Here is a 72089-nt window from a genome sequence, read left to right as displayed (position 1 = left end):
TGGTGGTTCGTGGTGGTGGTGGATCGTGGTGGTCGGCTTAGTCCATTAAAGGTGGTGATCGCGGTTTTCCTCAATCACTCGACCAATCTAGTATTGGTGGACGGCTCGTTCGAAGCTCGTGGTCTAAGTAGAGAAGCAACGCTTGGGGCTCTATTCTCTCCCTGATTTGTCAATCAAATTGCTACGTGGAATTCACGCTTCAAAGGTATGATTATGTGTCTTGTGTGTTATGCATGTGATCTTGGGAAAAGGTACTTTTATGAATATGATTCATGTTTTTCCGCTGCGTAGTACCTATAAACTCCTATAACTGAAACGGTTGATATCTCAAAAAATCTTACCATTAAAAGAGAAGTTAAAATTGGTTTAACTCTTAACAAAGAAGAAATAACCGATTTAATTAATCTACTAAAAGAATCCATTGATGTGTTTGTTTGGTCATACGAAGATATGCCAGGAATAAATAGAGAAATAGCTCAACACACAATACCACTAATTCCAGGAATGAAACCTGTAAAACAGACGTTACGTCGAATGAAACCCGGCGTTGCTCTTAAGATAAAAGAAGAAGTTCAAAAACAAATAACTGAGGTTTTATCAGGGTATCCAAATACCCCGAATGGGTTGCAAATGTGGTACCAATTCCTAAGAAAGATGGAATGGTAAGAATGTGTGTCAATATAGAGATTTAAATAAGGCAAGTCCAAAGGACGACTTCCCTTTACCACACAGCAAATCACGCACTCCTCTCGTTTATGGATAGGTACGTAGGGTACAACCAAATTCTCATGGTTGAAAAAGATATGGAAAAGACTACATTCTTAACACCTTGGGGCACTTACTGTTACACGGTGATGCCATTCGGGTTAAAAAACGTGGGTGCCACTTACCAAAGAGTAGAGACTACCTTACTCCACGACATGATGCATAAAGAGGTTGAAGTGTATGTGGATGATATGATTGTAAAATCAAAGGACCATACATGACATCAAATAGCCTTAAGAAAATTCTTCAAAAGGCTAAGGAAATACAAGATGATGTTAAATCTAGACAAGTGTGCTTTTGGAGTCACATCAGGAAAACTCTTAGGCTATGTCATTAGATCAAGAGGAATAGAGACAGATCCAACCAAGATCAAAGCAATCTTGTCAATGCCACCGCCCATAACCGAGAAACAGATTCGAGGATTTATTGGCCGGTTGCAATACATATGTAGATTCATATCTAACCTAACTACAATATGTGAACAAATATTTAAGAAAATCAGGAAGAATGTGCCAGTGATATGGGACGATGAGTGTCAAAAATCCTTTGATAAGATCAAAGCCTATCTCGCTAATCCTCTTATATCCCTCTTCGATTGTACTTAACAGTCACTAAAGAAACAATGGGAGCTATGCTCGCACAAGAAATAGAAGGTAAAGAAAATGCCATCTACGACTTAAGTAAAAAGATGCTCGAGTATGAAGTACGCTACACACCGCTTGAGAAATTGTGCCTCGCATTAGTGTGGGCCACAACCAAGCTAAGACACTAGATTCTCGTCCATACGGTCTATGTAGTATCTCGAATGGACCCACTTAAGTATCTATTCGAGAAATCTACACTTAACGGGTGAATATCTAGATGGATAGTCAACTTAGCCCAATTTCGATGTAAGATTTATGCCTCAAAAGGCCATTAAAGGATCAGTGGTCTTAGACTTCTTAGCAGATTTTCCAATAGAATATTTGACACCAATACATGAGAACGATTTTCCAGACGAAGATTTGATGGTTACAGAAGATGATACTTGGACATTATACTTCGACAGAGCCTCCAACCAAAAAGGATGTGGTGTAGGAGTATTATTAGTATCACCTAAAGAAGAACACGTCCCAATCTCAATAAAGTTAGATTTCGAAGTTACCAACAATGCTGCTGAATATGAAGCATGCGTGGTAGGCCTCGAAATAACTTTGGCATTGAGAATAAAGAAACTTCGAATATTCGAGGATTCTTCCTTAATCATCAACCAGATTTCCAAAAGATGGAAAGTAAGGAGTGAAAGCTTAGCTCCATATCAAACATATCTGGAAACTTTTACCAATCAACTCGAAAAGGTAGAATACACATATCTACCAAGAGAAGAAAATCAATTTGCTGATGCCTTAGAAAGACTAGCCTCTAACAATAGAAAAAAGGCATAAAATAGCTTACATCCAAGCCACAGAAGATGATGAGATAATTTAAGAAGAAGAAGAGGAGGAAGAAACTTGGTACACTGACATCCTTAACTATGTCACCAAAGGACAATATCCACTTCACGCTGACAAAAGAGCAAAACGAGCTCTAAGAGTTTTGGCTTCCTAATATGTGCTCATAAATGACGAGCTACATAAAAGGGTACCTAATGGTAGGGCTCTCCTATGTGTAGGCAAAAAGGAAGCTCAAAAAGCAAAGAGGATAATCCACGAAGGAGTATGTAGAACTCATATGAATGGAAAAATGCTAGCCCAAAAGGTAATGCGGTAAGGGTATTATTGGACTACCAAGTATAGGGATTGCCATCAATATGTAAAAGATGCCCTAAATGCCAAATATATGCTAACCTGCAACACGTTCCTCCATTGCTTCTCTATACTTATACATCACCATGGCCTTTCTCAACATGGGGAATAGACATTATTGAAAAAAAAAGCCCTCTTGGGACAGGAGGCTATGAATACATTCTTGTAGCGATTGATTACTTCACAAAATGGGTAGCAGCATCATATGCAAAACTCATCGCAAAACATGTAGCACTCTTCATTGAAATAAACATTATATGTCGATATGGAGTCCCACATGAAATGATAAGCGACAATGGAACTCACTTTCAAGCAGAATGTGAAGAATTGCTTCAGAAATATGGCATTCAGCATCATCACTCTTCCTCACATAGACCTCAAGCAAATGGCGCAGTAGAACCAGCCAATAAGAACTTAAAAACTATCATCGAAAAAATGACAGAAAACTACGAGGATTAGCCTGACAAACTCCATTTCACTTTGTGGTTATCGCACGTCAATTCGTTCATCCACAGAAAATACGCCATTTTCCTTAGTCTTTGGAATGGATGCCGTACAACCTGTAGAACTAGAAATACCTTCCTTACGCATCGCGTTGGAAAGTAAACTCGATGAAGTTGAATGGACTAAAGCGAGATATGAGGAGCTAATTCTACTTGATGAAAAACAACTAGAATCTCTACATCATACTCAATGTTATCAAACTCGCATGGCTAGACACTTTAACAAGAAGGTCAAGACAAGAAACATCAAAGTAGGAGACTTGGTGTTAAAAGCATTAAGGAAAAATGTTCTAGACCCAAGAGACAAATTTAGGCCTAATTGGTTTGAACCATACATCTTCAAAACTATCCTAGTAGGAGGTGCCGTAAAACTAACTGATATGGATGGTAATGAGTTCTCAAACATGACGAATCTTGACCAACTTAAGAAGTTCTACCCATGAAAACTTGAGTAGTATACTCAAAAGAGCTACATTTGGCCTAATTCCTAAGGAAAGGATACGTAGGCAACCCTTTATAGGGTGCGGTCACTTTAATTTTTACAAATCTAGCACTATTGCATCAATCTGCCAGAGCAAAATAAACGACGCGCAAAATTCAAACCAACGCGCCACGACAAAGTTTGTCGCGACGCGACATAATCATCGCGCCGCGACAACGTTGTCGCATCGCGAGAGGTTCAAAATTCCAGCGCCAATATGTTTTCGTCGATCTTGGCAAATTTCGGTGCATTTCGAGAATTTTCGACTTCCGTACTCGAAAAATTTCAAAGTTTATTTAAGTCGTTTTCATTGCTTTAGTAAAATAAATTTTTATTTTCAATATAAAAAAGTTAATTTAATTTGAAAAACTGAAAAATTGCATTAATGATTAATAAAATAAAATTACATTATTGATGGAATTAAACGAAAAGCTTAAAAATAAAATTGAGTTGAAAATAAAATAAATGTCTAATAAATTGAGAGTAAAGCAATGCTCTAATCGGTCTTCTCTTTTCTAGCCTTCTTCCAATTTTTGTCTGCCTCCTCTTCCTCATCCATCTCTTTTACCAATAGGGATCCCTTAGATGATCTGCACACAATTTTTGTAGAGATGGTTTCTCCTTTAGCCATTACACCAATCTTCTTTTCAACCCATGCTTTCTTTTCCGTAGAGTCAGATTTCCATTTCTCTTTGCCTTTTGCAACACTCTTTTTCTTAGGCATAATAGGAGTCTTGAATTCAACTCTTGCACCTAGGAGATCTTTCGGAGGAATTTTCTTATCTCCTAGGCAATCTTTAACACTAGTTTTGTACATGTTTCAGACTTTGTTCTTGTCCTTTTGAGATCTACCAAGTAGCCACTACTTCACATCTCTAGATAAATTAAAGGAGGAGGAACTCTATGGGTAACAACTTCCCACAAAGGTCTAGCACACCAATAGTCGTCAAATCTTTCTACATCTTGTGAACAGGAAATTCATAAGGACGACGAAGATCCCCGGAAGTAATGGTTTGAGCAAGGCCATATTGTCTCCTTACTCTACAAGGATAGTAAAAAGTTAACTTGGACAAGCTTGGAAAACGGCAAAAGGGTTGAGTGTTGACACCGATCATCTTCTCGATTTTCCACCAAGGAACAACCCATTTAATGGAGAAGTCACGAGTTTCAAAAATTCTACTCCACTCCTGACAGCCCATCTTTATGGAAAAACGCTTCATTATTCTTACAAGACAATTTGGTGTATACTTTTCAATGTTGTCAGGAGGGCTAATTAATTTAAGCCTTTTCATTAGCCAAATCTGCAAAAAATCAATGCAAATAATTAGTATTTCTATACAAAATTAGATATTTTTTATTTTTATAATTAAAAGTATTGATTTTCTACCTGTAATAAAATTGGAGAACCTCGAAGAAGTGCTTTTGGGTCCTTCTTTAATTCATCCAAACTAAGCATAGTTTCTCCAACAATTAATGGCATTGGATTTCTCCCTGAGTCAACTTGCTCCATGACAGCTACCAAAATTGCTTGACCCTCAAGAATATTTCCACTAGTGAGGAGATATTGGCTAAACATTCAAAAGAGGAAAGCCCTCCTCTTATAAACATGAAAAGACTCAGATCGTGGTCTATCAAAATAAAAACGTGCAAATTCTTTCAAATTGATCACATTACCATGCACTATATCCTTCAAGTCCCTATCCCTAAGGTTAAGAAAACGCTCAAAATCTTTATCATAATATTCGCTCACCTAAGGAATTACCGCATGATTTAAAGAAGGAAAGCCAAGAATGGCACCAAATTCTTCCGGTAGAAGGCAAATTTCATCATAACCTAGTCCAGAGCAATTGGTATTTGAATCTCAATATTCTAAGGCGGTATGAATAAAGTTTATATCAAGATCTACCCCCTTAATACCATATAAACCCCCCGAGTGAAAAAAGTGTAGCTCTTTCCGCTCCTTAGCAGTCAAAGACCGGCACCACTCACGAGTAAAATCACTAAAAGCCTTAGCCATGACTACTTGATTGAAAATTAATAAGCTAAGTATTTTAATCTTCTCGAATTATGCTGAAATCGGCAGATTTGGGGGCTAATTATAAACAGGGAGTGACAATTATCGCGCTGTGATAAAGATATCGCAACGCGATAGGTGTATCGCGCCGCGATAAAGCTGCTGCAACGCGATAGGCGTATCGCGCCGTCATAGAACAATCGCGCCGCGATAGCCTGCTCTTGCCTGTGACAGCGTTACGCGTTATGCTGGCCGCATTTTTTCAACTTTGACTCATATTTGTACTTTGACTTTACGTTTTTTGATCCTTTCAAAGCCTTATCCAATTCTATTTTTGGCAACTTTCCTTCAAACACATATTTTATATTGATTATTTTAAGTTTAATTAATTAAGCTTATCTTTAACCAAGTTTCATTTTATTTTTTCATTTTTTCTTTTGGGGGAGAAAGTCGGATACCCTCCATTAGTAATAAAAATGACGGAAATTTTTGCGCAAAAATTTGTTACCTTTGTTTCACACACTCACATGCACAAAAAATAAAAATAAAATGCAAGAAATAGAATAGACATAATAAAAGTATGTATATACAACATTAGTGTCAATAACATAAATAGCAAAGTCCTATACATGTCAAATAATAAATAAACCACAGGTACATCTATGATCCTAGAGGACGAATATCGAAGGTACTGTAAAACCGCAAAGTCCGCGGAGTCACATCCTGCCCAACATCAGTCTCTCCAGTCGGAGGAAAAGAAAGAGTAGGGCCAGTCCAACCAGGCTCACCCTGATGTGGCTCTTAATAAGGCGGTTGCTGCGACGACGAGACAACCTCGTACGTCCCATCAGCCGTGAAAGGAATCGGCACCGAAGTATCCTGACCAGGGTGCTGCCTCATCTCCTCCTCAGTAGAGGAACCAGAACCCTCTATGACGACAGTGCGGTCCGACCTCTCTCGTCCGCCCTAACTCTCAACTGAAGTACGACGACTTCTCGATCCAAATCCAGACCTCTCTCTCCTACTCTTAAGTCACGTGCGATCGCGCGTCGGAGGGACAGGCTGAAACAGAAAAGTAAATCAAGTCAAATGCAGTGGAAAAACTAAAGTAATCAAATGCAAGCAAAGAGACATACCTCTGCCACATCGCCATCACAACGACACAACACCTGGTGGCTCAACCTCACAAGCTGGTAACGGAAGGCGTCCATAGCTCTCGCCATCCTCGTCATCACCTCGCGAGAAAACTGCAAAATTAAAATAGGATTAGAAATTAAAAAAAAAAGATATATGTAGTAAAAGATCAGAGATAACTTAACGAATTCTAACGACGAGGAATCGATCTCTCTACTAGACGCCACTCCTAGGGGGTTGGAGGTATCATCTCTTTATGGGCCCAAAGGACCCCTGGTAGGTAATGGACATAGGCGGAGGTACAAACTCTGCAACAGCCGCATCTTGCGAAAATAAACTCTAACGGTCAAAATTGTCAACGGCTACCAAAGATAAACAAACCAAAGAGATAAAACACACCTCCTCCTCCTCCTCCAATATACAAGGTGGTGGAGCCAATCGCGGCAAGAGTTTCCTAGCATAGTATTGGGACGGATGGCTATGTCTCTGCCAACCCTCACCAACCGAAGACCTCTCCATATGAGTTCGAAGAGCCTCCTAATCCATCATATGTGGCGGAGGACGTCGTGGAACCACAGAAAACTCTACAGAGTACTGAAACGTAACTCTTTCACCCAAATACACCACGGCGTCGTACGTTCCCTGAAAATAAAGGACGCTGAGTTGTATATGAGACGGCTTACGCAGAAACATCCAAGTTAGCCCATGGACGGAAAAAAGGCTCAGGCCCCTGTAAAAGAGATATCCATAAGTCAGAAACCTGTTGAACAGGACAAATTGAAATAACAACAGCAATGCATACCGAGAGAAGCGCCTCTCGAATGAGTACGGTAGTGCTCAAGCTAGGATAACAGCCTCCCCAACTAACAGCAGCAGGGAGCCCTCGTGGCGAAGGCCTCGCTGGCGCCAAAGATGGAAGATACTGGTAGAACCACACCTGTAACAATGGGGAAGGGTTAGCAAAAGCTAACGTGCGTCAAAAGTAGGCTTTTGTAAGTAGAATATACTTCTACGATCTTCCAGAAGCTAGAAAGTGTGACCTCCTCCTTGTAGTTGCGATGGCGACAGGTGAGTCGCAATCCAAGCAAGAAGTCAGCATAGGTCAAGCTGGCCTAGTCAAAAGTCCCGACCGCTCGTAGGTCGAGAAGAGCAGGCAAATAGTAGAGTAGCGCACGGCTACCCTTGTTAGAAGAAAAGGTCATTGACAGCAGAATCAGAACAAAGATGCGCACCCGCTGCTCAGGGGTTGTCACATCATCTCCAAAGGCCTCTGCAAGTAGAGCCCGACGAATGGATTGGCCGCTCATCTGCACTGATCTTGACTCAGCACGGGCTCGAACAATAATAGGACCCAGCAGGTCATCCACCTTTAGTGACATAAGGGTAATATCCCTACCCAAAGGAACCACGGTCGACTGGAACTCCAGTCCAGTGATGACAGAGAAGTCGAGGGGAGTGAGGGTCATCTCACCCCATGAAAAATGGAACGTGTTGGTGGTGTCCCAAAAGAACTCCACCAAACCTCGAATGATGAAACTACTCGACCGTAGAGAATAGAGAGCCATAATGGCCTGTAGGAAAGGAGTCAAGCCACATGACTCTCATAGCGCGCACAGCTCCGTGTTGTTGATGAAATAGGTGTCGTACAAATGACCGATAGTATCGTTGCCTGAACCATGGCAACGAACCCGCTCGTCGGTCATTATTCCTCGCCAAACATGCTCCGAAATTTGGAACCAGGGCGTGAAGTACAGAGTATGACCATCCCACTCAAGGAACTCCCCAAGGCTAGTGGAAGACCCCTCGCCTGCGTCGACAGGCTCGTTCTCCTGGTGAGCCCCGCGAGAACGAGAGCTAGAACCTCGATGACGAATCATGCTAATAATGTTCAAGAACATAAAAAATAGTAAATTGATGGTTCTATAGTGTCTAAAGTTTGCCTAGCCGCATGATACTATGTTCATCAAAAAACAGAGTACGTAGTACTAAAACATAGCATGTTTTCTGATTTGACAATAACAAGCATTTTTGAGTAATCAAACAATTTCTTGTAATATTATGACAAAAATTATGACAAATTAAGCGTGAAAAGCAAGCAAAAACATGAAGAACAAACCACATTATGTTCACGAACTCAAGGTGTTCAACAATGGCAATTTGCTCGTTTCTTCACCAAATTGAGTTAAACAAGTTTCAAAATACTCCCAAGGTAATATACAAACATAAACAAGTGGTTTCATGGCAAGAAATTTAACAAACTAAGCAAAACAAGTAAAATTGATTTTGAAATTTTCAAAAAACCGCGAGCAAAAACACATAATATTCGCCAATAATAGAGTGAGTTTGAGGAAAACTTACATAGACCGGAAAAGAGATGACAAGCTTCGATTTGCAAAAAACTTGAGCGAATTTCGTTAAGAAACGAAGGAGAGCGAGCAAAATGAAATTTTTGCGAAACTCGTGCGAAAAAGAAGCAACAGCGGCTAATGTGGAAGAAGGGGTTTAAATTTGGAAAACCTGATTCCATCGTGACACGATAACGTTATCGCGTTGTGATAAGGCTATCGCGACGCGATAAGCCCGGCGCGTCGCGATGACACGTGGCAGCAGGCGGTAGCCTTCTTTCCTTAGCAATGCAATTCCTTAGGCCCCATATTGGTTTATGTGGACCTTATTCAGTAAATTGGGTTCCTTGGTACACCAGTTATCCCTTACAAGTAAATTGACATGATTAGTAGTTGGCTCGATTACAATCACAGTAAGTGATTGACCTAATGATGATCGTCTCACTTAGCTTAAGCCCTAACATTGGCTCATTGCAAGCACCGAGATATTGGTTCATAGCAAAATATTGCAAAGCAACAACACATCAGACATTCAAGCAAAGCACAGGCAAAGCATGTGCAATCCGAGGATCGTTACAAGCAAAATGATCTTCGACGATGTTCCCTAAAATGTGGAAGGTTGTCACAAACAACTGAAGATGACTAGATGCAGAGTCACCTTCGACAATGTTCCCTAGCTTGTGGAGATTTGTCACAAAAATGGGAGATGGCTACAAGCGGAGTTATCTTCTACTATATTTCCTAGCTTGCGAAAGATGGTCACAAAAATAGCAGAAGATCGCTACAAGCGGAGCAATCTTTGATGGTGTTCCCTAGCTTGCGGAGAAATGTCATAACAAAAGTGAAGACAGCTACAAGAGGAGTGGTCTTTGACGATGGCGTTCCCCTGGCTTGAGGAAGGTCGTCACAAATTAAGTAAAATTGGTTACCCTAGAGACGTGTACTCGACAGTGCAAGATACACATTTCTTAACTCTTTTATCTATTTTAAACTAACGCTAGTTTGCAGGTATTGGCGTTATAAGAGTGATTTAGGATCGCAGAACGTTCTGAATCATTCTCCGTCCCTATCGCTACTTTGACTTTTGTTTTCGAAACTTATGTTTCCCCAAACTCAGTCAAAGTGGGGGCTTCTGTGGACACCTGATCGTGTCTCCCCAAAAACCAAACCCAGTGATGAATATCTTATGTCATTGATTATAGAACAAGGTGAAATGTGAAAGTCTCTCGTGATGCATCTGGTTTTAATAAAAAATACTTCTTTCCGTTTTCAAAAATATTTCTTTTCAATAATAGTGTAGTGGGATGGCTTGAAAAGAGCTTTCCAACGATATATTATAAGCCCAATTCAGATGAATAATAAGAAAGTTATGGCCAAAATACTAAATTGGGCCCAAAATGATTTTAATGGCCCAATGATCAAGTGGAGGGCTTTTGAGTAATTAGGTTTTGATAATTATAAACTAATGATGATTATCTATCTAACATGTTTGTCTAGCTGTGCATAGAAAGAACAAGTCATGCTTGGAACAAGGTACAAGGAACCTAAGTAACGTCAGGTATATATCAGGAACTTAAGCAATATAAGATAAGCAATAAGGGAACAAGAACAATGATTAGTGTTATGGTTAATAAGTATGATGATGGCTAAGGAACCATGAAGGTAACTATGTAAATAGGTGTTTGCATATGTTAGCTTCACGAGGTAAGTATCCTATGCATATATAAGTCATGTATGTGTAGGAGTCTTTTAATTTAGTTTAGTTTTCTTTATTGTTTTTATAAATGAAAAAAATAACCTTCTGTTTTACTTTGTTATCCTCAGAAGTTTGCTCAGTTTGTCATCATCAAAAAGGGGCAACTTGTTGACCCTTATGAGGTTTTGATGATGATAGTTATGATTGAGCAAACTTTCATCTAATAAGGATTATCTAGTGTTGTGACGTTTGCAGGTTCAGTAAGCGTTGGGAACTGAAGTAGGAACCGAGACAAAGGAACTTTAGAAGATCCATGAGGACAAGTAAATACAGAAGAAGAGTTCCAGTAATGGAACTTCCCGAAGTTTCCTAACAGGAACTTCAAAACGGGTGTAACGACCTGGTTCAGGTGTAATGCTGGGGCAAATCCTGAGATCCAGAATACATCAAGACTACAGAATTCCAAAACAAGAATCTCAGAGAAGCAACATGAAGACGGAGAAATAGAAGTATATTGCTCTAGGATCCATGTAAGTATGTTGGACATAAAAGTCGGTCTGGAACAAGTTTATATAGAGCCAAGGTGAACTCCAGACAGTCAATGAAATTAGAGTTATTGACTTGTCAGGAACTCAGAGATTGTCAGAATTTCCGAACCTAATAGGAACTTAAGTATGCACGTCTTTAAAAGTCGGTTTTAATGATATATATTTATCTAATACGTGCATATCTTTTAGGGATTTGGTTTTACTGAATAAAGATATTTATTTTCCAATAAATCCCTTTTGGAAAAAGATAAGTTAGTTTAAAAAGTATTTTTAAACAAAAAGATAAGTTTTGAATAAAATCTGATTTTTTATTAATTATATCTTTTTATTATTGACAGATTTTATTCTTAACAAAAAGATATATTTTCGGAAGACTTGTTTTTGAAAATATCTTTTAAACTTATCTTTTCATAAAACCTATCTTTTTCAAGGTGAAATGAATAATTCGAGTGTACTATAAATATGCTCATATGTATTCATTCAAAGTTGAGGCTGATGAAGTGGAGTGGTCGTGCTTAATGGTTTTATCCTTCACCACGAAGCTAAGTCAGTCCTCATGGTCAAAGTTCCTATCAGGTTTTGGTTACAGTTCGTCCAGTGAGTTCCATACAGATCTCGAGTGTCTAACATATTAGTTTTATCTCTTTATTCATATATATGTATTTAGAGTTATTCAATGAGATCTTGTAATGGGAAAAAGGGTTTGAGTGTTTTGGGTTTTGGGGTGAGATTGTGAATTCTCTTAAATTCACGTTTGAGTGTAAGAGTTCGAATTCTCTAAAATTCGAGTGGTAGTGAGTCACTTCGAGTGTGTCTTGGGGTGCACAGTGGGAAAAAGGAACCTGAGTGTGTCTTAGGTCGAAAAAGGAACCTGAATGTGTCTTGGGTCGAAAAAGGTGCCTAAGTGTGTCTTAGGTTTGATAGGATAGGTTCTTATCAATTAGCGAGTGTCCGTGGAGGAACTTGCGAAGCAAAGGTCTGTGTAATAGGTTGTACTAGGAGAGTTGCCTATTATAGTGGAATTTGTTTATAAGTCCCTATAGGGCCGAGGTTTTACTTCCAGCTAGGCACTGGATGGTTTCCTCGTAAAATTGTTGTGTGCTTTAAGTTCCTTTTGCGTTTTGTTTTTAATTTCCGCTTAAGTTCCGCGATTGGAACCTACTACTATTCACCCCCCTCTTGTAGTAGTTCATCTAAACTAACAAGGGCCCATTAATTATTATTCCTAAAGTTATTAGGAAATACTTTAATTTTCTAGAATAATCAAGAAGGTTATTTTAAGTTCTAATGGAATTAGGATTAATAATTATAATTATAATTTTATTTTATTTAGAAAAGATAATTAATTTTATTTGGAATAAAACAAATATTTTAATAATAAATTGATCTTAAATTAATGATAAATACGGAGTCTAATCGTCTAATTATATTAGAGGCAGTTTTACTTCTAGTCAATTTCTAACTCCTTTCTAAACATTCCGGATGTTTTCTCTATAAACAGGGGCGTTATTTCCCTGTTTTCAATCATCAACAGTCATCTAATTCTAATTCTCTTCCCTCTCAAAGCTAGAAGCTTGTTCTTTCTCCCTCTTTCTAAGCCTTCCCTTTTCAAAAATACGATACCGCATTCACGAGTCTTAGACGCCCCTAACCAAGCTCGAAGTTGCCTTCGCCCTAGACGTGAAAGGTTGATAATTTATGAGGGGTTTGGTCCCAAATTCCTATTTCAATTATTTAAATTAATTGTTTGAGTTAATAGTTTCCTTGAAGTTACTGACATGTGTGTTGTTTTGATAGAAAGAGATACGAGGCAACAAAGTAAGTACTATTGCTTTATATCTTTAGAAAGCATGCTTAGATTATTTTAATTCCTAGTGTCATGTTAGGATGTTATTTATTGCTTTCTAGTATCATGTTTAGGTTACTTCCTATTTCTTCTATCATGTTAGTATCATGTTAGGGCTAAAGCTTTGATCTTTAACGTTTAGTAACATGCTATGATTTGTTATTAATCTTGTTGTGTCATGCATAGGATCTTGCTAATATTATTATGCTTTGATGAGAATATTATTTTGATGATTGTTGTGTCTATATTATTATGTTGTTTGATATATTATTGTTATTGCTCGATCACGCCCTCTCTTGCAGGTTTAAAGGGAATTTGTACTTCAAATCACGCTTAATAAGATAATTAGTAATTTTGTTTTGGCTAATGTGATTTTAATTCAAGTGAGCTCCAATAATAGAATTGTTTGTGCATTAATATTCAACCAACATAGATTAAACAGGTTTAGGATTAATATATTAATTGAATGTTAGTCGGAAAGCGCACATGAATATGAGAAGAATAAAGTAGAGGCCTATTTAGGGCAGGTTCAATCTCTTTTAGGTTGGATTTTTACCTTTATCCCCAAATATCCAGTCATGGTTCAGGACCACTATGAAGTTAGCGATCTCATGGATCGTGAAGGGGTGTAACCTTCACCTTGTGAACGGTTTACAAGTTCCTAAAACTTGTTGGCGACTATTTTGCTCTAGTTTCCTTCCCTTTGGACGCCACCATGCTTAAGTGTATGATCACAATGGCGCTCAAGTGTGGGATGCTTGAAATATTCCCTACACTCTTGCATGAACCTAAGACATGGTCATGGTAACATATATACAAAGTGTGTGCTTTTGACTAGTGAGTTAAAGTGGCATGCTTGACACTTGCGTAAGACCATGGGACTATGTGACTAGACTCAATTAAGGACTGAATACGAGTTCGATTATTAATAAATTAATTAATTGGACTTGGCGCGAAGACTCAAGCAGAAAACTAGACCATCGCGCAAACAATGGCAATGTCGAGTCGCGTCAGAGCCTTCGCGGCGCGATATTGCTATCGCATCGCGATGGACACTTGCGTGTCGCGCCACAGGCCAAACCTTTGCATCGTTACTGAAACATCAGTCTGAACCTGTTTCCAGTTTTCTACTTTAAAAGGGACAAGCCTATAGTCGTGCTAAGTTATGTTAAGTCAATTTTATTAAACTTTAATTACTCATTAATTAATTAATTAATTAATTAAGCAAAGTCCTTATAGTCATTAATCAGTTTATTTAGATTTAAACACAAGTCAAACAAATGGTTAGTGTAAACACATACAAACTATGCACAAGCAAGAGATGAACAAGTAGTTAAATAAGCACAATATGATGCAATGAGTTTGCAACCTAACCATGGCTCTAGTTCTCTAAAGTTCAAGGATGTGGGTAGTCAAAAGAGGATCCATGGTTATGAGTCCGAAAGCATTACGCGGAAGACTTACCTTTGGAAGGGTTGGCGCATATGGATGGGACCTTGCAAGTTAAACTTGCCTCCATGGTTTGGTGATTTCACAAAATCGGATGTACTCTTCGTTGCAATAAGCGTTCGATTAGGAAGATGGAGCGTGAATTCCCAATCTCACTTTATTTAAGCGCCTAAGTATTGGCTCATCACAAGCACCGAGGTATTGGTTCACAAGCAAAAGCAAGCGCCAAAGTACCGGCTCATTACATCTACAAATGCGCCGAGGTAAAGGCACAACAAAATCACAGCAAGCATTCAAGCAAAGCATCAACACAACAAGCGTTCAAGTGAAGCATTAGCAAATTAAGGATCATTACACTAGTACATTTTTTAACTATTGCAACCCCCAATTCCGTTGCATTAGGCGTCAAAATCCGTGGCATTAGGCCTATTTCAGTGGCCATGTACGGTGGCATCTGCTGGCGTTGCAGTAGGTCTAATGCAACGATATATGACACCTAATGCCACGGTGTAAGGAGGTGACAAGGGAATAAACGCGTCGTCAATTGTCTATCCCTAGATCAAATACAATTTATACAACCTAAACAAACCTAATACGAGTATAAGGCAAGCATAGGGGTCAAACCACAAGGAGACATGCATAAACACCGCATTCACTAGTTAAGACTTAAGCTACCTCGGGACAAGAAGTGTGAATAACTAAGAGATTAAACTAAAGATTAAGAATGATTAAAGATCAATATAACTAAACACCAAGGGAAGTGGGTAGATGTAGATGTCACTTGATCATGCAATAACATGGAAGCAAAGCAATGGTAAACTAAACATGCAAGAATATCGAAATAAAGCTCGATCTAACCGCCTTCCGGGGTTAATCGATTTCTCCTAACATAGCCTCCATGTTTCCACACTAGAACCATATATTAGAAGGTGCAACCAATGAACTATCGATAGCAATGAACCTTAACTAAGTCAACTTCCGTTTCTTGTTAGCAAAGATTCACCTTTAATCAACCAACAATGTGCACTTGCAAGAAGATTAAAGAATATCAAACATGCAAAGACTTGAATCACCATTAACATAACCCCAACATCATAAGCATAAATCAATTAACAACTACACCATCCCCACACCCTTGGCTAGGTGACTACTCACAAATCATATTGAAGACAATATCAATCATCAAATCAATAAGCATCAACATGATCAATAAGCAAAGAAGGAAAATCAAAATAAGCAAACAAAACTAAATACAAAAGTAAAGAAAGAGAGTAAGAGATTGCTCATTAATTGAAGATGAAGATTTACAAAGATTCAATCAAGCTCCTTCTTCAATATTCAAGTTCATCAATGAAAATCCACACTTTCTCCCTCTACTAATGAAGTTTCTCTCTCTAGATTAGGGTTTAATTATTTCTAAGATAAGGCTAGATGATCCACTAATCTACCCTACGACCTATATACATAGGTCCCTTAAAAGATACAAAAATACGAAATAAAAAAAACTGAAACTCAGCGGTGCGCGCCCGCGCATATACACTGCGCGCCCGCGCAGATGTTGTGCATGCGCCCTCGCAGATCTTGTGCGCCCGCAGATCTGTGGGTACGGGGAATTAGACCCATGGATGCGCGCCTTCTCCCAGCATTCTGCGCGCTCGCGCTTGAAGAGTGTGCGCCCGCACACAAAGCGCGCACAGGGCGCACACAACTCCCTGTTTTGGCTCTGCTTCTGCTGCTGTCTTGTGCAGGTTCTCCCAGGGCTGCGCGCCCGCAGATATCAAAGGCGCGCGCCCACACACAAAGCGCGCACAAGGTGCACAAAACCTTTTGTTTGTGTTCTTTTCTTGAAGCATTCCAGCGCGGGTTCTCACAGTGCTGCGCGCCCGCACACAGGGGATTTTGGGGTTGAATTGCTCTTCTTCCAATGCCTTGATTCCTACAAAACAAAAACAAAGAAAACAAGGAGAAAGGCAAACAAAGAAAAGAAGAACGAAAAGGAGAGAAAAAGGGGGCAAACAAGCTACAAATGGGAGGGAAAACCCGTAAAAATAGCACTAAATTGTGGCATAAATGCCACTCATCAAATTCCCCCACACTTGCTTCTTGCTTGTCCTCAAGCAAAGGAAACCAAGGCAAAAGACAACATACATAACAAACACAACATGACAAGGTTCAAGAAAATCAATCAAGTACCATGGTGATAAATGCTCAATTCGGACTCAAATATAATGACATTGATCAAAGAATACTTACCTTTCTCAATTCAAGAGGGAAAACACGTTATAAGACGCTCAAGGTTGAAAGAGACAAACCTAAGCTAAGCATAGAGAAATAATGGTTTCATCCTCCGCCCTAGCCCCATCCAAGACGGTCCACGTTCTCTCCGCTAGCTTCAATTCATCCCCTAGTTGGCTCCTCATGATTCCGCGAGGGAACCGGAAAAAATTAATTCTATGTGCAACAATGAGGCTATCCCGACATCTCAACTATGCATACTCTCTCCATAGGGTCTTAGTTAAGGTTGTAATGTCATGGCTAAAGGTTAAGGTTGGGAATTAATTTAAAAACTTTGGTGGAAACTCCTAAGTGAAGCATAAGAGTGGCCATCTCTCAATAACAACATAGGAATCTAACATAAATTTCAAATCACAACCTTCAATACAAATTACATGACAATACTACTCTTTTTTTGCAAGATTTTCATTCAACTCAATTTTTCCTTCTCTTTTTCCTTTCTTTCTTTCCTCATCATTTTTTTTTTTTTTTGTTAATGGTGTTTGGTTTTCATAAATTACAACTTCCTTGCCCAACCTTTTGCACACTTTTTCATGAATAGACTTTCAAGACCTCATTCGAACCAAATTGCACAACTTCCTTGCTTAAAATCAAGACTCTCAAACTCGAACCTCACAAGCCGATGCTTCACTAACTACAAGGGTTGGTAGAACATAGGCCGCTAGGTTTGTAATGTGGTTTAACCAAGAAAGGGGAAATAAGGCTCAACATGGCTAGCAAGAAGGTATATGTAAAATAAAAACCAAATTTGTAACAAAACACAAGGAAAACAAAGAAAAATGAGAAGAAATGCCCTCTTCCTCCTCTAGAGTTATATGATCACGATCTTGGGAGCTAGATACCAACACAAGGATTAAGACACGTATAGTTAAGGATCCAAAATGCCGCTTGTTTGGGGTAAAAATACCCCCTATATGTGGACCGATGCCACCGCGACACCTTTCCGCAAGCTCAGCGCTCAATGAGCCAATTATAGCATGACACGTGTCACTCAATGATAGAAGGGTGAAAATGGGCCCTAAGCCTACAACCCTAGAAACCGTAAAATGATGGGAAGCCCATCTATTTAGGTTAAATAACCTAAGAGGCACATATCCCAATGCTCTATAAATACTGATCTTTACATCAGTTTCAAGGGATCCAATTCTCTCTCTAAGGGCAATGCCCCCCATAATTACTCTCCCTTCTCTCTACTTTCTCTCTCTAAAATACATTATTTTGATCACTGACTTGATCGTCGGAGGCGGACCTCCGGCCCCCCCGGGGTCCGTTGTTTTGCAGGTGTCCGGGTCGTTCGAGTGTTGCATTGCGGATCTGTCTCCCGAGGGACGTACACGCCCTCCATTCGGGTACGTACAAAAAACCCCAAAACATTTGGCGCCGTCTGTGGGGAGACACATCTGTAATGGCACAACGGTTGTGGATCATTAACTCAAGAGAGGAGCCTCCTTTGGGAGGCAGCAGGCGTCATGAGGCCGGATGTCAAGTACAGCAGGTGTCATGAGGCTGAATGTCGAGAGTCAGGCGGCCAAAAAGGCCTGTCAAACTAAGTCATGCATTTTTGAAGGTTAAAGGGCAATGCCGTTTAATCTAAATTTTATTAGGGGATAGACGGCTAAATTGGCCAACTCCAATATTTTAATCCGACTCATTTAATGAGCCGGCTGCATGCTCAGGCCACCCTGCCAGATCATACAGCCGGCCCTCATGCTATTTATGATTGATAGTTTGATACTATCAACATCATGGCCGCATGCTATTCATGGTTGATAGTTTGATACTATCAGCATCATATATATTAACAAATATATATGTATATGAATGTTACTAATTGTATTATACATGATATAATACAATAAATTTTTAAGAGTAAACTCTTGTAATTAGTGGAAGTACATGCGGCAAGTGATATTCACTTCCATACTTCCAAGATTTTGACAGCTAGCTTGGTCATTAATTTTATTCACTAAAGTTCACTAGCTCATTAATTAGTGGAGTGAGAGATTCATCATTTTTTCATTTTTAAAAATTGAGCGGCTTGCTTTTTACTATGGTGGACGACACTGTGCAAGTAACAATTGGTTTTGCTTGCAATAGGACAGCCGGCACTATATACCAAGCTACTCCGCTATTTCATTAATAAGCTTCTCCCTATTAACATAGGCGGCATTTCTCCATTTGAGGTGATTTGTGAGCTCCATGATTACAATAACTAAGGCGGCATTTAAGTGGATGCCTGACTGATACAACCGGCCTTGCAACTAATATAGCAGCCGCGCGAACCCCATAATGCATAGTCTTCATGTAATGCAGGCGGCATAAGGTTAGCTTTGCTCCAATGGTGGCAGCCGGTGATCACTATCAATGGTGGCAGCAGGGGCATCTCTGCTCACCAATCATTTGGGCAGCTTTGCTCGTCAAATAAGCCGGTTGCAGGGCTGTTTTCTTTATCAAAAGCCGGCTCAAGTTAATTTTATTAAACTTGATAGTTTACATTTCAGTTATCATGTGTGGGAAAAATAGCCCAAGCGGCATATTATAGTCAATTATGATGGTAATTGATGATGAAAAAACATTATGAGAAGCATAGCTTGAATTCTACACTTTGGTGAAATTGAATATAAGCTTTGGTGGAGTGTAGTGTGGACCAACTACTCCACTACGCAAGGCTCTTGATCAACTCCATTAATTTCAGCTCCCAAACCCGTCTGACATTGGAATTTTCATCAAGAGGGAGCTCAATCTGCGTTCGAGAGTAGTTGCATTTCTTCATGCGACACTTCAAGGCCAAACTATTTTCTTGTGGTAACATACACAAGCGGCCAAGTCTTTTTCTTGCGTTAGCATACACAAACGGGGAATATGCCAACTCTTATTATAGCAGCCGGTCAGATCAGAGCTATGAACGGTGCCTCAATTAAGCGGCTGCCATGGCTCAACTTCTCATCAATTTATCCTGGCTGTATGGGTAGCTTTTCTCGTTAGTTAGGCCGGCTGCAAGGGCAGCTTTGCTCACCAATTAAGTCCGCCTGTAGGGCTGCCTTGTGCATCAATTGTACCCAGCTGTCTGATGCTTTGTTAATTCTCAAAGACCAGCCGTAGGGGTTACTTGGTTCTTCATTTAGACTGGTTGTGTCATTGGCTCTTTGAGCTCGATGACAGGGGCTGCTTTGTTCATCGACACACCCGGCTGTGTTGATTCATCATTATCATTTTGGTGGAAAAAATAAAAATAAAAATAAAGGAAAAAAAAAGGGTGAAAAAGACGCCTAACTGATGTTCTACCAGTTTGTATGTATATACAACTTTGGTGGAAAAAAGGGAGAGCTACTCCATTGTTTATTCTTGCCTTAACAAGTCAGACTTGGCAATTAAAGCTACAAACTGCTGCTTTGTTTCTTCATTAAAACCGGCTGCATGGCTGCTATGTTCATCATTGCTCAAGCCTATTTGCTTACATGAAATATTGGGTTGTCATCAAAATTATCAATAAAATGCTTTGCATAATTGATAATACCAGGCGGTTGCTTTTGACAGCTAGCTTGTTAATTAATTCACAAAGCTTAATCTACTACTATTTCAATATTAACTAGTGGAACAAGCTTGTCTATTATTTTATTCATCTTCCTTTTGCAACAGAGGAGCTGGTATGGATGATGGAAAAGCCGCATGTACAAGCTAGCCTTATTTTTTCATCTCCCATCTACAAGCGGCATTCTCAATAATTTACGAGATCCGTCTGTATATGTGTTGAAGCCGCATGTATAAATAATTATCAAATCGGCAGACGACACTTGATCATTGTTCATCAATGAAGCCCGGATGAGGGGCTGCTGCCTGCCTTGATTAAGTCCGGTTGTGGGGCTTTTTCTTGCCTCGATAAAGCCGGCTGCCATGGCTGTTTTGTTCAAGCTCAAAGGTGGCTGCCATGGCTGTTTTGTTCTTCAATCAAGGCCGGCTGTATGTGCTGTAGGGGCTGCTTTGTTTAAGTTGTTGGCATTACAAATTACTCGATGTATGCGGCTGTGGCTATATGTATGTCGTTTAAGTAGTGAGCAAGCAATCTCTAATTATTTACTTGAGTTCAAGAGCTTGGCTTTCAAGATTGTTCTAGCAGCGAACTTTAACTCCATATCTCATTGGTTGAGCTCACTCAGTCGGTAATCATGGAGCCGCTCGACCTCCAATCTGATGCAAAGAAGCTCACCTTGAGAGAGCAGCCGCACCTACCGAATGTAGGGGCTGCTCTGCTCATCTATCCATCTCGGCTGTGGGCTGCTTCTTGTCTCAATTAAGCCCGGCTGCACTCAAACGGCTCTAAAGCCAATTTGGATGCGTTCTCTTATGTGAGCAGGGGCTACTATGTTCATCATTATTATGCAAAATAACCGCCTGTGTAATCAGTGATCAAAATCATTCTTCAAGCTCAATCGCTTGACATCTCAAAGCCGACCAACCTTCGAGAACTTGTGTTCAAGCGTGTATAAGCTAGCACAGGCGGAAAATTAAGTTCAAGGCAAGTGGCATGAAATGACAAATGCCGCATGGTACTACAATAAGGAGCTTGCGATATCTCCGACTCCGATTCTTAAGCTTTCAAAGCAATTCAAAGCCGCACCAAGCATTTGAATATTGGAGGTAACCATATAATATGATTTTATTCCCTCCAATAATATTAATGCATTAAGATAGTAATGATAGTCTTCATTATTATTGTTATAATTTTTATTATTGATTCATTGATTGAATTTTAATATAATCTGACGGACCGTCCAAACTCCAATAATAAACTAAGTTTGAAACTTAGTAGTTAAATTAACGTCCAAGTGACGTGAGGCCAATGGCCGGATAATAAACTAAGTTTGAAACTTAGTAGCTAAATTAACGTCCAAGTGACGTAAGGCTAATGGCCGGATAATAAACTAAGTTTGAAACTTAGTAGCTAAATTAACGTCCAAGTGACGTGAGGCCAATGGCCGGATAATAAACTAAGTTTGAAACTTAGTAGCAAATTCAACGTCCAAGTGACATGCGGCCAATGGCCAGATAATTAAGCTAAGCACAAAACCGCTTAGTGGCTATACAGCCGGTCTCAACCTAGACCAGAGGCCAATGGCCGGATGGCTGCTTTTTCACAAATTCGCCTGTCCCAACATGGACAGAGGCGTCCGGCGACACCCCTCCGGGTGCAATCGTCGCAGAGAGAAGCCAACTTGCTTGCTCTACGTACCTATGCAGACGACCACAATTGAACGACCAAATTGGTCAATTCATAGCTGTCTGACCAGAACAGTCTAAAAGAACGACCAAGTTTTCGGAACACCGGATGTCCTAAGACATCAGTCGGTGACTGACCGAAGTTCTTACTTAGGCTTTTCATTCCAAATTGCACGGACTCTCCCGATTGGGGCAAAAAGAGTTGTACAATGGCTATATAACCGTCTTGAAAAAGACATGAGGCCAATGGCCGGATGGTTATACATTTTTGTAAATTCGCCTGCTCCAATGTGAAATATGGCGTCCGGCGACACCCCTCCGGGTGCAATCGTCGCAGAAAGCACTCTATCGTTTGCTTTACGTACGCATGCAGGCGACAAAAATTAAAAGACCTCATTGGTTAACTCATAGCCGCCTGACCTGGGTAATCTAAAGAACGACCAAGTCTTCGAGAACCGGATGTCCAAAAGACATCAGCCGGTGACCGACCAAAGTTCTAACCTAGATTACCTTCTGAAATTATACAAGTCCTCCCAATGGGGTAAAAGGACAATGAAAGTATAATTGGATTACAAACACCCCAGGCGGCATTTGCTTCCTACCCTATGAAAAGTCAGGCGGCCATTTGCCTCCTGCCTGATGAAAAGTCAGGCGGCCATTTGCCTTCTGCCCCCAGGCGGCATTTGCCTCCTGCCCTATGAAAAGTCAGGCGGCCATTTGCCTCCTACCCCCAGGCGGCCATTTGCCTCCTGCCCTATGAAGAGTCAGGCGGCCATTTGCCTCCTGCCCCCAGGCGGCATTTGCCTCCTTCCCTATGAAGAGTCAGGCAGCCATTCGCCTCATGCCCTATGAAAAGTCAGGCGGCCATTTGCCTCTTGCCCTATGAAGAGTCAGGCGGCCATTTGCCTCCTGCCCCCAGGCGGCCATTCGCCTCCTGCCTTATGGGATGTCAAACGTCTCAAAAATACTCTAAGTCACCCAAAGGTCATACGACCACCATAGTGGGGCTAAAAGAAGTAAAAGTCGTCATCTGTCTAGTTCAGGCGGCAATCATTATTATGATTGATTAACTTAGAAAATATCATACCCTTTAAGGTATCAAATTTTCCAAGTTAATCAAATCTCTCTTTTATTTGAACTAGACATATGCCGCCCATAAAGCTTTTGAACAAGCGGAAAATAAAGCCTTGATTTCGAAAGGAGTAACTCCTCTTAAAAGAGAAATTACCCCTTTCGAGGGGCTAATGTTTGGGGTAAAAATACCCCCTATATGTGGACCAATGCCACCGCGACACCTGTCCGCAAGCTCAGCGCTCAATGAGCCAATTAGAGCATGACACGTGTCACTCAATGATAGAAGGGTGAAAATGGGCCCTAAGTCCACAACCCTAGAAACCGTAAAATGATGGGAAGCCCATCTATTTAGGTTAAATAACCTAAGAGGCACATATCCCAATGCTCTATAAATACTGATCTTTACATCAGTTTCAAGGGATCCAATTCTCTCTCCAAGGGCAATGCCCCCCACAATTACTCTCCCTTCTCTCTACTTTCTCTCTCTAAAATACATTATTTCGATCACTGACTTGATCGTCGGAGGCAGACCTCCGGCCCCCCCGGGGTCCGTTGCTTTGCAGGTGTCCGGGCCGTTCGAGTGTTGCATTGCGGATCTGTCTCCCGAGGGACGTACAAGCCCTCCATTCGGGTACGTACAAAAAACACCAAAACACCGCTCAACAAAAGTGATGGAGGCTTGAACAATAAACGCTCACATGGGATATGAAAATAAGCAAATACCAACCAAGGGAATCCTATTCACTATGGAGAGCAACACCATCTTACCACTTTCCCGTGAACTAGGGGTTCAAACGTCCTCAAGAGTTCTAAACCAGGCTACCTTAGCTTAAAATGTGTCTAGTTCAACCCTAAGCACTCTCAAACCGTGAAGACCCTCTTCAACTAGGAAGGTAAGCATTCAAAAATATGTCATAACAAAAGCATATAGGTCCACATGTCCAAATGAACGAGGAAATTATCAATTTTCAAAATTTTTTTTCTCTTGTCATGATTATGAATGTCACATAAAAGAAAGAAGAAAAGCAACACACAAAGGAAAAGGAAGAAATCAAAAAGGTTCATAAATGAGGCATGTAAATCATATAAATCCCAATCGACATACAATGATCGTTGAATACAACATCAACGATCCCAGGTTCCTTAGAACCAAATCAAACAACCTCGAACCATTCAACTCCTTCCTACACTAACCTAAGCTATGCAACCAATCAAATATTTAAAGAGTTGAGAAGGAGAATTTGTCACCCAATTACTCTTAGCAAACGCAAATCCACAATCGTTGAAACTCCATTGCTCGGAAAAATTTGGGGGATGCGCCAATAAGCCCTACAAAATGTCAAAGTCCAAAACAACTCGGCAAATATTTGGTTAGTAGAAAGAGAAATATATACAAAGAAATAAAGAGAAAACAAAATAGAGAAAAGAAGCTACTAAAGAAAAAGAACAAAGAAAAAAAAAAAGAAAAAAGTTTGGATTAAAGGGGAATTTGGATTTTCGAAAAAAAACGGGAGCCAAAACAACACAAGGTTTCATTAAAAACATCATCATCATCATTTTTTTGAAAACCGGGGAAGGAACCTTCCAAAAAAACACCTATTGGCCCAAAATTGCGCCCCATAAGAACAAAGCCCTTGAATGAAACAATAAATAAGCACCCCCCCACACTTGAACGGAAAACCGTCCTCGGTTTGAACAAAGTGGAAAATGGGGTGGGAGGAAGGGCTAAACTCGGCCCGAGGGCCTTAGTCCTCCATGTGAGAACTAGAGCCCTCTTCATATGGACGCCACTCGTAGTCGACGTCGATAGGAGGGCCATTGGGGTCCCATCCACCGGTGTAACCCGGTGGAAAACCACGGTTCCGATACAACTCTTGTTGGTAGTCTGGAAGAGGGTCAAAGGGAGGGGGCATCTCAAGAGGCTCGGATGTGTACATGGGGTAGTTGGGGTCCCCACGGTAATCACACCCCCCCGGTGCCTTGTAATCGTACCCCTCAGAGGTGGGGTAGTTCACACGGGGGGCCCCTTGAGATGAAGGCCCGGACCAATAGAGCCAAACCGGTTGACGGGGAGTGCCGTCAACATGCGGTTCCTCGTGAGAAGGAACCGGCCCCTATTGGGGCGGAAAATACGGATAGTTCACCGGTGGGTCAAAGTGCCCTTGGTTTACATGCCAATCATAAATGTTGGCATTATAAACCGAGTACCCATCGGCGGCCTCCGTCAATCGGTTAACTTGCATAGAAAGGTTTTGGAAAGCACACTCAAGGTTAAAAGAAGAAGAGGAAGAGGCCATACCTCCCTCGCTAGAGGAGGGGACGCGCAAACCTTGGGATCCTTCCCCATATTGAAAACCTTGTAGTTGAAACCCTTGTTGTTGTTGTTGTTGATGAAATTGTTGTTGTTGAAATTGCTGTTGTTGTTGGAATTGTTGTTGTTCTTCTTGTTGTTGTAGTTGTTGCCGCTCGCGGACAATCATGTTTTGCTCACCTCCAAGAGCGTTGGGAAGGACACCATTGTCCCTAGGAATATTCCACACATTCCTTGTGTTCCGCTCCAAGGAAGTGCGGCTCGGGAATGGAAGAATGCAATGGTGCTCCCGCTCAACGCACCAATCGTGGAAGTTGTTCACATCGTCGGTCGGTTGGATGAAGACCGACTTCCGCATGTATGAGATGTCCACGAACATATCCTTGTCTTTCCCCACCCTTGTGCAAAAAGGGAAAAGAACCTCACCCCCTAGCTTCGAGGCGATCCTTGTAATCATCCCTCCTAAGGCAATCTCTCCCGTCTTGTTCCCATTCTTGATTGCCTCACAACAGAGCACAAACCAGTACCCCATGTTGAGCCGCCCACTCAACTCCTCCTTTGTGGCGACCCAAAGAGTGAAGAGCTCTTCATGAGAGAGCTTGCTCAAGTCCTGTTTACTAAACACCGCAAACCCCAAGATGCGGTGTAGGATGCAGAGTACCGGACGGATAATTTGGCTAGCCACCGAGTACCGAGTACTAAACTTATCCATGTCGGTAATTGTCCGCCACCAACGGAAAGCGTCGTACTCGGGGAAGAGCTCGGTGGATGGGGCAAGAAGATCGGCGTCGGGGTTAAAGTCTAGGAGTTCATTTAGACGCCGAAGAGAGATGACATGGCTGGCATTGAAGAGTTGGAAGGAGATTTGGAACTCGTTGTTTCCAACGGGTTCCTTCTCAAAGGAAGCTAGGAACTCGTAGGTGGGTTCCTTGAAGGTTGGGTATTGGTGTTGGATGAACTCACTCATCCCAAGGTTATCAAGAAGGGACCGAAGGTCCTCATCTATCCCCAAGTCACGCATTGAGCGTTGATAGTAGTGTCGGGTGGGGTTTAGCTTGCGTTTGAGGAGTGTTTGATGGATGGGAGCATGGTGTCGGTTCACAAATTTTAAGGTGGGAAGAGAGGATTATGCTTGGTTTAGATTTTGAGAGGAGGGTTGGGGTTCATCAACTGATATTCTAGGCTCCTTCCTGCTCCTTCTTCTACCACTCATCTTCACCAACCTTACTCAACAACCCAAAAAGATACCGAGAACACCAAGGAGTGATTCCAACACTCAAAAATACCAAATCCTTCCCACAACAACAACGACAATTGAAACCTTTGATCTTGTTATCTGAAAAGGGGGTTAGGAGCAATAACTTTCCAAGATACAAATAACACAAGAGAAAACAACTATGACCAACAATATTCAACGCCAAAATTTGCAATACTCAATCACTAAAGAGACAATCACTAAGCAAATTTCAATATCAAGCATCAAAAACTCTCAATCAACATACATTTTCAATCTCACATGCATTAACAATTTTCAATGCTCAAAATCAAGCTAGTGATCACTCACACAATTCTCAATATCCAAGTCAAGTAGTTGCTAGGCAAATTGCATGCAAACAACAATATTCACCAACAATACTCACAAATCACAAAGAAATTCACAACAAAATCCACCATTATAAGCAAAACTATCTCAAAATCACACAAAATTCATACAAGCTCAATTTTTGCTTAACAATCCTAAAACATGATATTATCTAATGAATTAAAGCCACAAAGTACTCAAGGATTAGGATTATACCATAATTGAAGAGCTTGAAGACCTCCAAGAGCTCTCACGCACCACCACCTCGACCACCAAAGAGCCACCACGAATTTGGTGAAAAATGGGTGATTTTGAGAGGGGAAAGTGATGAATTTGTGAGAAAAGTGAGGGAATGTAAGGGATTTGAAGAAATTTCAAGGAAATAAGTGAGATTAGAGGGGATTAGGGAGGATAGGGTTTGAGTTCTTGAGGAGAGAGAGTGAGAATCGTGAGGGATGGTGAGAAAGTGATGAAAGAAACGGGGAAAATGAGAACTTAAGCCCCTATAAACCCAGATCTACGCGCCCGCACAGGTATACTGCGCGCCCGCGCAAGTGAACTGCGCGCCCGCGCAGATGTCGCACACACGTCGCGCAAAACCTTCTGCCAGAATCTGGAATTTTTGCCTTAAATCTGTGCGGGTTCTCCCAGGTTTGCTCGCCCGCACACCCCTGTTCTGCGCGCCCGCGCAGATGTCGCGCACAAGGCGCGCAAATGTTTCTGCCAGCTTCTGTTTTCTTAGCTTCCCTGTGCGCGGGTTCTCCCAGGCCTGCGCGCCCGCACACAGGGTCTTCATCAAAGTTTCCTCTTTAAATGCTCCTCATTGACTTCCAAGTCTCCAACCCCCAACTTAGCACCATATATAACACCAAACGGCCTCCAAATTCCCTGCAAACACGCACCAAAGACACAAATACAATCGAAACTCACAAATCCCAACAATCCAAAGTTATAGATAGAAAAATGAAAGCAACATGAAGAGAAGAAAGTAGAAGAGGGTTAGAAACTCGGGTTGCCTCCCGGAAGCGCTTTTGGTTAGCGTCGTTAGCTCGACGTTCTTCGAGATGATTAAGGAGGGTGGAATTGATGATGCACATCAATTAGAGTAACTGAAATTGGTTCATCACTTGGGGATCCTTCAAAATAAGGCTTGAGGCGGTGGCCGTTGACTTTGAAAGGGGAGTGGCCATCTTGGAAAATTTCATATGCACCATACGGGAACACCTCCGTAACAATGTATGGCCCACTCCATCTTGATCGGAGCTTGCCCGGGAAGAGCTTCAACCTCGAGTTGAAGAGGAGCACCTTTTGCCCTTTGACAAAATTTTTCTTGATGATTTGAGCGTCGTGCCACGCTTTTGATCTTGCCTTATACATACTTGCATTCTCATATGCACTCAACCTCAACTCCTCTAGCTCATGCAACTCTAAAAGCCTTTGCTCCCCCGCACTATGGAGATCCAAGTTGATTTGCTTGATCGCCCAATGAGCACGATGCTCCATCTCCACGGGCAAATGACAATTCTTCCCATATACAAGCTTGTAAGGAGTGGTCCCAATTGGCGTCTTGAAGGCGGTCCTATAAGTTTAGAAGACCAATCCTTCCTCGTCCTAGCAACCGTCTTTTCCAAGATCACTTTTAGCTCTCTATTGGTGACCTCCGCTTGACCACTTGTTTGGGGGTGGTAAGCAAGCCCTCGCTTGTGAGATACCCCATATTTATCAAGTAGTCGAACGAAGGTGTGGGGCTTGAAATGTGACCCCCCATCACTAATAATTGCTCTTGGAACACCGAATCTTGGGAAGATCACTTTCTTGAAAAGGTCGACCACCACCTTTGAGTCATTTGTTGGAGAAGCTACGGCCTCCGCCCATTTGGACACGTAGTCAACGACAACCAAAATATACTTGTTCCCATTTGAGGAGATAAAAGGGCCCATGAAGTCTATAGCCCACACATCGAAAACCTCAAGCTCAAGGATGGGGTTTTGCGGCATTTCATCCCTTCTCGAAATATTCCCCACCCGTTGACATCTATCGCAGGTCTTAACAAACATCCAAGAATCCTTGAATAAAGAAGGCCAAAAGAGCATAGATTGAAGAACTTTTGAGGCGGTCTTTTGAGCACTCATATGCCCACCACAAGGAGAAGAGTGGCACATATGGAGAACACTTTGAACCTCGTCGTTGGGGACATATCTCCTCAACAACCCATCAACCCCTCTCTTCAACAAAATCTGTTCATCCCAAATATATCTCTTTGCCTCGTGCTTGAGCTTTTGACGTTGTTGTGAAGTGAAATCCGGAGGTATGGCACCACAAGCCAAGTAATTCACAATATCCGCATACCATGGTGCCGACTTCACCTCAAGAACATATAGCACATCATCCCTTAGAGCATCCTTTATTGGCAAACCATCATCCTTGAACCTTGCACCACCCAACCTTGAAAGGTGACCCGCCACCACATTCTCGGCTCCCTTCTTGTCTCTCATTTCGTAATCAAAGTCTTGGAGAACTAAAACCCATCTCAACAACCTTGGTTTAGCTTCCTTCTTCCCTATCAAATATTTGAGAGCCGAGTGGTCGGTATACACAATTGTCCTAGAACCAATGAGGTAGGTTCTAAACTTCTCAAATGAGTGAATAACCGCTAAGAACTCCTTCTCGGTGGTTGTGTAGTTTCGTTGGGCATCATTGAGAGTTTTGGACAAATAATGTATGACATGAAGCTTCCCATCCTTCCGTTGCCCAAGAACCGAACCAATAGCCTCGTCGCTTGCATCGCACATGAGCTCAAATGGAAGAGACCAATCCGGACCTTAGACAATAGGGGCGGTGCAAAGGGCCTCTTTCATCCTACAAAAATATTCTTAACAAGCATCATCAAATATAAACTCTTTATCTTGTTACAATAGGGATGTGAGGGGCTTTGCAATCAAAGAAAAGTCTTTTATAAAACGCCGATGGAACCCGGCATGGCCAAGAAAAGATCTCACTTTCCTCACGTTGGTGGGGGGAGGAAGTTTCTCAATGACCTCTACCTTGGCTCTATCAACCTCAATGCCGGCATGGGAAATTTTGTGCCCAAGAACAATCCCACTTTCTACCATAAAATGGCACTTTTCCCAATTCAACACGAGGTTAGCCCTCTCACATCTTTCCAAGCAACGAGATAAATTAGATAGACAATCTTCATAGGTGGCTCCTCTAACGGAGAAGTCATCCATAAAGACCTCTATCTCATCCTCAATCATATCACTGAAAATAGACATTATACAACGTTGGAATGTTGCGGGAGCATTACAAAGCCCGAAAGGCATCCTACGATACGCATAAGTACCGTAGGGACATCTGAAAGTCGTCTTCTCTTGATCCTTGGGGTCAATCGGGATTTGGAAAAATCCCGAATACCCATCAAGGAAACAATAGAAGGAATGCTTTGTAAGCCTCTCCAACATTTGATCAATGAACGGTAATGGAAAATGATCTTTGCATGTACTTGTGTTAAGTTGGCGATAGTCAATGCACATGCGCCAACCGGTTACAAGCCTAGTGGGAACTAGTTGATCATGATCATTTTTCACTACCGTCATTCCCCCTTTCTTAGGCACAACTTGCACGGGAGATACCCAATCACTATGAGCAATTGGGTATATAATTCCCGCATCAAGAAGCTTAGCCACTTCCTTCCGCACAACCTCTTGCATGGAAGGGTTAAGCTTCCTTTGCCTTTGCCTAACGGGTTTGGCATCTCCCTCTAGATCAATTTTGTGCATGCATAAAGAAGGACTTATACCTTTGATGTCATCAATGGTATAACCTAAAGCTTTCTTGTGTTTTTTCAAAACATTGATCAAGAGGGAGGTTTGCTCCTCCGTTAGGTTGGAATTAACAATTACGGGGAAAGACTCATTAGAACCAAGAAATACATACCTCAAGCCCAAAGGTAGAGGTTTCAAGTCTACCTTTGGTGCTCCCTTACCATTGGTGCTCTTCTCTCTTTCCTCAACTTGAAAGAGATCATGGGTGCGAAAAGCCTCTTCCTCCATGCTCTCATCCATGCACTCGCTCTTGCTCTCCTCTAGCAAATCCTCATAGAATTGAATGTCGTCCTTGTGAGCACCTAGCTTGGAATCATTCAACAATACGCTTTCTAGGGGATCGTTAGTAGCATGCAAATGGGAACAAGAAAATTCACTAAGCATGGTATCTAGAACATCTATTCTAAAGCATTCATCAATTGAGGAGGGTTGTTGCATGACATTATTCAAATCAAACTCAATTGAATCATTGTCAATTTTCAAAGATATTTTACCCTCCTTCACATCAATGATGGCCCTAGAAGTAGCTAGAAACGGCCTACCCAAGATAATAGGAATCCTCTCATCCTCATCCATCTCTAGGACATAAAAATCCACGGGGAATGTGAACTTTCCTACCCTAAGGGGAATGTCCTCAACCTTACCCATGGGAAACTTAATGGACCGATCCGCTAGTTGGAGAGTAATGTTAGTGAGGGAAAGGGTTCCTACACTAAGCTTTTGGTAGACGGAGTAGGGCATGAGACTCACACTTGCTCCTAAATCACACAAAGCTTTGTCAAATTCAATGCCATTAATAGAACAAGGGATGGAAAAGCTACTCGGATCCTTCAACTTGGCGGGAAGTTTGTTGGAAAGGATTGCACTACAATTGGCGGTCAAGCTCACCGTTTCACACTCTCTTCTCCCACTCAATAGATCTTTCAAAAACTTAGAGTAATGGGGCATTTGTTTCATGGCATCAACAAAAGGAAGAGAAACATGCAAATTCTTAATCACATCCAAAAACTTCCCAAATTGAGCGTCAAGCTTAGCTCTCACAAATCTTTGGGGGAAAGGTAATCTCTCATCTCTAGGTTGGAGATTTAGGGGCAAGGTGGTGGTTTCTTTCTCCTTTTGCACCTGAACATCCTTCTCCTCCTCAACATTATAAGGCTCTTTGGTTCTCTCATCCCCTCTCTCTAACTCTACTTCATTTTAGGGTTCCTCCTCAACTAAGGGGTCACTCCCTACTACCTTCCCAGTTGTTGTTGTCACGGCATACAAAGGTTTTGGGTTGAATCCTTGACTAGGGATAGTAGAAGAGGAAGAAGAAGAGGAATTAGAAGCAAGTTGAGCAATTTGGGTTTCAAGCATTTTCATATGAGCATTGGCTCGCTTTTTATCCTCCTCATTTCTCTTCTTTTTCTCCTCATGCATTTTCATAATGGCATCTAGCTTAGCCATCACGGGATCATTTGGAGGGGCCTCAATTTGAAAAGGTTGTTGAGGTGGAGGAAGTTGGGATTGATGGAAACCCGGAGGCCTATTGGTTTGGGCATAGTTAGAAACATTTTGACCCCTATTGCCTCCGGTGCCTTGGTTGGGAACATTGCTTTGTTGATTGTTTCCCATGTTACCTTGATCACCAAAATTTTGATTTTAATGGTCATGGTATCGGGAGTTGGGTTGTTGGTTTTGATAACCATACCCCCTTTGGTTAGAGTAGCCTCTTCCATTGAAATTGGAAGGGCCTCCCCCACCATGGTATTGGTTACCATAGCCACCACCACTTTGGTTCCAACCACGGTTTCCACCTTGATTCCAATTCCCCATTTGATTGGAGTTTGGCCTCAAGTTCCCTACATTTTCCATCCTAGGGGCAAAATTCATAGCATTGACATCTTCCACATTATCATCATGTTCATAGGGAGGGGGTTGAACTTCACAAGCATACACACAATGGGAGGTATCATGATCATAGGTTTCACAATTTGAGCAAAACATGCATCCTTGAGGCATTTTATTATAAGAAGAGGGGGAAGAAGTGGTCATACCATTGCCTCCCTTGGTTGAAGGGGAGGTATTACCATGAGGGTTGGACCTTTCTTTCATCATTTCGTCCATTTGCTTGGCCATCTTGGAGATTTGGGTAGAAAGGTTGTTGATTTCGTTGGCTTGCTCCAATGCATAGACACCCTTGCTAGAAGTAGCCTCCCTTTCTCCTTCATACCAATCATCATAATGCTTTGCGGCCTCCTCTATGATGCATTCCACTTCATCCTCTCCTTTGTTCATGATTGGACCGCCGGCCGCGGCATTTAGGCTTGTTCTCCCTTGAGGTGTGAGACCTCCATAGAAAGTGTGGATGAGTTGATACTTGGGTATCCCATGATGTGGGCATTGACGTTGAAGCTCTTTGTACCGGTCCCATTCCGCACTTAGAGTCTCACCACTCTTTTGGCGAAAACCTTGAATTAAGGACCGAGCCTCGGCGGTCTTCCTATGGTTATAAAATCTCCTCAAGAAAGCCGTAGTTACTTGGTCCCAAGTTGTGAGAGAGTTAGGGGGCACCTCCTTCTCTAGCCATTCTAGACCTCTCCTAATTAAAGAAAATGGAAACATCTTGAGGCGGATATACTCTTGAGTCACTCCATTGGCTTTGATCGTGTCACAATACTTCTCAAATTCTTTCAAATGCTCATGAGGGCTCTCAAATTTTCCACCCGAGAATTGTTTCCTCTCTATTAAAGCAATCAAATTGGGCTTGATTTCGAAATTGTTGGCTTGAGTGGTAGGGGTTAGGATCCCACTTTGGGCTCTAAAGGCTTCGGGAGCCCCAAGACGACTCAAAGGTGTATTCTCTCCCATTTTAGCTCACAGGGCGCACACAACTCCCTGTTTTGGCTCTGCTTCTGCTGCTGTCTTGTGCGGGTTCTCCTAGGGCTGCGCGCCCGCACATATCAAAGGCGCGCGCCCGCACACAAAGCGCGCACAAGGCACACAAAAGCTTCTGTTTGTGTTCTGTTCTTGAAGCATTCCTGCGCGGGTTCTCACAGTGCTGCGCGGCCGCACACAGGGGATTTTGGGGTTGAATTGCTCTTCTTCCAATGCCTTGATTCCTAAAAAACAAAAACAAAGAAAACAAGGAGAAAGGCAAACAAAGAAAAGAAGAACAAAAAGGAGAGAAAAAGGGGGCAAACAAGCTACAAATGGGAGGGAAAACCCATAAAAAGAGCACTAAATTGTGGCATAAATGCCACTCATCAGGAGGGTGATCCCATTGTAGGGGATCCTTCCTTAGATGCCCATGGCCATTTAAAAGCCTAGGACTTTACACTTATTAGGGTGTATTAGGATTTGAATTCCTGACTGTTTGGGGGACCTTGAATTAGGATTGATTCTATCATCACGCTTTTTTGTAAGAAACAAGTAGGAGTCGCCAATAAGTTTTGGGAAAACCCATAAACCTCATTCATGCCTTTCTCCCATGTGGAGTTCATGGGATATTAGCACAAATCATAAGTTTACCCATGCCCAAATTGGTCTACATAAACCAGAAATGAGTTCGGGAGCGAGGATACCAAAATAACGTTCCCTTTAAAGGAGATTCGCTATTCTAGCCCTAGTGCGGCCTCTACTAGCCCTTCCTTTTTTATAATTTCATCACCAAACAATATATGCAACGCGATACCTAAAACTAAGTTAGTTCATTTTATTTACAAGCATTAATCACGTAGGAATTACATTGCAAAGTCGTTATTCTTTATTTAATTCAAATTCGTGAAAGGAGCAAAAAATGAACAAGATTCGCCTTGGCTTAGGTGATCAATCAATCAGTTAATTATTCAATTCTAATCTTATTTAACACAAGATAGTACGTGGAATCGATTAATTAAATGTCCTTTTAAAGTGGTCAAACAACACTATTTTATTGATTAAAGTTATTTTAAACAAGAAAAATAATTGTGATTTATCTCAGTGCTCGGGAATTTACCACTTCTCTTTGCTAGATCTCCGTTTAGAACACTTATGGACTCCTTTCTGTTCGGGGACCTCCACCGTAGTAACAAAAATTAAGAGGGGTGAGTGTTTAGGACAATAGGGTTTGGAAACCCCATTTCACTAGAGTTTCTGCCAGGATTTTAGGTTAATTTTTGTGCCTTTAAGCCTCGTATTAAGCCCATATTTATAGGGAATGGGTGCAATTAGGGTTTTAAGTATTCTATCGCAGCAGGTGTCGCACGGCACCCCAGTGCAAATGATTTAGTTGCGCTGCTATGGGCAGCACAACTGAATGTCTTGCGCGCGGTTTTATGGTAAGATTCGATTCTATATTTTATAAAATTCTGAATCTTCCGCGAGCGCATCTCTAGAAGTTGCGCTGGGTGTTGCGCGCAACTGAATTAGTTGCGCGCGCCAGACTAGCACGACTCATTGAGATGCGCGCGGATTTTTCTGCGGCAGCTTTAATTTTAACCTAGGCGCCTCTAAATCCGTCATTATTGGGTCTTAAGCACGGGCCTAAGCCTAATTATGATCGGGTTTAGTTAATTGGACCTTGTTTTGTATTTGTTTTGGGTTAGGCTAATCTTTTTGTGTCTTTGCGGTTTAGCCAGTCATCCATAAGCATTCTTCACTTCGATACAACAAGAAGATGGTTTTATTTATCGTCATTGCACTTCCTGTCGGGACGGGAGGCCACAAGTAGATGTTTACGCACGGTATCTATGTTCCGTTGCGCTAGCTTAATACCTGATACAACGACATAAATTATCCGTGGCAATAGATTACTGACTAATAATTATGATGAAATTGGCACCTAATGCAACGGATGAAGCTAATACAACGATATATGGAGTATGTATATACTGCAACGGTATTATTATTATTATTTATTATTATTATTATTATTATTATTATTATTATTATTATTATTATTATTATTATTATTATTATTTATTTATTTATTTATTTATTTATTTATTATTATTATTATTAGTTTTTTTTTAATTTTTATTTTTGGAATGGAACGGTAAAATAATATTATATGAGTTACTTATATTAGTTGTAAATCACTAATTAGTCACTACAAATCTAAATATACTAACAACAGAAACAAAAAAATCATTAAATTTAAATGTAATAATTATAATGCTAAATACATACATTACAAAATATTACTTGCTTGTTTTCGGTATGACACCCTACTAATAAACTAAAGTTATATAATTAATTTAATCATCCAAAATACAAATTCCAACATATATATAAGCCGAATTTTCCAAATCTTCACAAACTTGAACTTAGTAGAATAGGAGTCGCCAACATATTTGCACCATTTGTTAGATGACTTGTCGTCTAGTCACTATACTTCATCTCCATTATGCTCACCATGCACTTACACATAAAATAGAATAAAATAATATAACAAAATAATAGAAAAATAATATAACTAAATAATATAACTGAATCAAGGAAACTCATAAAGCACAACAATTGCAGTATTCTGGGAAAAAAAAGGGACTGATTTTTTAAAATTCCCTGATTTCCTGAACTTTTTAAACCCAAATCTTTTACAGAAAAATCCTCTGTTTTAATTTTCTTGGTAAAAAAAAATCATCAAGAAATGGAAGAAAACAACCACCAATCATCATTAACATCATTTACAACACCAACTGATGACATTAGAGATTCAGTATCACCACTTATGCAAACAAATTTATGATCCACTTTACTTTAATAATCTAGTAACAGTGAAAAAGAAATGAGATATTAAAAAGAGGCAAGTGTAATTAGTCTTAAACTAATAATATTAGGGGAGAACCCATATCAGAGTATAATCATTCTTATTGTATTTTAAGAGCCACCATCAAATAAACAATACAAATCAAGATAAACAAATGGACTAAAGCATGATAAACAAGAGTATCAATATGCAATAAATCACTGGGGCAAATTAATTGATAAATTACAAAATCCCCACTGCTTCCATTAATATGAAATTTCCCCCAAAAAAAAAACCCATTACACTACTTAAATACAATGTTCAGTATTATAATTAAACCTTCAAAGCAATTTTGATTCTTCTAAACTGTAAATATGTTGTACTTGTAATATATAGACATACAAGTCATACTCAAAGAGAGACAATTATTTAGAAGAATGACTTAGCTGACTAGTTATTACTATGAGCCCCAATTATTAAAGAGATGTGTATAACTGTAATAGGATAAACGAGCAAAATCAAAAGATAAAACACAGAAGATCAAAAGCGCACAGGTTTGTTTGTTTGTTTCAACTTATTTTATCTTATTTAAGAAATATAAGTTTAGATAAATAAGTTAGGCATAATAAGTTCGGACAAAATAATCTTTTTTCAGAAATAAGTTACACATAATAAGTTTAGACAAATAAGTTAGACATAAATACTTTAGACAAGATTTCAGGTTCAGACAAATTAAATACAACGAAGTTGATACAAAATAATATAAGTTCAAAACTAAAACAATATAGTATAAGTTCACAGATAATTTAGATAAAATAACATTTCAGTCAAATGAACCAAACAGAGCCTCAGTACGGAGTATTAGTAGCTAGAATCGCTTCTCTTCGACATCAATGAAGCATTAAATCTAGGCTTTTCATTTCACACATTAGAAGTTCCAATTTGTCATGTCCCAATAGCACTTTATTTTAGTTCTTTATCTTAATTATAAATTTATAATTATACATAGTACGAAGTTCAAACATCAATGTCAGATTTATTAATGTTATCAATTGGCAGTCTAGAGCAAACTAAGAAACCAAACCATAAAATAAGATAAATAAACAAAATAAAAAACACTAGACAATCTCTAAACAAAGAGCGAACATGCTACGGCATGAACAGGACCTCAATCACCAATGAACAAGAACCAAAAACATGACAAACAATAAGAGTATCAATATGCATAATTGATACTCTTAATGCTGCATTTCCCACTTGGGAACTTGTAAGTTAGCATTAATCTTCAAATTTGCACAACTTTTTTTTAAGATTTATGGTTTATTTGTTAAATACAAATGGGAAGGGGGTTCTCAGTCTTTTTTGGATGTTGATTGTACAGTTTTGTGGTGGAAAACTCAGGTTTCTGATTATATCTTCGTTTATAATTGCTCACAAGTTGCATGTCCTTGTAGAAGCTATGAATTAAGTATTGTAATGGGTTTTTTTGGGGGGAATTTCATATAAATGGATAATTAAAACCGAATAGGTATATAACTACCCCAAATTCAAACTATAATTAGAAATCCAACTAAATTTCAACGAACCAAACAATCACCAACTTCTCCCAGTAACAAAATTACTCGTGATTTTTCTATTTAAGGGAAGATTTTAGCTCAACAAAATCAAAATACCCTATATAAACCACCTTTCAGACAAGTGAAAACAATCAATGAAATTCAACCAGATTTCTCATCAATTTCAGAGTTTCAGCTAAATTAAAAGAAACCCAAAAAAATTCATCAAAAACCCAATTCAGATTACTCCCCAAACAATTCAAAAATTCAAACATCAAAGATTAACAGTGAAAATCTGACATACCCACAATGGAATAAAGAAAAAGTAGAGAAAATAAAGAAAACCGCAGGAAAAAAAAATGGAGGAATATTCGGTTTGAATTATCCATTTATATGAAATTCCCCAAAAAAACCCATTACACTACTCAAATCCAATTTTCAGTACTACTAGGTTTCAAAAATAGTTAAAAAAAAAAAACCAATATTTCTAAAAGAAATCGATTAGCTGTTTCCAACACACAAAAGAAAAAACTTCATCTTCCATGGCATCAAATACAAATTCCCAAACACAAAAGCAAAAACATCAAATTTATCACCACAAAATGCAACAACAAAATTTTAATTATCAATCTCAAAAACAAAAATTCGTTGTACACCTTAAACAGAAATTCGACCAATTAGCTCAAGGAAGGGACATGCAAGATTTAAATGGGACCGCCTGAGTGCCGCTATCAGCCACCACCGTCTGAGTGCCGCTATCAGCCACCACTTATCAGCCACCACCGCCTGAGTGCCGCCTTAGTCTACTTCCTCATATTTCTTTGCTTATTTTCCTTTTAAAATTTTTGAGTAATTTTATTTAGTAATTTTCCTCTCAAAATTTGGTGAGAGTGTAGACTCAAGAATGGAGAATTAGGGAAAAATGGAGAATTGGGGAAAATGTGAGAATGTGAGAAAATGTTAGTACCGAATTCTTTTACTTTTCCATTTTTCTTTCATTTTTCTTTATTTTAGCCTTAGGATAGTAACATGTGTAAGGGTTCAAAATATTTGGGCAAAAAAATAGAGGGAAGTCTTGAAATTTTCCGCGGGCTTCTAAATTTTACATTATACAATTATCACATATCATTGCATCAGCTCCCTTTTTTTGTTGAAATAGCTAGGCTATTGCAACGATTCTTTAGAGCCATTGTATTAGCTCTACCTGTAAGAACATTAGTGTTAAATCCGTGGCATTAGCCTACTCTATTGCAACGGAAATTAAAATACCGTTATATTAGCCTATAATAGGCCGTTGCATTTGGTCAAAAATGTAGTAGTGTTACAGGTAGTGGTCTTCGACGACTTTCACTTAGGTGTGAAAGTTGTCAATCAAAATAATCAAGTCAAGGTTTAGACGAGATTTTAGAGACAACTACAAGCAGCGGTCTTTTACAAGCGACGAGCTACTGCCATGACGAGGCAATGCCACAAAATTAAAGAGAGCTATAAGCAGCAATCTTCGACACTATCCCGAGGTATAGAGGAGATTGTCTATAGTGGCGAGGTACTGCCGTGGCAAGGTGTTGCCACAACAATGGAAGATAGCTACAAGCAGCAATCTTCGATGATGTTCCCTTGAGGAGGATTGTCACAGACAAACTGAAGATAGTTACAAGCAGCAATCTTTGACGGTGGTCCCTAGCTTGAGGAAGATTGTCACAGCAAAAATTGAAGATGGCTACAAGCAGTCACCTTCAACGATGGCGTTCCCTAGCTTGTGGAAGGTTGTCACTACAAAATGCAGTACCAAATTTGGCTACTCTAGAGATGTGTACTCGATGGTGCAAGATACGCGTTTTAACTCTCTTATCGGTTCAACTAATGCTAGTTTTCAGTTATCGATGTTACAAGAATGATTTAGGATTGCAGAACGTTCTGAATCATTCTTTGTCCCTATCGCTACATTGACTTTTGTTTTCGAAACTTACGTTTCTCCAAACTCAGTCAAAGTGGGGGCTTCTGTAGACACCAAATTGTGTCTCCCCAAAACCAAACCCAGTGATAAGTACTTTTCACATCATTTGATTATCAAACAAGGTGAAATGTGAAAAAGTCTCGTGATGCCTCCATTTTAAATAAAAATACTTCTTTTTGTTTTCGAAAATATTCCTTTTCGTACCTTATTTATGAAAATATCCAATCTAATTTAGTTTGGTCTATGATTTGGGTCCAATAATAGTGTAGTTGGATTGGGCTCGAAAAGAGCTTTTCAACGATATATTATAAGCCCAATTCTGATGAATAGTGAGGAAGTTATGGCCCAAATATTAAATTGAATATTAAATGAGTTTTATGGGTAACCTAATGATCAAGTGGAGGGTCCATTCATTATCTTTCCTAAAGTCATTAGCAATTACTTTTATTTTGTAGAATAATCTAGAAGTTTATTTTAAGTTCTAAAGAGATTAGGATTAATAATTATATTTTAAGAAAAGATAAAGATTTTCAGTTGGAATAAAACAAGCGTTTTAAAGGATATAATCTAATTTTAAATGATAAAGTACGGATTCTAATTATCCAATTATATCGAAAAAAGGATTCCGTATGACCAAATATTATCCCGCGGCACTATCGCGCTGCAACAGGACCATCACGCCGCTATAGGCCCGTCGAGCCGTGATGGGTGTAGTTTTACTTCGACTGGAATTCGATCTTCTCTGATTGTTTCTGAATGTTTTTCTCTATAAATAGGGTCGTATTTCCCCGTTTTCAATAACTGTAGAAACCCAAATGTGTCTCCCCAAAATCAAACCCAGTGATGAATACCTTTTGCGTCGAATGATTATCGAACGAGGTGAAAGTGTGAAGAGTCAAGTGTTGCGGTTAGTTTTTATTAAAATTCTTGCTTTCTGTTTTCAAAAACAACTCTATTTTATGAAAATATCCAATCCAATCTAGTTTGGTCCACGACAAGGGTCCAATAATAGTGTAGTTAGATGGGGCTTGTAAAGAGTTTTTCAACGATATATTATAAGCCCAATTCCGATGAATAATGAGGAAGTTATGGCCAAAACACTAAACTGGGCCCGGTTTGATCTTTACATGCGGCCCAATGATCTACGGGAGGGCCCAATGTTAATTGTTATTTCTAAAGTTATTAGAATTAATTATAGTCTTCTAGAATTCTCTAGAAGGTTCTCTTTAATCCTAATAAGATTAGAATTAATAATTACATTTTTGATAAGTTTTATTTGGAATAAAATATTATTTTATGGAAAATACGATTTTGGTTTTCGTACGGACTTTACAAATCGATTTTGATTCGTATGTGGACTCCGTCTTGAAAGCGCGTAGAAATCCAAGCTGTCGCCAGACGACAGGCCTGTCGCAACTCGATTAGCTTTGTCGCCACGCGACAGACACTGTCGCCTGGCGACAAGGTCGGTTTTGCAGCGACAACGTGGAGTTTTATTCCTTATCAAATTCTACTTATTTCCGGACTGTTTTCTTATAAATAGGGTCCTGAACCTCCGTTTTCATTCACAATCAACAATCATCAATTCTCAATCATCATCTCTCTCTTTCTCTCTCTAAAGCTAGAAGCTTTCTCTTTCTTTTTCTGAACCTCCCCTTTAACGAAATTCCGCATTCACGAGATCTAAGAACACCTAGCCAAGTTCGAAGTTGCCTTCGCCTTAGACGTGAAAGGGTATAATTTCTGAGGGTTTGGTCCCTAATCTCTATTTCAATTATTTGATTTGATTGTTTGATTTTATATTTTCCTTGAAGTTACTAACGCGTGTATTTTGTTATTAGAAAGAGATACGAGGCATCCAAGTAAGTACTTTAATTGTTTTATTGATATTATGATATAGAAATCATGTTTAGGTTCCTATTTTGATTCCTAATATCATGTTTAGGGAAAAGGTTATAATATCAAATATGCTTATTATGATTCCTGCGATGCTTCCTATTCTCTTTTCTAATAGCATGTTAGTATTATGTTAGGGCTAAAGCTTTGATTTTTATTATTTAGTGACATGCTAGGGTTTATTATTAATCTTGTTAGTATCATGCCTAGGATCTTGCTATTAATATTATGCTTTAACATGATTATGATAATTATGATTATTATGATTGTTTTTATGATTATGATCATGATTATCATGATTATTATGTTGCTTGATGTTATATTCGTTGTTATTGTTTGATCACGCCTTTTATGCATGTTTGAAGGGAATTTGTACTTGTAATCACGCTTAATAAGATAATTAATCTTGTTTAGGCTAATATGATTATAATTCAAGTGATCGCCAATAATAGTTTTGCTTGTGCATTAAATTCAACCAACATAGATAAACAGGTTTAGGGTTAACCTAATGTTTGCATGCTAGTCAGAAAGCGCACATGAATACGAGAAGAATAAAGTAGAGGCCTATTATTAGGGCAGGTTCAATCTCTTTTAGGTTGGATTTGTACCTTCATCCCCGAACCCTATTTGGTTCAAGACCTTTTGGAGTTGACGATCTCCTGGATTGTTAAGGGGTGTAATCTTCACCTTGTGAACGATTTACAAGTTCCTAAAACTTGTTGGCGACTCTTTTGCTCTAGCTTCCTTCCCTTTGGACGCCACCATGCTTAAGTGTATGATCACAGTGGGGTTCAAGTTTGGGTTAATGGCTTGAAATATTCCCTACAATAACCAACAATCATTAACAATCATCTATTCTCTTCTCTCTCCAAGCTAGAAACTTATTCTTTCTTTCTCTTACTAAGCCTTGCCTTTTCAAAAACAACATTCGTCCATCACGAGACTTAGACACACCTAGCCAAGCTCGAAGGTGCCTTCGCCCTAGACGTGAAAGGTTGATAGTTCTGAGGGTTTGGTCCCAAATCCCTATTTCAATTGTTTAAATTAATTGTTTGATTTAATACTTTCATTGAAGTTACTAACGTGTGTATTGTTTTGATAGAAAGAGATACGAGGCAACAAAGTAAGTAGTTTTATTGTTATATATCTTTAGAAAGCATGCTTAGATTATTTTAATTCCTAGTATCATGTTAGGATGTTATTTAATGCTTTCTAGTATCCTGTTTAGGTTGCTTCCTATTTTCTTCTATCATGTTAGTATCATGTTAGGGCTAAAGCTTTGATCTTTAATGTTTAGCGACATGCTAGGATTTTTTATTAATCTTGTTAGTATCATGCCTAGGATCCTGCTAATATTATTATGTTTTGATGAGATTATATTGATTATGATGATTTGTTGTATCAATAATGTAGGGGATAGCTCCCGCTGAGCTATTTCTTCCAGCTAGAACCATTAAAAAAGGGTACACCGCACAAACAAGAGCCGGCATGAGTAACCTCATACCACCTCTTGAGGGGCTAGTTGTATAGGATAGCTCCCGCTGAGCTATTACCGGGCTCCCGAACTAGCCCTCGGGGTGCGCACTCACCGCTGGAAGAATAATCGAAAGGGCTCCCAAGCCCGACAGAGTCAGCCCGCAGGCTGACCAAGTAAGATTCTACACAAAGGAGATCGTATACCTATAAATAAGGGATAAAGTACAACGAAAAAGAGGTAAGACACATAAGTTATTACACTCACTACATTTCTCTAAGTACACTTTCTCTCTCTAAACACATTCTAACTTAAGCATCGGAGGGGGGTTCCTCGAGCCACCCCCGTGGGCAGTTCACATGTGTTGCCTTGCGCAGGTCATCTATGGGACTCAGCTCGTACCAGCAGAACCCTTGGATCCACACTTGGAACAATTGGCGCTAGAAGGAGGGGTAGGATCATTTAACCTGAGGTTCACCAACTGAGCAAGGGACCAGTTGACAGATCGCCATGGACGGAGAAGAAACTGTACAAACACTAGTCTCCAAGGCTATCGAAAGAACCGAACACCACAGAAAACAACGTCAGTAACTTTTGATCCAAAAGGATCAACTGAAAAACCCAAATCCAATATCTCCCAAAAGTGTAGCCCAACCGGATCGACGTCTGCTACAACCAAAGCGACGGCGATGCCTGTAGATCCGATAGGGTCTAGTTCTCCTTTAAAATTCGGAATGTCACTGACAAGCATGAACAATGAACCCATCATCTCAACACTAGTAACCCAGAAACCGCAGCCCGTCAATATGCCAGCCATCCTGCAGAACCTCTCTAAGTGCAGTAAAGAGTAGTTGGCAGACATGACAGCAGTCCTTACCAATTTCGGTAAAGGAATAGGCTCCTCACTAGTAGTTACAGCTATAGAGCCAGCCACAAAGAAGGCGACACCTATAACTCTCACCCCGGAGCAAAAAGAGCTGGTCCAGCTAAGGAAGAAAGTGCTGGAACTGGAAGCTCGAAACCTGAATCGAGAGTGGAGTGTAGAAGAGGTAGCCCAAGATAAGGGCAGCCCGGGGACTCGAGTCGCTCGCAACAGGTCACCAGCCTCTGAGCGGGGACCGAGTCAGGACCGGAGAAGCGAGCACGAATCCAAGTGATCTCAGATGATTCCCCATTTTGCAGGGAGATTCTGGAAAAGCCGATGGAGAAATTAAAGATGCCTAACTGCAAGTACAATGGAACCACAACACCTAAGAACCATGTTTCAGCGTTTGAGAACCACATGGTGCTTTACACTATGACAGACTCAGTCTGGTGTAAGGCATTTCCACCAATCATTGAGGGGTTGGCAGCTGAGTGGTATGGAGCCATCCCCAAAGGATCCGTTTATTCCTACAATCAGCTGAAGAGAATGTTCATGGAGCCCTTCGTCACCTTGGTGGATCGTACAAAAATGACCACTGAGCTAATGTCACTGTGATGTGTGGTAATCTAGGTCATTGAAATCTAAAGCACCACCAATCAAACGTTTAAGAAAGTCAAACTTATTCCTAGTATAACACAAGTCCGAGTCGAACCACGAAGAATGAGGGGGAGAATGCTATAGCCTATGGTCAAGCTACTTCGAAGAATGAGAGATGAATTGAGTTGTAACTAAGGTTTCAATCAACTAATCAAATAAAGAAAATCAATATGATAAACACTAGGGATTAAGGTTCCACAAACAAGCTCAATGATCATGCCAATTGATAAAGAACTCAATTGATTCAAACGTTGTAAAGGACAAACATTAGTTGCAATTAATAGAATTCAAGAGCTATCTCCTATAAGTCAAGCTAGGTTTCACTATGAATGACTAACAAAGAAAATCACAATCAAATTCAACCAATTAAAGCAATTCTCAAATCAAGGGTTCATGTGATTGAAATTTGCTATGCAATCTAGATTAATCATCTAGGTTGATCACTCCTAATCAAATTAATCACATGCACAACTATGTAAACCAATTTAATTGCAACAATTCAATCAACCAAGAATCATCAACTAGCAAAAATCATCAATCAAGCATGCTTCCCCTTCTCCCTAGCTACTAATCTACTCACAAAACGTAATGGAATTGAAAAACAAAGCAAATTGAATCACAACTATCATCATTTCAAGCTTAATAAAAAAGAAAATCAAATTGCAACAAATTCTCAAACCAAATATCAACAATTAAATTAAACATTCAAGGATTAAAGGAAAGATCAAGCAAAAGTAAATTCAAATAAAGAAATTCTCACTAATTTTCATTAATAGATGATGAAATCCAAGATCAAAGATGTAATTTGAAGTACAAAACAAGTAATCTAAAGTTTCTCTCTCTACTTTGTCTCTCTACTAAATCTGGAAATAAGTCTCAAGTACAAGTGAAAACGTCACCCCCTTTAAAAAGGAAAAGTCAAGGGGTATATATAGTAAAACGAGCATAAGGGGACGGAGAGTATCTGTGCGCGCGCACACAAGGGCCTGCGCGCACGTACAGGGGGGCCTCTACGCGCGCACCCCTACTACAGCATTGAGGGGTGCGCGACTCCTCTTTCTTGCTCGTAGTTTGTAGCGTGAAGTCTTGCTCCAAGCGCTCTCGTGCATCCCTATCGACGGTGCTCTCGTGATGATGCCCGCGAGGAGGGCAGCCCTTGATCTTCACATATTTGTGTGTTCATTACCTAGAATCAATGAGAGCGCAACCGTGAGAGCGCGACAAATAAAACTTTGAAACTTCACCTATAAAAATTCAAGTAAAAATAAGGGAGAAAGCAAAATGAATTGAAACTACACTAAAATAACAAATTAAGAACAAAAATCATGAAAAACTCATAAAAGTAAACGAAAAACCAAAATGAGTTATGAAGACGGAAAATAAAAGAAAACTAGAAAAATTATATGAAAATAAAGCAAGAAAATATAGAAAAAGGAACTAAAAGCTACTCTATTGAGCGCCATAATGATGCTCATCACACTGGTTCAAGGAAAAGATGAGCCCCTAAGAGAGTTCATCACCAGATTCAACAAAGAAGCGACAACCATCCCAAATATGAGCAAGGAGGTAGCACTATTGGCAATGAAGAGAGGCTTGTTACCGGGCTCACCATTTAGAGCGTATATGGGGCGAAAGAGCCTCAAAACGCTGGCCGAAGCGTTGGGAAAAGCGCATGATTTCGTAAAAGCAGATGAGACTCACAAGGCAATGATGAACAGAAAAGCACCGAGCGACCCATTTAAGCGGGCTGAAACCACCCGAGTAGAAAATACAGCCAGGGTGGACCAACCCAGTAGGGCTGAGCAAGGTCATAGGGATGCAGACAAGGAGGTAGGAGTCAGAAGATCAGACCAGAAACGGGGAGGCAAGCCTGGAAGGTTTGATCGGTACACCCTGCTTACTCATTCGAGGTCCCATATCTTCAGTGTGAACAAAGTTGATGATAAGTGGCAGAGACCACCTAGAATGGTAAATAGAAACCGTGATCCCAGCAAGTGGTGTGACTTCCATATGGACCATGGACATACCGCCGAAGAATGCACACACTTGAAGGACAACATAGAGGACTTAGTCTGGAGAGGATACCTGAACCAGTTCAAGCAACATTCTAACTCCTCTAGGAGAAGGGAAGAGGACAGGACTGGCCATAACCACAGAGGAGGTCACAAAGGCCTAGCGGAGGGCAGAGACCGAGACAACAAGCCAAAAGGCAGGGTATATGTAATCAATGGTGGACCAGTACATGGTGGAACTGTGAATAGAGCAAGGGTTGACTTGCGAGCAATGGTCCACCAGATAAATTACAATGAAAAGCACAAATGGCCGCCACTTCCCCCGTAACCACGAGCTACTTTTGACGAGTATGACCAAAAAGGCATAATCCACCCTCACTATGACCCTCTGGTGGTGACGATGAGAATTGCGAACTGGGAGGTGGATAGAGTACTAATCGATGGTGGCAGCTCAACCAACATCATATATATCAGCGCGTTCAAAGAGCTAAAGCTGGATAAAAAAGACCTGAAAAGGGTGAGCTATGAAGTCACCGGGTTCAATGGGTCTAGACTGATCCCTGAGGGTATAATCGATTTGTCAGTCCGAGTCGGAGAGAAGTCAAGGCGACGAGATGTTCAAGCTGAATTCTTAGTGATAGACTCTCCATCACCCTATAACATGATCATGAGAAGACCACTCATTCAAAAAATAGGCGGGGTGGTCTCCACCTATCACCTTGCCATGGCATACACAACCAATGATGGGCAATCTGCAAAGCTCAGGGGAAGTCAGAAGATACCCCAACAATGCTATATCACCGCCCTGAAACAGCCAGCTAGGACCAGGCTCAGAGTCAAGGTCCAGTGAACATGTCGAAAGGAAATCAAGAAAAAGGAAGCGAGAAGAATATCACAAGGACAAAGATAAGCAAAAGTTAGAAATGAAAAACATTGAGCCTGCGAAGGAAGAGGTAGCTAGGCCGCTGCCCAGCGGGGAGCATATAATCGTCGAGCTCATAGAGGGTGACAACTCAAGGACGGTAAAAATTAGGAAAGATATTGACCCTGGAGTGGAAGTGCACCTCATAAAGCTGCTAAGAGCAAATAAGGACATTTTCGCATTTTCAGCAGACAAGATGCAAGGAATCGACCCAGCAGTAATGGTTCATAGGCTGAATGTGAAAGAAGACATCAAGCCAGTTAGGCACCAAAAGCGAACCTTCTCAATAGAGAAAAATCGGGCAATCTAGGAAGAGGTGGACAAGCTACTAGAAGTTGGGTTCATCCAGTTTTGTGATTACCTAGAATGGTTAGCCAACGTGGTCATGGTAAAGAAAGCAAATGGCCAGTGGAGGATGTGCGTGGATTTCATAGATCTCAACAAAGCATGTCCAAAAGATTGCTACTCGCTGCCACGGATTGATCAGCTGGTAGACTCAACTAGCGGCCATGCCTTACTAACCTTCATGGATGCCTTCTCAAGGTATCACCAGATCAGCCTGCACAACGCAGACAAACAGAAGACCGCATTCATCACTAAAGGGGGGGTGTACAATTACATAACCATGCCCTTCGGGCTAAAGAACGCGGGAGCTACTTTCCAGAAGACAATGGATATAGTGTTCATGCACCAAAAGGGGCGAAATATTAAAATATACATTGACGACTCAATTGTTAAGAGCGTCACGCAAGAAGGGCATATCATGGATCTAGAGGAAACATTTGCCACGCTGAACAAGTACAATATCAAGCTCAACCGAAAGAAATGCGTTTTTGGGGTATGTTCTGGGAAATTCCTAGGCTTCCTAGTCAGTGAGAGGGGAATCGATGCCATCCCAGAGAACGTGGAGGCAGTCCTAAGCCTCCCAAAACCCAAATGCACTAAAGATATCATGCGGTTGACAGGGAGAATGGCGGCGTTGACTCGATTCATCAGCAAGTCAGCTGACAAAGCCCTACCATTCTATCAGTTGCTAAAAGGAAACAGGGAATTCAAGTGGGGTGAAGCGAAAAAAGAAGCTTTCGAGGGGATCAAGGAGCATTTGACCAAGCTCCTAACCATGATCAGCCCGGAGCAGAGTGAAAAACTCCAGTTGTACATCTGCACCTCAATTCAAGCGATTGCATCAGTTCTCCTAGTCGAAAGGCAGAAACAGAAGAAGCTGGTATACTTTGTAAGCCATGTGCTGACAATGGCTGAGTAGAGATACCTGCTGGTAGAAAAGCTGTCCTTTGCAATGGTAACAACGGCAAGAAAGCTAAAACCCTATTTCGATGTACACACGATCCAAATCCTTACAAATCACCCATTGGAAAAAGCTCTGCAGAAAATGGACGTTTTAGGCAGACTCCTGAAGTGGGCGATACAACTCTCTGAGTACCAGTTCGAGGTCAAGCCTAGGGCAGCTATCAAAGTTCAAGACTTAGCAGACTTCATAGTGGAGGCCTCATAAGAGGAGAGGGAGGATGAAGTTGGAGTTTGGAAGGTGGCAGTGGATGGATCTACAGCTCAAACAGGAAGTGGAGCGGGAATAATAATAACATCGCCAGAAGGCAATGTATTCGAGTATGCCATTAAGTTCAAGTTCAAGGCATCGAACAACGAGGCAAAGTATAAAGCAACTCTAGCAGGCCTGAGAATGAGTATTGCACAGGAGCCAAAAAAGTGCACCTGCAGACTGACTCTCAGCTGGTAGCCAGCCAGCTGAAGGGGGAGTATGAGGCTAGAGAACCTACAATGCTAAAGTACACAACCAAAGTGAAAGAGCTCGGGGCCCAGCTAATGCATTTTCAGATAGATTTGGTCCCCAGAGCGGAAACTTCCCAAGCTGACGCATTATCAAAGTTAGCAAGTTCCACTCTTCAAAGCCTCACAAGGAAAGTCATGGTGGAAGTCTTGGAGGAGAGCAGCATTGCAGAAAGCAAGCGGGTGATTGCACTAAGCAGCAGCGAGCATTGTTCACAGACATACTGACCTATAAAGTACATGGCTCGCTGCCTAATGACGAGACACAAGCCAAAAAAGTCAAAAAGGACGCCAATTGGTACGTGGTGATGAACACGGAGCTTAATAAAAAGGGCTTCTCTAAGCCACTGCTGAGGTGTTTTCCAGAGTGGGAGCAGGAAAAAATTATGGAAGAAGCAGACTCAAGGATCTGTGCCAACCATATCGGCGAGAAAGCCCTAGGAGTTGAAGTGCTTAGAAGGGGAGCATACTGGCCAACTCTGACACAAGATGCCTTAGCATACGTCAAAAAGTGTGAAAAGTGCCAAAAGTATGCTCCAGTTATAAATCAGCCAGCAGATGATCTGACCCTAATTCTCAGCACGATCCCGTTCGCTCAGTGGAAAATGGATATATTAGGACCTTTCACCACTAGGTCAGCGGGAAAGAAGTATCTCATAGTGGCAGTAGACTATTTCACCAAGTGGATTGAATCTAATCCCACCAAGTACATAAAAGCAACCCAAGTAAGAACGTTCATATGGAAGAACATCATAACAAAATTTTGGGTGCCGCAGTGCATAGTCTTCGACCATGGGTGCCAGTTTGACTGTGACATCATTAAAGATTACCTGGATGAGATGGGTACCAAGTATGCAAGCGCCTCAGTCTGCCACCCGCAGAGCAATGGCCAAGCAGAGGCAGCAAACAAGCTGATCCTATCAGCCTTGTAGAGGAAGTTGGAAGAACATAAAGGCCTTTGGGATGACCTAGTCCTAGAGGTATTATGGGCAAACAAAACAACTGAGAAGGAATCTACCGAAAAAGTCCTTTCACCCTGGGCTATGGGGCAGACGTAGTAGTTCCAATACAGGTGCAAATCCCTAGCCTAAGAATCCAGCATTATGAGAAGCTCCTGCTGGAGGAGCTAAATTTCATTCCAGAGATGCGGCTAAAAGTAGCCCTCAGGCTGGCAACCCAAAAAAGAAGAATCTCAAAAGCTTTCAACAAAAGAATCAAGCACCGAGAACTACTGCCTGAAGACTTGGTTCTTAGAAGGACTGCAGCAATGGGAAGGGGAAACCAGTATGGAAAGCTGTCAGCCAAATGGCATGGGAAGGCCCTTTCAACATCCATGAGCAAGTATGGCCAGGCGCTTTCCTCCTCACAGATCAAGAAGGTCAGGTCTTAAGGAAGAGTTTCAACGCAGATGTGTTAAAGAAATATTTTGTTTAAAATGGCTAAGTAGAAGTCGAAAAACTTTGTTTAATTATGTAAGAACTTTGTTTAAGACTATGCTATGTTAATCAAGGCAATTTAAACCATTTGAATTCAATAAAATATGAGCCTCTACGTGAGGAGTATACTATATGAACTTATCTAAACACGTTTATTTGTTGAGTTATGCTTTAGCATTGCACACTAACATGCAGAAAAATGACATACAAACATTAAAGTCAAGGCAGAAAGCATCACAATAAGGTGCAGCAAGACGTCATTAGGCAGGAAGATCACACTTCCCTAAGTTTAACCTACCTACTCAAAGTAAAATAGGGCACCACCTCGGGGACGCTTTAGGGGGAGGCTTGGCACATTCAACTTAAGCAGGGAAAGGTGAACGAAAGACAAAAGGGCAGGCTGAGCAGGTATCACCAAGGTTCTCTTGGTCCCGCCCAGCTCACCTCTTTTGTAGGGGAGAGAGGAGATAGACCAGCAATAAGCTCTTTACAGAAGATAAGTAAAGAGCATAAAATAATAAGTCACTGCAAAACAAGTTGAGTGACACACAAATAAGTCACAGCAAAACAAGTTGAATGACATACAAATAAGTCGCTACCAAACAAGTTGAACGACATACAAATAAGTCACAGCAAAACAAGCTGAATGACATACAAATAAGTCATAGCCAAATAAGCTGAATGACATGCGAATAAGTCACAGCCAAGTAAGTTGAATGACATGCAAATAAGTCTCTACAAAAGCTAAGTAGATGACATAACACACAAGCCTTCATCATAAAAAGACGAATGGCATAAAATTGACAAGCTCCCACCAAGTGCAATAAAGGGCCGAGAGATAAGGAGGCCCTACGCAGCCAGGACAGGGAGCAAAGTTAGAAAGTAGTAAAAATAAGCGCAACAGGAAAGCCCAACCTACGAGGCTTCACCTAGTACGGCAAAGGGGCTGCTGAGTTAAGATTTAGGTACCACTACACCATGACTCAGCAGCAAATCTGAGTAAGCATACTAATGACAAGATAAACAGTAAATGAAATAACAGAAGAGTTATTAAATGCAAGCTGAACCTCTGCCCACCAAGACAAAGTAAACATTCAGCAGAAAAGTTACAACATTCACAAAGCTGAACCCCCATCCAACAGGATAAGGAAACCTTCAACAAAAAAGTCAGAGAAATACAGAATTCAAGTTAAGCTAGAAAAACCCAACAGTCAGAAAGTAAAGTGTTATGAGAAAGCACACAGAAAATACAATCTTTGGCAGCTATTCACCGCAAAGACGATAACAAAAGCTACCTAGTAACTACAGACCTAGGTGAGGGAAACTCCGATGAACCGCTGGAGGAAGGGGAAGACAGCCCCCAAAACCTTTATTGCTCATTAGCCAGAGTCTCCACTCCAATGGTAGCAGCAATGTCAGCGCATGAAGGCACCTCCAGATTTAACATAGCATGGTTAGGGACTCTATAGTTAGCAACACGAGGATGGTCAGCAGGCAGATCGAAACTGCCAGCTTCCCCAGCAACTTCAACCTTAGCCCAAAAGGCGTTGAAACGAGCCTACTGCTCCTCACCCTCGCCATAAAGACTACTCACACAGCGAGCCGCGGCTTCCCAGCCCCCATGATGGCGATCAGCGAGCAGCTTGGAAAAAGCTGGAGAAAGCACAAAAGACCTAAGTGCCTCTTTCCTAGCAGCTTCAAGCTCATTCTCTCTCCTAGCCCGCAAATCGGCCATCTCAGCCTCCAAAGCTTGCACCCTGGCTTGAGAAGTTCCCAATTGTCCCTCACAGTCAGCTAGCTTGGTCTTGGTGAGCTGGAATTCTCCTAGCTGAAGTTGCAGAGCATCCGCCCTCTCTTTCAATGGAGCCACCTCATCAGCCATTGTCCCATCGCATCCCTCTCAGACCGAGCCTGTTGGATCTCCTTATCCTTTTGAGTAAGGGCTAGGCCCTGATTTTGATACTCTTTTACCACTGTAAGCAAGGCATTAGCCAAGTCGCCAACAGACTTGGTAAAAAGCAAACAAGCTGAAATAGATAAGTAAAACACTAAAAATAAGCTAAGGTAAAAAGTAAGAAAATAAGTAGAAGGAGGAAGCTAGAGCAAAGAAGAAAAGCTAGATATATAAAAGCTAACCTTCTGCAAATCATGGCACGCAGTTTTAGCAGGGAGACTGACTGAGCTGCTGGTAGAGTCAGCAGGAAGACTAATGCCCTGAGTTAGGCGATAACCCAAAGTGCCACCATTTTGCAGGTTGTCTACAAACAAAGATTCGTCAGCCCGAACATTCATCAAAGGGTGGAATGGAGCGTTCTCAGCCCCATCAGGGCACAACAGAGGACGAAGAGTAGCATCAATGGGAACCTCCACAAACTTTATAGGTCTAGTATGACGGAAAGTGCCTCCAGCAGAGATTAAGGTTGGAGAAAGGGGGTTCTCAAAAGCATCACCTAAGAACTGGTGAACATAGTGATTAAGCTCACTAGAGTTTTGGGTGCTAGTCTCCTTAGCAGCATTCTCACCAAGAAGCCCAGTGTTGGCAGAGTGAGAAGCAAATGGGTCAAGAGTAGAAGAAGTGTAAGCCCTTTTAGCAGCAGGCTGATCGGCATCACCTGAGGGAGAGATCACAAGATCATCCTCAAGATTAATAACTGAATGATCCTGCTTGTGCAAACTCCCGGGATGAGAGTGCCCTCCTCTGCTAGAACTTTGCAGACGGCCTCGTAGTCCGGAAGGGCAAGGGGGAATCCATGGAAATTTGAAATAGCCTCATCAGGAAATTGGAAATAGCCTCATCAGGAAATTGGAAGTCAAGAGCTTTAGTAGAAGGACCAGTAGCGTCCTTAGCAGCAACGGTAGTACCTATGCTGGGAGAGCAGAACATGCTCAGCAAAAATTGTGGGTTTCTCACCCACCACAGCGTCAGCCCCAGCCTCCTTAGTGGGAAACTTAAGGACGTTGTCGGCAAAGTCATCAGCATTATCGTTTTTGGATTCATCAAAAGCTTGATTCAGTGGTTCGTTTACCACAGAGGTCTGAGGTGCCACCCGGCCGAAAGCCGCAGCAGGATGCTTCTCAAGAGAAGCACCCGGTGCCACTAACGCCTCAAACCCAGAAGTAACTTCCTTGGACGAAGGGCGAGTTTCCCGTCGCCCCCCAACAGTAGAAGACGAGGGCTCAGCTTCAGCACGACCAGACCCTGCAAGATCAGCAGCGGTCACAGTGCCAAAAACAGCTCTTAGTTCAGCTGGGGCTAAGCGAACTTCACCCTTCAAAGAGCTAACATAAACCTCTAGGGTCTTAAAAAGTTCTAGAGGATTATCAGGACTGGCAGTAAGAAAGTCCTTCTAGTTGTCTTTTAACCCAAGAATGCCCCTATCCAGTTTGTCATAACCTGAAAATCAGGCAGCAAAGGAGACAGAACAAAGGGCATAAGAGTACATCATAGGCAAAGGCAAAGAAAGAAAAACTCTTACAAATAAAAGGAAAAATAAAAAGAAGACAAGGCTTACCAGGCACATGGGTAGAACACAAGCGCATAACAGAAAACTGCGCATTGCCCACAATGTACAAGGAGTTGGGCAGCCAAAACTTGGGAAACTTGGCATCACCTGTGCCTGCTCCCTGCAGCATGTCATAAGCATCTGTTTTGCGAGCAGATTCAGTGGAAGAAACAGTAACCCCAGCCATATTAGTGCAAATCTCCCTAAAATTGCGTGGCACGGCAAAAGAGGAAGGCACTGCAACCTAGAAGAACTTGCTAGTCCAGGCCCTAAAGCGGCCAAGCTTAGGGTAAGACAAGACTCGACCCTCTTTGGGAGCCACGTAATACCACCCAGACTCGGAACCAGAAGATGACCTTTTCAGGCTCATCAGAGACTTGAATAGATGCAGTGATTATGGGTACCTCCGAAATCGCAGAAACCACAGTAAACATATCAAAGTGTGCAGAGAAGCAGGATGCAGCAAAGCAATATAAAGATTAAAGGCCCGAGAGACCTTGTCCAAAGTAGGGTCAAGGGAGAACCTCAAGCCCAAGTCTAGCTGAGAAACAAAGACAACAATATGACCAGCAGGAGGAGCAGACAGCTTAGAGCCGTTAGTTGGCAAAACTAGCTTGTAGCCTTGGCCAAACCCATAAAACTTCTTCCCCAGAGCAGCAAGATCCAACTTCCTTGCGTCCTTACACCAGTTGGAATCCAGCACGCAATTTTTGGGGCCATGACACCTTTTGTCCAAGAAAAAGTCAGATTTACCCTACTCAAAAGGCTCCTCCACGTATATAGTCTAGCAGTCGTAAAAAACACGTTTACTAGGAAGATTCAGCCACCCCACTCATATTTGCAGCAACAGGAGAAGGAGAAAGTGAAGAAGTTGCAGCGCTGCTACCCCGCACTACATAATGGTCAAACCAATTCACATCAGCCACGTCATCAAGCCAAGCAAAACTGTTTAAAGGCTGAACATGAGGAATAGGGATAACAAGAGAAACATCAGGGGGATTAGCCTTAACCTAGTCTGCTAATAGCTTATGGCACATCGCGTACCTTCTTAAATGAATGAGATGGGATATAGGTATCATGTCCTGAATAAGCACCCGCTTGCAATAAGGGTCAAAGAAATCAGGACGAGGTCTAAGCCGAAAAGGAGGAAAAGCGCTGCGGAGAAGCAGGAGAAGTAAAGGAAGTGCGCGTAGAGTGCTCACCTAAGTGAGATGACTTAGAAGGAGAGCCGGACTCCGCGGCCACAGAAGGCTCACTCATATTTTGACTGTCAGTAGCGTCGGACATTCTAAAATCTACAAAGACAAAAAAGCTCCCCAAGAAGACGAAGAAAATGGGGTGCCAAAAATCAAGGATCAGTCAAATCCTAAAAAAGGAGCAAACGAAGAAAAGGAAATGCAAGAATTTGGAGAAAGGAATTGCGAGTATAAGTACAACAGCAGAAGGGGAAGAATAATCGGACAAAGATAGTCAAAATTGATCAAAAAGACGCAATTTTGCGAAGAAAAAACGCATAGAGAAGTGAATTGGGTACATACATACAACAAAAGGCACAAAAATAGTACCTTTATGATAAAAAGTTGCAGAAGCAACGAAGCACTAATGACAATGGCGACACCAATGAGCCAAACGAAGAGCAAGGTTTCAAACTACAACCAGGAAAGCAAGAAACCTCAGTGAAAACGAAGAAATAAGAGAAAATAAACAACCAAAACAAAAAGTGGAACAAAAGCAAGGACAAGAGAAAATGAGAAAGACGAGAACTTACAGCAACAGTGGAGGAAGATGAAAAAATGAAGAAGGTAAAAAGAAATAAAGGGGGACAGTGAAGTTAATGGGAAATAGATAGGCGGCTGAGTAAAAAAATAAAGCCAAACCACCATGTCACTCCATTAAAAATAAACTGACCACTCAGATGGCTGACACGTGTCCCACTCATGTAAAACACTGTTCCCGAAAAAAAAAAATTAAATCAACAATAATGAATAATATATAGAAATAAAGACTTCAGCGAGAGTAATCGAAATTCCTCCCTGCAAGTTCGTCATTTCTCAGGCTTCAGCGGGAGTAATCGAAATTCCTTCCTATAAGCTCGTCATTTCTTAGACTTCAGCGGGAGTAATCGAAATTCCTCCCTGAAAGCTCGTCATTTCTCAGACTTCAGCGGGAGTAATCGAAATTCCTCCCCGCAGGCTTGTCATGTCTCAAATTCTAGGCAGAATAATTAAAGTCCCTTCCAAGAAGACAATTATTCTTCTAGCATCAGCAGGAATATATGAAACGTCCTTAGATACAGAAAGACATACGCGTCGCAGGCAGAAAAAAGCCACTATCACTAAGAATAAGCACAACGAGTCTCCACCAACCTACAACATGACCACTCAAGTCTCAAAATCGCGTAGTCAATCTAGAGACTTAAGGGGATAGTGGTACAGGAGGTAATTTAGCCAAACGACCCGTTAAGCAATCGCCGATACGACCATACGCTCAGAATAGCTGGCATGAGTGACCTCATACCACCTCTTGAGGGGCTAGTTGTAGAGGGTAGCTCCAGATGAGCTATTTCTTCCAGCCGGAACCATTAAAAAAGGTTACACCGCGTAAACAAGAGCCGGCATGAGTAACCTCATACCACCTCTTGAGGGGCTAGTTGTATAGGATAGCTCTTGCTGAGCTATCACCGAGCTCCCGGACTAGCCCCCGGGGTGTGAACTCATCGCTGGAAGAATAATCAAAAGGGCTCCCCAGCCCGACATAGTCAGCCCGCAGGCTGACCAAGTAAGATTCTCCACAAAGGAGATCATACACCTATAAATAAGGGATAAAGTACAACGGAAAAGAGGTGAGACACATAAGTTATTACACTCTCTACATCTCTCTAAGTTCACTTTCTCTCTCTAAACACATTCTAACTTAAGCATCGGAGGGGGGTTCCTCGAGCCACCCCCGAGGGCAGTTATGTGTGTTGCCTTGCGCAGGTCATCAACAAACTCAGCTCGTACCAGCAGAACCCTTGGATCTACACCTGGAACAAATAATATAATCTTTCTTGATATATTATTGTTATTGCTTGATCACGCCCTCTCTTGCAACTTTAAAGGGAATTTGTACTTGGAATCACGCTTAATAAGATAATTAATAATTTGATTTTAGACTAATATGATTTTAATTTAAGTGATTGCCAATAATAGATTTATTTGTACATTAATAATCAACCAACATAGATTAAACAGGTTTAGGATTAGTATATTGATTGTATGTTAGTCAGAAAGCGCACATGAATATGAGAAGAATAAAGCAGAGGCCTATTTTAGGGCAGGTTCAATCTGTTTTAGGTTGGATTTGTACCTTCATCCCCAAATATCCAGTCATGGTTCAAGACCACTATGGATTTAGCAATCTCATGGATCGTGAAGGGGTGTAACCTTCACCCTGTGAATGGTTTACAAGTTCCTAAAACTTGTTGGCGACTCTTTTGCAGCTTCCTTCCCTTTGGACGCCACCATGCTTAAGCGTATGATCATAGTGGGGCTCAAGTGTGGGATGCTTGAAATATTCCATACACATATTGGCATCTATTCTAACTTGTTGGAAGAGAAGGTTCAAGGATTATGAGTTGACCAAACTGCGAAATTGTCTACATGCCATTTGTTGAGGTGGCATTGGTGCACTAGGGAGTGGAGGCATCAACGATCAGAATGTTAGAGAGGTCGTTAATTCGATCCCTCGAATATACTACTCCTGGATTGACAATGTAAGGTTTGAGACTTACAATATTCATTGTAACATAATGGCTTTAAAACTCATTCCTGGTCGCCTGACAAGGTCAGTTTTGCAGCGACAGAGTGGAGTTTTATTCCTTATCAAATTCTACCTATTTCCGGACTGTTTTCTTATAAATAGGGTCTTGAACCTCCGTTTTCAATCATCTACAATCTACAATTCACAATCATCATCCACATTCATCAATTCTATTCTCTCAATTCTCTCTATGCTCTCATCTCTCTAGCTTTTCATAAACAAAATTTCGCATTCACAAGCACTAAACACACCTAGCCGAGTTCGAAGTTGTCTTCGCCCTAGACGTGAAAGGTTATAATTTCTGAGGGTTTGGTCCTAAATCTCTATTTCAATTATTTAATTTAATTGTTTGATTTATATTTTCCTTGAAGTTACTAACGCGTGTATTTTGTTATTAGAAATAGATACTAGGCATCAAAGTATGTAATCTTATTGCTCTATTCTTGTAGAAAGCATGTTTCAATTTGTTTAATTCCTAGTATCATGTTAGGATATCTTTATTGCTTTCTAGTATCATGTTTAGGGTGCCTTTTACTCTTTTCTAATATCATGTTAGTATCATGCTAGGGCTAAAGCTTTGATCTTTATTGCTTAGTGACATGCTAGGGTTTGTTATTAATCTTGTTAGTATCATGCCTAGGATCTTGCTATTATATTTAAGCTTTATTATTAACATGATTGTTATTATGTTGCTTGATGATTATTATTTTTATTGCTTGATCACGCCTTTTATGCATGTTTAAAGGGAATTTGTACTTGTAATCACGCTTAATAAGATAATTAATAATCTTGTTTAGGGCTAATATGATTATAATTCAAGTGATCGCCAATAATAGTTTTGTTTGTGCATTAAATTCAACCAACATAGATAAACAGGTTTAGGGTTAACCTATTGATTGCATGTTAGTCAGAAAGCGCACATGAATACGAGAAGAATAAAGTAGATGCCTATTTAGGGCAGGTTCAATCTCTTTTAGGTTGGATTTGTACCTTCATCCCCGAACCCTATTTGGTTCAAGACCTTTTGGAGTTGACGATCTCCTAGATCGTTAAGGGGTGTAATCTTCACCTTGTGAATGGTTTACAAGTTCCTAAAACTTGTTGGCGACTCTTTTGCTCTAGCTTCCTTCCCTTTGGACGCCACCATGCTTAAGTGTATGATCACAGTGGGGTTCAAGTTTGGGGTAATGCTTGAAATATTCCCTACAGTTTTTGGCGACTCCACTGGGGAGGATTTCTATTTTAATTCCTGAAATTTATTTCGGCAATGATTTAGAATGAGTGGATGAGACTCGAAAAGTTCTAAGTATTTCATGTGCGTAATTTTGATTAGCATTATTGTCATATGCATAAAAAAGGTCCTCATTGGATAGACCATCCGAAATGAGTCAAAAACATAGGATTTTTACACGTAGGAAATTTGAGAAATATCTTTCACAACTAGAATTGAAATAATGCTGTGAAATCTGAAAAATTCTAAGAACGTAGATACCTGCTGAGGCATGTAGGAACTAGCGTCTAGAAAACAGGGCTTGTCGCCTGTAAAGTGCTTCTATCGCCTGGCGACAGTTCTGTCCCTTGGCGACAGGGGTACTTTTGCAGCGACAGTCCCTGTAGTCTGGCGCCAAGTTCTTCCAATACCGAGCCAGAACTCTGCCTTCTTGTTTTGACCATTTCTAGCACTGTTGGCTCGATTCTACTTCCTGATTGAGTTTTTCTCACTTTTCTAAAACCCATATGTGTTCTACATATGGACATAACCCTCTGGGGGTTCACGCTCCATCTACCCAATCAAACGCTCCTAGCAACGACGGGTACATCCGAGTTTGTGAATCCACCAAACCGTGGAAGCAAGTTTTTTAACTTGCGGGGTCCCATCCACTCGCGCCAACCCTTTCAAAGGTAAGGCTTCCGCGCGGTGCATCCGGACTCATAACCATGGACCCTCTTTGACTAACCCATATCCTAAACTTTAGAGAACTAGAGCCATGGTTAGGTTGCAAACTCATTGCATCATATTGTGACTATTTGAACTACTTGTGCATTCTTTGCGTGTGCATACACTATATGTGCTAACCGTTTGTTTGACTTGTGTTTAAGTCTAAATAAACCAATTAATGACTAAAAAGGACTTTGTCTAATTAATTAATTAATTAATTTGACTAATTAAAGACTAATAAAGTAATTAATCTGACTTAGTACGACTTTAGGCATGTCCTCTTAAAGTAAGCTTACTGGAAACAGTCCCAGATTAATGTTCCAGCAATGGCGCAGGAGTTTGGGCTATGGCGCCGCAGTTTACTGCTTGTCGCCTGAAGACATATTTGTCGTTTGGCGACAAGCTTTAAACTGTGGCGATAGTTCTGTTGTTCCGGCGACAGTCCAGATTCTTACTCGAGTCATCACGACGAGTCTAATTAACCAGTCTGCTAATCAGTGTAACCAATTTGTTAATGGCTTTATCCATGTTTAAGTCCTTAATTAAGTCTAGGCACTTAGTCCCATGGTCATACATAAGGGTCAAAGCATGTCACTTGCACTCACTTATAAAGCACACACTTAACATGTATGTTACACCTTTATCATGTCTTGAGAGTCTTGAATGCGTGTTTTCCATCATTTTTTTAGGGGGGTAAGTCAGATATTAATCCTCCAATTAATTGTTTGAACCCATTCCCAAAAATATGCACCCTATTTTTGCTTTTTTTTTTTAAACCATAAAATCAAAGTCAACCTGAGTTAAGTCATTAAAACAAATATGGTTTAATCTACATCACATGGTTAAGAAAGGAAGGGCGTTTAATCAAGGATAACACTTTCGTTCAAGTCTCACTTTTTGATAAGCCAATCGGTCGAAAAAGGAAAGCTAAGAAGAAAATGGCAAGTCAGGAAGAAGTCAACGAACTCAAGGGACAGGTGGCTAACATGGCTGAAATGTTGAAGAATCTGACTCTTCAAATCAATGACCCTGCGAGACAATGGCAGATGGAGCTCATCCAGGAAAGTTTGAGTAGATTATCTAATGATTATAGATTGCAGGGCATTAGCTCACAAGGGGTCTCAGTGGACAAGGATCTTCTTCCGCAGAAGTTCAATGCCAACGACATCCCGAAATTCAAAGCAATGGATAACCCTTATTTTCATTTAAGAGCTTTTGAAACTGTAATGAATATTAAGGGAATAGACAAGAAAGCTTTTCATTCTGTGTTTTCTCTATCTTTAGAAACCATTTGTCAGTAATGGTACTTTTCTCTTGATAAAGAGAAAACCTCTAGTTGGGAGTCAATTGTAAACGCTTTCATTGATAGATATAAATGCAATATTCAAGTTGAAACTGATCATAGGGAACTTGTAATACTCAAGCTGAAAGAGAATGAAGGATTTACTTCTTTCTTTAATAAATGGAGGGAAACTTCTGCAAAGATGGTTGAGGTGCCTAGTGAGAAAGAATCTGTGAGAATGTTCATCAAGAATCTCCAGGAAAAATATTCCAAGCATCTCAAATACCAAAATAACTTGCACACTTTCAAGGCCGTCTATGACATTGGTATCAATATTGAAGACGACCTAGCTAAACAAAAAGCTGCTAACAATAGTAACTCCAATAGTGGCTGGAAAGGCAAGAAGAACGACAATCCTTCTTCTTCCAAAACCACCCACTCAAATAATGTTAGCACCTTTAATTTGAATGAAGTCCTCGCCATGAATAATCAAGGACAAAAGAAACCATTTAGGAGGAACTTTACTCCTATTGGTATGAGTTATGACACCGCATTCGATCGCTTACATGCAAAAGGTTTTATAACTCCCATAGGACTGTTTGGGGATTCACCTGTCGAGAAGAGAACGGCTAGCTGGAACCCCAACGCACATTGCAAGTATCATCAGGGTAGGGGCCATCTCACATAAATTGTTGGAAGCTAAAGGAAGCAATCCAAGATTTAATCGATAACAACAAACTTCCATTGCCCCCTACAAGCAAGAAGCCAAGTATCAATAATGCACCACTGTCGGATTCCTTGGCTATTTCCGATGAAGAAAATCAGGTTAACCCCTCGAACCTCATTAAACCTATCAAAGCTATTGAAGAAGAGGAGGAAGTCTTCGAAGATGCTGAGGATCATTTTCCTTGTGGACAAGAACCTGCGACAAAACAAGAAGTGTGTATCCTTATTCAGGTTGTGTTGGAAGCAAGAGAATTATTACGCGAGGCCATGGAGGTTGTAAAAGAACGAAACGAACTACTCAAAAGTAGACCTCTACCTAAGGAAAAGAAATCGTTCTCTCTCCAAGTAATTGACACACCAAAAAGGAGCAATAAGCCATACACTCCAATTGGGACTTCTTATGCAAATATGTTCAAAATGCTCTCCGAGAATGGTAAAATTCAACCTCTCGAACCGAGACCATTTGAATCACTAAAAAGGACAGATAAATACTACTGTCCATATCATCAATCGGGAGGACATACTATAGAAAAATGTTTCAAGTTCAAAGACTTGGTTCAAAGATTGATTGATAACAAGAAGCTAGTTCAAATCCCACAAGAACAAGATGCTACCATTAATAGGGTTTGGGATAGTGATGACGAGGGTGTTTACCTCAAGGACGTCGAAGAAACTCCACTTTCGACAATATATCCAATAGGTGACATTTGGGATGAAGAGGATTCACCTATAGATGTCCTCACCAGATCCGGGAGAATACAACCTCCCATTACTACACAACCTATTCCCACTACTCAGCAAGTTCCCATACCAGTCATAGAAGACAACGATGTTGTCAAACAATTAAAAAAGACTAAGGTCGAAATGAACGTGTGGAAACTTCTAGCTACATCCCGAGAACATAGGGTTGCGGTCATGGATGCCTTAGCAAAAGTAGGGATAGAATCGGACACCACTCCTGAGGGGTTGGCTAAGTTCCTCACGAGTGATCTCCCAAGTCCTACTAATTTGATCACTTTTTCCGACAAAGATCTACCGCCGGAAGGTGACAAGCACAACAAAGCTCTCAACCTCACAGTAATTTGCAAGAGAATGAACGTCCTCATGACTCTGGTAGATAATGGATCGGCGATTAACGTTTGCCCACTTAGAACTACGAGGATGTTGGGGATAAGAGATGAAGATTTATCTCCGTCAACACAAGGAATAAGAGCCTACGATAACTCACGTCGCCAAGCATTAGGCACAATTACCATGAACATAACGACGGGAGTAATTGAACATGCCACCACATTCCAAGTGGTAGATATTAAAGCTTCATTCAACCTACTGTTGGGACGCCCTTGGCTTCATGACCTCAAGGCCATCCCTTCATCTCTTCACCAACAAGTGAAAGCCATAGTTGGAGGAGTACCAATTACAATCGATGCTTCACTCATGAGGATCAAAACAGTAGAAAATCCACTAAACAATGTGGAGCACGATGAAAATGACGAAGATCTGTGGGGCTTTAATGAAGAGGTCTCCTTAATCAAGGAAGATGAAAGGACCCCTCTTCGCTACGACCTCCACTCCAACATGATAACCAATGCTATCCTGAGAAAACAAGGACACTTCCCTGGAATGACTCTAGGAAAGAAGAAAGGAATAGCAAAACAGATGGGACTACCTAGCCTCCCTAAATTAGATACTTTCGGACTTGGTTTCGAACCGACTCTTGAAGATCTAAAGCAAGCCCAGGAAAAATCAAAAGCATGTAGAAATGCTCGCGCACAAAAGAAAGCAATCCCAATGAATCAATACCCTCTTACTTTAAATGGACAGTTCATAAGAGAGGGAGAAGATTACCCATGTTACGAATTTCCAGAACCCTTTGTTGTAAACGGTATAAGACAACCTTGGTTCGAAATATTTCTGGATTGTTGCTTTCTAGATGAAATCCCAACTCCTATCCATAGAGAAAAAGCACCCCCATGCTTTGACTTTAACGTCATGGGACTTCTCTTTGGGCAAGAAAAGAATGAGCCAAGATATATAGAGGATAACTCTTCACTCATTTAAACAGTCCTACAAAGCGAAAAGTTTTATCCCTCCAAGCTCATCACCCGGAAGAGGATTTAGTACGAGGATGGCGCAAGACAGTGAAGGTAACTACTGCAAGCGGAAAGAAGATCTCAATAACTACAGGACAAGGACCAATGTTCGAAGAATCGTCTGAGTCTGAGTCCTCCCCTATCGAGTCCTCTAAGTCTCTAGTTGTAGAACCTCCCTCTAATTCTTCTATTTCATCTACTCCTAAGATAGTTAGCAATCAAGCCCCAATAGACATTTCTTTATTCGATGTAATGATTTCTGAGTTTCATAATATGTCTTCTTCCCCTTATTCCTCGTGTCTTTCTTTAATTCAAGATGACGAGTATTGCTTAACTAACGATGAAAATGACAAAGAAATTATTAAAGCAATGGAAACAATTGAAAATAAGACACCAATAATTGAGGACACTGAAACGGTTGATATATCAAAAGATCCAACCATTAAAAGAGAAGTTAAAATCGGACTCACGCTAAACAAAGATGAAAGAACCGATTTAATTAATCTACTTAAAGAATTCATCGATGTATTCGCGTGGTCATATGAAGATATGCCAGGCATTAATAGAGAAATAGCTCAGCACACTATACCACTAATCCCAGGAATGAAACCTGTAAAATAAAAGTTGTGTCGAATGAAACCCGACGTAGCTCTTAAAATAAAAGAAGTACAAAAACAAATAACTGCAGGTTTTAGCAGGGTATCCAAATACCCCGAATGGGTTGCAAATGTAGTCCCAGTTCCAAAAAAGGATGGTAGGGTTCGAATGTGTGTCAACTATCGAGATCTAAATAAGGCAAGTCTAAAGGACAACTTCCCTTTACCACACATCGATATTTTGGTAGATAATACAGCAAATCACGCACTTCTCTCATTTATGGATGGATACGCAGGGTACAACCAGATTCTCATGGCCGAAGAAGACATGGAGAAGACAACATTCATAACACCTTGGGGTACTTACTGTTACACGGTAATGCCATTCGGGTTGAAAAACGCGGGTGCCACTTACCAACGAGCAGAAACTGCCCTACTCCATGACATGATGCACAAAGAAGTTGAAGTATATGTGGACGACATGATTGTGAAATCTAAAGACCGTCCAGGACATCAAGTGGCCTTAAGAAAATTCTTCAAGAGGCTAAGAAAATACAACATGAGGTTGAATCCGTCCAAGTGCGCTTTTGGAGTAACCTCAGGGAAACTCTTCGGATATGTCATAAGCTCTAGAGGAATAGAGATAGATCCAACCAAGATCAAGGCGATCATGTCAATGCCACCGCCCAAAACCGAGAAGCAAATTCGAGGATTTATTGGCCGGTTACAATATATAAGTAGGTTCATATCTAAGCTAACAACAATATGTGAACCAATATTCAAGAAGCTTAAGAAAAACGTGCTAGTAATATGGGACGACCAATGTCAAAAAGCCTTCGAGAAGATCAAAGCTTATCTCGGCAATCCTCCTGTATTTGCCCTAGTGCTTCCAGGAATCCCTCTAAGGTTGTACTTAACAGTCACCAAAGAAACAATGGGAGCTATGCTCGCACAAGAGGTAGAAAGGAAAGAAAACGCCATTTACTACCTAAGCAAAAAGATGCTCGAATATGAAGCACGCTATACACCACTTGAGAAATTGTGCCACAACCAAGTTAAGACACTACATGCTTGTTCACACAGTCTTTGTAGTATCACGAATGGATCCTCTCAAGTACTTATTCGAGAAATCCACGCTTAACGGACGCATCTGAAGATGGATAGTCAACCTAGCCCAGTTTGACGTGAGATTCATGCCTCAAAAGGCTATCAAAGGATCTGTAGTCTCGGACTTCTTAGCGGACTTTCCAATAGAAGATTCGACACCAATACACGACAATGAATTTCCAGATGAAGACTTAATGGTCACGGAAGATGATACTTGGACTTTATACTTTGATGGAGCCTTGAACCAAAAGGGATGTGGCATAGGAGTCCTATTAGTATCACCTAAAGAGGAGCATGTTCCAATTTCAATAAACTTAGATTTCGACGTTACCAACAACGCTGCGGAATATGAAGCATGCGTGGTAGGCCTCAAAATAGCTTTAGCATTGGGTGTAAAGAAACTTCGAATATTAGGAGATTCTTCTTTGATCATCAACCAAATCTCCAAAAGATGGAAAGTAAGGAGCGAAAGCTTAGCCCCTTACCAAACCTATCTGGAAACTCTCACTGATCAATTGGAAAAGGTAGAATACACATATCTACCTAGAGAAGAAAACCAATTTGCCGATGCCTTGGCAAGACTAGCCTCAATGGTTAGGATTCCTAAGGAAATTGAGAAAATGCCTCTAACTATAGAGAAAAGACACAAACCAGCATACATTCAAGCTATAGTGGATGATGAAACAAACCAAGAAGAAGAAGAAGAAGAAGAAGAAGAAGAAGAAGAACCATGGTATACTGACATACTCAATTATGTCACCAAAGGAGAATACCCTCCTCATGCTGACAAAAGAACAAAACGAGCTTTGAGACTTTTGGCTTCCCAATACGTACTCATAAATGATGAGTTACGCAAAAGAGTACCTAAAGGTCGAGCCCTATTATGTATAGGCAAGAAAGACGCTTAAAGAACTATGAGAATAGTCCACGAAGGAGTATGTGGAACACATGTTAATGGCAAAATGCTAGTCCAAAAGATAATACGAGAAGGATATTATTGGACTACCATGAATAGGGACTGTCATCAATATGTAAAAAGATGCCTTAAGTGCCAAATTTATGCAAATTTGCAACATATTCCTCCATCTCTTCTCTACACCTACACCTCACCATGGCCATTCTCAACGAGTATATCTTGGTAGGAATCGATTACTTCACAAAGTGGGTTGAAGCACAATCATATGCTAAACTCACTGCAAAACATGTAGCACTCTTTATCGAAAGGAACATAATTTGTCGATACGGAGTCCCACATGAGATGATAAGTGACAATGGAACTCACTTTCAAGCCGAATGAGAAGAATTGTTATAAAAGTATGGTATTCAACATCACCATTCTTCCCCTTATAGACCTCAAGCAAACGGAGCAGTTAAGGCAACTAATAAAAATTTAAAGACTATCATCGAGAAAATGACAGAAAATTACAGGGATTGGCCTGACAAACTCCATTTTGCACTTTGGGGTTATCGCACGTCAATTCGAACGTCAACAGGAAACACGCCATTCTCCCTAGTCTATGGAATGGATATCGTACACCCTGTAGAATTAGAAATACCTTTTCTACGCATTGCGTTAGAAAGTAAACTCGATGAAGTTGAATGGACTAGAGCACGGTATGAAGAGTTAATTCTACTTGATGAAAAACGACTAGAAGCTCTACATCATACCCAATGCTACCAAACTCGTATGGCTAGACACTTCAACAACAAGGTCAAGACAAGAAATATCAAGGTTGGAGACTTGGTACTAAAAGCACTAAGAAAAAATGTTTTGGATCCAAGAGGCAAATTCAGGCCCAATTGGTCCGGACCATACATTGTCAAAACAATCTTGTTAGGAGGTGCAGCTCAATTAACTGACATGGATGGCAATGAATTCTCAAACATGACCAATCTTGACCAACTTAAGAAGTACTACCCATAATTACTTGAGTAGGACACTCAAGAGAGCTACGTTTGGCCTGATTCCTTAAGAAAGGATACGTAGGCAACCCTTTAAAAGGGTGCGGCCACTTTAATTATCAAACATTCCGTGTCTCAGCATCGACAAAAACATACGCGTAAAAATAAAAAAATTAAAAAAAAATTGTCGCCAAACGACAAGCGTGTCGCCAGGCGACAAGGCGAAAAGTCTGGCGACAGACTCATATGGGCAGCGCCAATTTTCTGCGAACATCTGGACAACTTTGGTGCATTCTGGAAATTTTTTCGACTTCCGTACTGGAAGAAATTTTGTTTCGGAAAAAAATATTTTAAGTTGTTTTCATTGCTTTAAATGAACAAATGTAAAGTTAATTTAATTAAAAAGCTGAAATTGCATTAATAAATAAAAGATTTACATCATTGATGGAATTGAAATAAAGCTTAAAAAATTAAAGTTAACTTAAATTGTCTAATAAATCGAAGGAAAAGCAATACTCTAATCTTTCTTTTCTTTCTTCATTCTTTTCCAATTTTTGTCAGAAGCTTCCTCTTCATCCATCACTTTTGCTAAGAGACATCCATTAGAGGCTCTACATTCGATTTTAGTATGGATAGTCTCTCCCACAGCTAAAACTCCATGCTTTTTCTCTACCCAAACCTTCTTTTCTGTAGAGTCCACCTTTCTTTTCCCTTTGTCTTCATTAGCACTCTTCTTCTTAGGCATCACAGGAGTCTTAAACTCAACTCTTTCACCTAGGCGTTCCTTAACAGGAAATTTCTTGTCACCAAGGCGAGTCTTCACATTGGTCTTCTCTACTTTGGTTCGATCCTTTTAATTAAGATCTACCAGTCAACCATTGCTTCACATCATTGGACAAAGAAGGTGGAACCTTTTGGGTAATCACTTTCCATAATGGCCTAGCACACCAATACTTGTCAAATCTTTCAACTTCTTGTGAAACAGGGAATTCATAACGGCGACGAAGATCTCCCGTAGGAACGGTTTGCGCAATCCCATATTGCTTCTTTACTCTACAGGGATAATAAAAGGTCAATTTTGACAAACCAGGAAGACGGCAAAAGGGCTGGGCATTACAACCAATCATCTTTTCAAGCTTCCACCAGGGAATGACCCATTTAATGGAGAACTCACAACAGGCAAAAACTTTGCCCCACTCTCGGCGACCCATCTTCAAGGAGAAACGCTTCTTTCGCCGAACAAAGCAATTAGGGGTATATTTGTCAATATTATCAGGAGGACTAATCAATTCTAGTCTCTCCATGAGCCACATCTGTAAAAATCAATGCACATAATCAGTAATTGCTACACAAAAATATATTTTTAATTTCTGTAATTAAGAATATTATTTTTCTACCTGAAACAAAATTGGGGAGCCTCAAAGAGGTACTTCTGGATTCCTTTTCAATTCATCAAGACTAAGCATAGTCTCTCCAACGATTAATGGCATTGGATTTCTCCCAGATTCGATTTGTTCTAGCACAGATATTATAATTGCTTGACCATCATTGTTTTTACCATTAGTAAGAAAATATTGGTTAAGCACGCAAAAGAGGAAAAATCTTCTCCTATAGACATGAAAAGATTCAGAGCGTGGTCTATCAAAATAAAAACGCGCAAATTCTTTTAAATCAACATTATTACCATGCACGATGTTTTTTAGATATTTACCCCTAAGGTCAAGGAAACGCTCATAATCTTTGTAATAATACTCACTCACCGTAGGCATTACCACAAGATTTAATGGAGGAAAGCCTAGAATGGCACCAAACTCTTCTGGTAAAGGGAAAATTTCATCATAGCCTAATCTAAAGCAATGAGTATTAGAATCCCAATATCCTAAGGCGGTATGAATGAAGTCTATATCAAGATCTACCCCCTTTATGCCGTAAATACCCCCCATATGGAAAAAGTCAAGTTCTTTTCTCTCCTTAGCAGTTAAAGAACGACACCACTCACGAGTGAAATCACAAAAACTCTTCTTAATCAAAGCCATAATTAATTTTTGAGTTCATCTGTTCGAATTATACAGAAATCGTCAGATTTGGGGGCTATTTATAAACAATTTTTTGGGCAGATTTCGAATTCTGCAAGGATTTGGAAAAATAAGTCTGTCGCCAAACGACAAGCTTGTCACATGGCGACAACTCCTGTCGCGTGGCAACAAAGCTTGTCACCTGGCGACAAAGAAAACGCGTGGCGACAACGAGTCTGAGCCAGCGGCAATTACGCGTCATACAAACCGCGTTCTTCTGACTTCGATTCGACTTTGAGTTTGCACATTCCACCCCGATATTCAATACCCCTGTATACAAATCCATTCCATATTCCCTTTTCTTTTGATTAAATTAATCTAAGCCTTATTTTTAGTCGAAATCATTTTGTTTTCATTTTTTTTTTTGGGAGAAATTCGGATACCCTCCATTAATAATAAAAATGACGGAAATTTTTGCGCAAAAATTAAGTCACAATTGCACACACTCACATGCCCATAAAATGAAAAATAAAATGCAAAGATAAAACAGGCTTAATATAATAAGTTTGTATATACAATATGTGAGTCATATAATACAAAAGACAAAGTCATATGAAGTCAAAATAAATAAATAAGCACAGGTGCAAACTATGGTGCCGGAGGCCGTAGATGATGAGGTACGCCCATCATATCAAAGAACGCTGTAGTCCGGGGTGTATGCCCCTCACCATCTCCTGACCCACCAGTCGGTGGAAACCTCAGCTCAGGGTCAGTCCACCCAGGCTCACCAATCGACAACGGCTGAGGCTGCAAGGGCTTCCGCGACGACGAGCCAACCTTGTACGTCCCACCACCCATCGAAGGAGCAGATGTCACGCCTCCTTGGCCCGTCGACCCAGCAAAGACATCCTCAGGTTAAGAAGCCGAGCCCTCGGTTGGAGCAGCCTTAGACTGGCCACCTCGGCCACCATTAGAAGTGCGGCGACGCCTTGAGCCAGATCTACTCGGCTCTCTCCTAGCCTCGGGACTTGATCGAGTACGGGGTGAAGGAATAGGCTATCCCTGCAAAGGTAAATCAAGTAAGATACCAAGTAAAATGAAAGGGGATACAAAAGAAAGACAAAAGAGATACCTCCTCAAGGTCGTTCCCCCGACAGGTAGCTCGGTTCCGTAACCTCACGAGCTGGCTGCGAAAGGCGTCTATACACCTCGCCACAGCTGTCACCACCTCGCGAGAAAACTGTCAAAGGAATAAAGTTAGTGATAATACAGAATAAATACAAAAGCAAGAAAATAGATAAGCTCACCCGAGTCTGGTGACGAGGAATGGAACGCTCCACAAAACGCTCATCCTCGGGGGCTGGAGGAATCATCTCCTCGATCGGTCTGAACACACCCTGGTAATAGATAGACATCCTCGGAGGGACGAACTCCCTAGGCACAGCCTGATAAAATAAAATTCAAATGATCATAATTCACTTGGGGGCTACTTAAAGAAAAATAAAAAGTAAAGCATACCGCTGCCTCCTCAGACAAAACAGGGGCCGGCGCTAGCAAAGGCAGCAAGTCATCCTCGTAACTCTGCTCCAAATGGACATGAGACCGCCAGGCGCAGGTATATCTAAATTAGCCCATGGTTGGTATACCACGTCAGGCTCCTACAAAACAGCTATGTAAGATAAATGCTCTCAAAAGAGTAATATCAAAAAAAGAAGTGTTCACGAGGACCTACCGAGAGGATCAGATCTCGAATACGTGCAGTCTCGACCTGGCCCATACGACCTCCCCAACAAGCGCCAACGGGGAGCTCGCGAGGTGAAGGTCTCACCAGCGCAAGCGAGGGGAAGTGCTCGTAGAACCAAATCTACATAGATAAGAGAAAGTCAGCGAATGCTTGCACAAGGCTAGAGCTAATTTCAAAAGGATAGAAATATACCTCTACGACCCTCCAGAAACTGGAAAGTGCGAC

At 40.8% G+C, this 72089-nt stretch overlaps 3 protein-coding genes and 1 non-coding gene across 4 annotated transcripts; all 4 read left to right on the top strand.

Moving 5' to 3' along the window:
- The first annotated feature begins 33233 nt into the window (after positions 1-33233).
- Positions 33234-33339, top strand: LOC145583637 (small nucleolar RNA R71). Its single transcript, XR_014100251.1, has one exon. It is a non-coding gene; the product is annotated as a small nucleolar RNA R71 (small nucleolar RNA).
- Positions 33340-46444: 13105 nt separating this feature from the next.
- LOC145581057 (uncharacterized) lies at positions 46445-47320 on the top strand. The gene has a single exon (XM_081638128.1). It carries the CDS (start codon positions 46445-46447, stop codon positions 47318-47320), a length of 876 nt encoding a protein of 291 aa, XP_081494254.1.
- Positions 47321-47392: 72 nt separating this feature from the next.
- Positions 47393-47842, top strand: LOC145581056 (uncharacterized). The gene has a single exon (XM_081638127.1). It carries the CDS (start codon positions 47393-47395, stop codon positions 47840-47842), a length of 450 nt encoding a protein of 149 aa, XP_081494253.1.
- Positions 47843-48677: 835 nt separating this feature from the next.
- LOC145581055 (uncharacterized) lies at positions 48678-51110 on the top strand. The gene is made up of 3 exons (XM_081638126.1): positions 48678-49139; positions 49843-50445; positions 50793-51110. Exons 1-3 carry the CDS (start codon positions 48678-48680, stop codon positions 51108-51110), a joined length of 1383 nt encoding a protein of 460 aa, XP_081494252.1.
- The last annotated feature ends 20979 nt before the right edge of the window (positions 51111-72089 follow it).

The sequence above is a fragment of the Chenopodium album genome, chromosome 15, assembly GCF_948465745.1.
Source record: "Chenopodium album chromosome 15, dcCheAlbu1.1, whole genome shotgun sequence".
Lineage (NCBI taxonomy): Eukaryota > Viridiplantae > Streptophyta > Magnoliopsida > Caryophyllales > Amaranthaceae > Chenopodium > Chenopodium album.
The sequence above is the reverse complement of the archived record's forward strand: the minus strand, read 5'-3'. Positions and strand labels throughout refer to the sequence as shown.

What these genes read in the sequence shown, in the direction of transcription:
- LOC145581057 (XM_081638128.1), top strand. Translation starts at nt 46,445, where the DNA reads ATGATGCTCATCACACTGGTTCAAGGAAAAGATGAGCCCCTAAGAGAG.
- LOC145581056 (XM_081638127.1), top strand. Translation starts at nt 47,393, where the DNA reads ATGAGAATTGCGAACTGGGAGGTGGATAGAGTACTAATCGATGGTGGC.
- LOC145581055 (XM_081638126.1), top strand. Translation starts at nt 48,678, where the DNA reads ATGGATCTAGAGGAAACATTTGCCACGCTGAACAAGTACAATATCAAG. An exon ending in GGCAGAAACAGAAGAAGCTG is followed by an intron (nt 49,140 to 49,842) that starts GTATACTTTGTA and finishes CACTCTTCAAAG; the next exon opens with CCTCACAAGGAAAGTCATGG. An exon ending in AGTACATAAAAGCAACCCAA is followed by an intron (nt 50,446 to 50,792) that starts GTAAGAACGTTC and finishes GTTCCAATACAG; the next exon opens with GTGCAAATCCCTAGCCTAAG.